The sequence below is a fragment of the Lepidochelys kempii genome, chromosome 5, assembly GCF_965140265.1.
Source record: "Lepidochelys kempii isolate rLepKem1 chromosome 5, rLepKem1.hap2, whole genome shotgun sequence".
Taxonomy (NCBI): domain Eukaryota; kingdom Metazoa; phylum Chordata; order Testudines; family Cheloniidae; genus Lepidochelys; species Lepidochelys kempii.
The window spans coordinates 82287518-82359606 of NC_133260.1; the positions used below are offsets into that span (position 1 = coordinate 82287518).

Below are 72089 nucleotides of genomic sequence, written 5' to 3' on the forward strand. Positions count from 1 at the left end.
GAGATGGAAGGGACAGTGGCTGAGTGAGATATGGCAGGTAGGGTGGAAGAGTGAGTGCCTGTATGTATGAGTGGCTGGCAGGGAGATAGAAATAGAGTGGCTATAATATTTTGATGTTTTCTGCCTTACAACAATTTCTGCAGATGCCTTGAAAAATGGACTATGTGTGGTACTACCACTGAAAAGAAAAGACTATGACTGCAGAGCTACATATGCACTCAAAGCCTGCACAACCCTATTCTTTTTTTTAATTAAAAAGGGAAACTGGTAGAGCAGCTGTGGTTTTGGAAGAGAGAGGTGAGGCTCTGGACTGCAGGCTGCTGACAACCCAGGTTCTGGTTGTGTTGTGTAAAAGTTATGTAATGTTGAAATAAAACCAAGTATTCAATACAAGCTCTCCTCCATGCCTAGTGAGAAGAGCAGCACACCACAGGGTGGATTGCAGGCTGTGAGAGTAACTGGGATGCAGAGAGGGAGAAAAGAAGAGCAAGAAGGCTGGCAGAGGTGTTGCAGCGAGCGAGATAGGGTGGCTGAATGGACTTGTAGGCAGTGTGGATGGGTTGTTGTTCAGAAAGAGAGAGATCATAGCTGTAGTTACACACCAGTTGTAGGGGTTACAGAGTGGGAGAGAAACTGTCTGGTTAAGACGTTCCAAGGAAGGCAGGATGAAGGGAAGGAGAGTAGCTGTCAGGAAACAGAAAGCTGGGCTCGTGAAGAAGCCCTTCTGCCAGTGAGCAGAAATTGCGTATGCTCTGGGTTTCCGTGGCCACATCTGTAGGGTGTTCTCCAGCATAGGAAACCCAACCCTTTTCAGGTATGTGGCTTCTGACCCTATTTATTTTATTTTTTTTAATAGGCATCAGGTTTAATACAAACAAGGGGAAATACTTTTTCCACACAATAGCATGTTAAACTGTGAAACTCATTGCCATGGGATGGTGATGGCCAAAAGTATAACTGGGTTCAGTGAAGAAAGAGACAAAGGATAGGTCCATCAATGGCTATTAGCCAAAATGGTCAGAGATGCAACTCCATGCCCAAGGCAACCCTAAACTTCTGACTGTCAGGAAGGGAAGACAGGTGGATTACCTAGTTCTGTACACTCCCCCTGAAGCTCTGGTACTGGCCACTGTTGGAGACAGGATGCTGGGCTAGATGGACCATTGGTCTGACCCCATATGGCAGCCTATGTTTTTATGTTCTCAAGTTACACACAAATGGCAGGGAAGGGGGCAAACCACAGAATCCGCCCTGCAGCTTCAGGAGCTTCTAGCCTGGCAGGAGGCAATGAACAAAGCCTGCAGGCCCAATGTGCACAATACCCTAAAAGGCAGAACTAGAGTCTAACATGATCAGTCTGCGGGCCATAAAGATCTTCATTGCCCAGAGAAGAGGGCAAAAACAGCAGCCGGCACATTTTCCCACCAGTAGCAGTTACCATGTAAGTATGGCCTTCTTTGCATACCCAGCAGAATTTGCTACCCTAGTGGTCCAGCACTGACATGTAAGTACAATATTAATATTTAAATTTATTACATGGTAAAAATGAGAAATTAAGGAATTTATTAATATTTCAGTTGATTAATTTTATTACATGGTAAGACTGAGATCCCCATCCCTATTTTTGCAAACACGGCAGGTGGCTCATCCCCTTGGGATAACTGTTACCCCTTCTCCCCATCCCAGATGTTCTCCCTGTGCAGAGATTTTGGCTTCTGCCATGATCTACAGCATCTCATCCCTGGGCTTATCCCAAGCTCCTACTCCTCCTCCCTGATTTTGCCCCTCAGCCCCTCTCCTGCCACTACTTACAGCTGCTTGACCATCTGGCCAGTAAATTTCCACCCCCTTCTCAGACCCTGACCAGTCGCCCCCGATTTGCCACCTTTTAAACCTTGTGAAGAGCAGGCAGCAGTCTGAGTCCAAGGAAGGGCAGAGTGAGGGCAGCAGCATCAGTAGATGTTACTGAGCCTCCTCAGTACAACCTAGATAGGAAATTCTGCCAGGGAGCTGTATGCCTCCTCCCCTTGATGGAGGGAGGGAAAGGCAACCACTCTGCTTCCCTGGGGAGTCTGAGAATAAATGAGTTTGGTGGAGAGGTGTGCCTCAGATCAGATGAAGGTTGGAGCAATCAGGGGCTGGGGGAGCCTCTGGGTTGAGAGGAGGCAGATGACTGCAGTAAGGTGTTTGAAGGAGATAGAGGGGGAGCTGCCATGTTTGAAGAGACTTGGGTGAGGTACTGGGGAGCCACTGGATTTGTTGGGGACTTAGTATTGACAGCCCCAAGTGTTCAAAATCAGGTGACTGACATCCAGATAATAACATTATTAAATAATACAGGTTTGGGTTCTTTTGATCTATCTTCTGGTTTTCTAAACTTCGGGTGCACTTGGGTCACATTTTCAAGCTTCTCTCCCCAACCAGGAGGACCAGAAATTTGATTGTCACATACAAATCCCATCTCTGTTGGCTCCCAAGATCTGTTGGTTTTTTTAGGGGGTGGGAGAGGGGGAAGAGAGAAGGTTGTGAGATACCTTTCCCAACAACCCAGTACCCTTTGTGATGTATAGTGTACCTGTGGGATCACTGGTTCGGGGGTTGAGATATGTATGTGTAGCTGGGCTCTAGGGCTGTGGGCTTGGGAGAGGAAGGGGGCACTGGGCTGAAGCAAATAGAGGGGCCAGCACTATGACTGCATGTCCCAGGAAAGAGCTACAGCCAGAAGGTTCCTGGTAACGTGGGACATATGGTAACACTAGTCACCTTTGTCTCACTTGAGTGAGAGCTGTAGGCAGCCTAACCCCGCTGCTCGCCCCGTCTGCTCTGCAAGGGGTCCCGACTCCCAGTTCTACTCACTAGCTCCAGCAATGGCTTTGGCCGGGGCCAAGTAGCGTGCCCGGCTAGCCAGCGAGCTCCTGAGCCGGGGGCGGAAGAGGGCGGCTCCCTTTCCTGTGTTATATACAAGAGCCGTCCCCCAATGCTGCTCCCGGCGGGGCGAAGCAGCAGAGGGTATAGCAAGGAGCGCAGCACCGAGGCTCCCCACCACCTTTTCCGCAAGTCCCTGTCTGACCTTAGCCCCAGGCAGGAGGTCGCGCTCGTCAGGGAGCCCCGGGGGAGTGTAGGGGAGAAGCTTGTTCCACTCAGTGGGTCTTGGGGCCGGGGGCCCGCACTCACCTTGCTCTGCCTGCTGAACGCTGGGGACCCTAGTCCCGCTCCGCTCCTTGGGGGGCCGCGGGCTCGTTGTGCTCGCTGGGTGCCGTAGGCGCGGCGCGTTCCCCTCCTTTTGCTGTGAGGACAGGGCGCTCTTGCCACCTCTGCTCGCCGAGCCTCTGAAGTGCAGCGCGGGGAGCTTGCCTCGCTCTGCCTAGAGACTGACCGAGGGTGTTGGCTCGCTCCGCTTGGTGGGACCCCGGGGGCAGGAGCTCTTGGCTCGCGTTGGTCAGTGGGTCCTGCTGCGGGGATGCCCATCTTCCACCTGTTGCCTTGTTCTGAGCTTCTTTGAGGCGCTCGTGCGCGTCTCTTCCTGCCCCGGGTTCCCCCGGCTTGCTCATTGGGGGAAAGCTGCCGGAGTTCCTGAGCTTCCTTTCGGACTCTCCCATCTGGACTCTGACCCGTCTCTCCAGACTCAGGGGCGCCAGTAAAGCACCCCAGTACTGCTGGGTGAGGCGCTTACAGCTGTTGCTTGTTGTCCGCAGCTTGTTTGCTCCGGCTGTTCCGATGTTACCCTATTGGGTAACGGGCGCCGCAGCTGGGATCGTCTCCCTGCATCTCATCCAGAAACTCCTCTTCCCCTACTTCTGGCACGACCTTAAATACCTGCTGAAAGTGATAAAATATGGGCTGACCATGGAGATCTACAGGCTGCGAGGGAAGATTTTCACGGTGCTGGACAGGTTTGTGAAACAAGCTGAAAGGCAGCCCCACAAGCCATTCATCGTCTATGAAGGAGATGTTCACACCTACCAGGACGTGGACAGGAGGAGTAACAGGGTAGCTCAGGTCTTCCTGCAACAGGGAGCGCTGAAAAAGGGGGATACCGTGGCCCTGCTGATGAGCAATGAACCTGACTTCATTCATGTGTGGTTTGGAGTGGCCAAGCTGGGCTGTGTGGTGGCTTTCCTCAACTTCAACGTCCGCTCCAGGTCCCTTCTGCATTCTATCCGGAACTGTGAGCCCAAGATACTCATTGTGGGAGCAGGTACAGTATATACTTGTTTTGTATACTCATGCTTTAACCTCATACACTGCATTTCTCCCCACCTCCTTTCTTTGGAGACCTGGTTTAGACAGATAATGTAATGTTTGTATTAAAGTAGCACCAAGAGGCTCACAAATCATGAGTGGGTCCCTTTTGTGCGGTAGGCTTATGAGGATATAGTTCCTAACCCAAGCAGCTGACAGTCTTAAAAAGTTTTGTGTTATTTGTGTGGTATAGATGAGATGAGACCGCTACAGACTTACAGTAGACAACTAACATTTAGGAGATGGCATGTAATAACCAGGGGTAGCTCACTTTGTTAGCTTCCAAATTATGGGTGGATTTTTGTTGAGTGTTCAGAGGAGATAGAACTCCTTTTTCGACCTGCATGTATTGTACAATGTAATTAGTTTTTATGAGAGAGGGCCCCAAACCAAAACCACATATCCAAAACCAGAGCTTGATTGGTAAACAGCTTCAGCATCCAAATCCAGGTGCTAATTTTTGCAAACGGCTCTTTATCTTTATTAAAAAACTAAGCAAAATCTCAGACTGGAACATTTCTGATCTTTGGGGTTGGAGTGTGTGTGTTTCAAAATTTACACTCTAAATATGCAGCTTTGTCCCATCTCTAAAATTATTACCTCTACCTGCACTCTGTGCCTTGTTTCTGGTTTTCTACGTATTGCTGTGCCTTTACTAGGCTGCGAGAGGGATTTTGTACCCTTTTCACCTGATTGGTGGAATTTCCTTCTTCATGCTATCTACAGTGGTGATTTTCTATTTTTAAAAGTAATCCTAAAACTTCCCCCTGATTATTTTTAGTTTCATTGGATGTTTTGTACTACTGTTCGTATGGGTGTTTGAAAAATATGAGTGGAGAAGAGTGTTATTTACGCAAGCTACTGAAATGAGAACCAGCAATGCAAATTCAGCAGGATCACAAAACACATAATGACTACAGTAGGTGGCAGATAGTTTTCCTATCCCATTCAAAAATTTTCCTGCTCCTCATTGTGATGAAACTAAATCTTTTCAAAGTTTTAAGAGTGAGACCCCCCAGAATAGCCAAAAGCTTGGTGATTACGATGCCCACCTGTGATGAGGGAGACCCTGCAAATGAGGCCAAGTAGGAGCTTGATCTCCTACATTCCAACTGAGGGCTGTAACCACCAGACTTTGACTATTCTAATGTGAGGGCTCTTTCAGTCTCTCTTGTTGGGGCTGTTTCACTTTGTATAAATAACTAAGTGAGTGGGGGGCACGGGATGAGACTGACTGCATAGCCTGGTGGAAGACTCTCACCTGGGAGGTGGGAGAAAATGGGTCTGAAAGTTTCAGTTAACAGTTTCTGACCCCCCCCCCCCCACCAAAAAAAAGTTAGGTTGAAAAATTCCCAACCATCTCTAATAATGACCTATTGAGTTTACATTTTTCTTGTTCCCTGCTTACCTTATTCAATATATATATAAAATATCTCAATGTAATAGTTTAAAACAGTTAATCCTGCTGGATTGATGGTATTTAGTGTTAGAGTGGAAGGAGGAAATTCGCTTCTGTGAAACTTCTGCTCACTTACGAGATCCTGCCACCCTTACCTATATTGAAACTATAAGGACAAAGTGAGTAGTAAGGTACTACTTAAGATGAGTAAGGGCAGTGGAATCTGATCCTTAAAAGAGCCAAATCATGCAGTCCTACCTAGGCTAAATGAGAGTTTTTGACAAAAACTGTAAATTGTATCCCTTACTGCAGGAAGTTGTATGGACGCAGTAAGTGTTAACAGCATAGATGTAGTACCAGAGTCACCCCAGCTAGCACAGGAAAGTGAACATGGAACTTCCTGGCACCTGTAATGGTAGCTGAACCCTTCCAAGGGTTTAACCGTTGACAGTACATGCAGTATTTCCAGCTCTGGAGTTGCTTGGGGCTTTCCACTGAGAGAGGGTTGCTTTGTCAGTGGCCCCTGACAACTCAGGCTGCTCAGGGGGATGTGCAGAATTGTATCCCCTAGCTGTTCTGATTAGGGCTCCTTTTTGACCAGTGTTTCCCACTTTTTTTTCCCCCTAGCTTCACTGACTGCCTAGGAGCCTCCTGGCAGAGGGGAAATTTCTGTTGCTTTCTGCCACTGCTGTGTGCCCTTGTGGAAGTTTTGTCGCTATGGCTCCTGAACCCTGGTTTATGCTGGCAGAAGTCAAGATAAACTAGGAATGAATTTAGATCATAGTCTATGAATGCCCTGGAGAAGGGGAATGAGTGAGATATTTTCAGGAGCTTGTGAATTCAGAACAGCTACTATGACATACAAGCAGCAGAATCCTTAATCAGCTTTTAAAGGGGAAATTGTTTTCTTGATAAAATAAATGTGAATTATTATCTAATACCTAACTTGATTATTTAAACTAAATGATAAAAATAAGAATTATGAGACATCCAGAGCAGCACGGAGTTAAAGACATGCAGTGTGGACTCTTATGGACTGTTCCAAGATGGGATTTGGCTCTCCATTTTGATTGCTTGCTTTTTCCCTTTCCTGGAAACTCACTGGGTCCCCTACCTGAGTCCGTGCCTCCTTCAGATACATCCCAGTGTTTGATCAGTAGTATATGCTAAGTATTTGTAGTTCCTGTACACATTCTAGAATCTTTTGCATGGTCTTCAGTGCATTTCAAGGGAGGCATGGCAGCCAACATAGATTCTTAGCTACATCTGATGACTCCTACAAGCTTTTGCCATAGGTTCTGGAACCATTTTTATAGTGGGGGAGCTGAAAGCCATTGGAACCAAATCCTGTGTATAATGGAAATCACTTCAAACCAAGGGTGCTGCCATACTTCCAGCACCTATGGCTTTTGCTGAACACAATTTAGCAGGAACAGAGAGCCTTTTTGACAGGGAACTAAGTATATGGAGGGAATGCATCTAAAAATGGGGAGTTTGGGACTGGCCTTTTATTGTTCAAAGGATCATTGGTGGCTACCTGGATTGTCACAGCTTATTTAGCATATGCATCAGAGTGCCCTTCAAATATTTTGTCAGCAATATTTCATAAAACTTTTTGAATGAACTGACTAAGATTTTGCTCAGTACACGTTGATCTCATAATCTGATTTCTGTCAGTTATTACTGAGGGTTCATATTTGCCTGCCAATAAATAATTGCATTATTTCCTTGCTCAGAAAAATAGAGAAAACCTTTTGTATGACTAGCAATGCAGGATGGTAGTTTAGAACCAAAAGGTGTATTGTCTATTATTCGAATGTCACAATTAACAATTATTTATGTATTCAGGTTGTTTGCATCATGTCACAAACCTGCTCAATTGTTCGTAGGGAAGCAGGAGAAGGAACAGGGCGTGGGGGAGATCTCCACCTTCAATAACGCATGAATTTTCCCAGGGAAGCCATGTAGTTAATGTATGTTTGTTCAGAATGTATTGTGTAAACAACACACAGGACTGCTATTTACTCTATTATAGTTAAAGATTAGGTATAATAACAACTCATTGCAAAACAAACCCTAAAAGTTTCTTAGTATGTTGCTAAGAAAAATAGAGAGAGCTTAAGTTCACAACCTGTGACTTGCTTTACCATCTGCTTATGTACATGTACCAGGAACCACCAGAAATGATGTATTGCATTTCTTCCAAGAGAGCTGTTTATTCCGGACATATGGGTAATACAAGTGTAAAATGAGCATCAGGTTTTTAAAAAACATCTGGTGGAGAAATTCAGTGTGCATTAAACAATACATCAACATTGGACATAGTCTTGGATCTTTTTACATTGGTATAAGTGCTCTTTGGAAATATATTAGTACAACGGAGAGTTTATCTTCAGCTCACATTGTTCATGCATGATGCAGAATTAATCTAAGGCTTCCGGCTCTTTTAATATTAGGAAAATATTTAGCTATTTCTGATTCTTTTTTTCCTTCAGGAAATTGCTTATGGTTTTTTTGCTGTGCTCTCCTATCTAACCTGGAATCTCTTTCAAGATAACAAATGGCTACAAACAGTTCAGATACTGTTCCAAATTTTTAATACCAGAGTGCAACTGAAAAGTCTTTTGTAGAACCAACTCACAGTATTAATATTCAATACTAGGTGAAAAAAACAAACCCGTACACAGAAACAGAAACTTTAGGTTAACTGAGTAATTTTAGAAGTGGAAACAGTAAATCAAGGATATTTTCAGTCTGGGCTTGATCTTAATTAATTGGAATAACATAAATATGTGCTTCAGTCTAGGAAGTGGGAACCACTGCCTTTCTGCCATTCTTGAATCCTAAATGACAGTTTAAATTGGACTGTAACTATGATATTTTTCCCCTTAGAAAGGATTGCCTGATTAGACCATAGGGTAGTCTTATGACCACAGCCCCCTTCTTGCTTGACTTGTCTGCAGTTTAAATATAATTGACATTTCTCAAATACATTAAGAACTCAGTGTAAATTTATTTCTAAGACTACTGCACTGAAAAATAAAAAATCAGAATTATACCTGAAATTCTGAATGACCATAAAATCAGTGACCAATTTCTTAGTGTTCTTTATGCTCAGTAAGAACATAAGAATGGCCATACTGGGTCAGACCAAAGGTCTATCCAGCCCAGTATTCTGTCTACCGACAGTGACCAATGCCAGGTGCCCCAGAAGGAGTGAACCTAACAGGTAATGATCTAGTGATCTCTCTCCTCCCATCCATCTCCACCCTCTGACAAACAGAGGCTAGGGACAGCATTCCTTGCTCATCCTGGCTAATAGCCATTAATGGACTTAACCTCCATGAATTTATCCAGTTCTCTTTTAAACCCTGTTATAGTCCTAGCCTTCCCAACTTCCTCGGGCAAGGAGTTCCACAGGTTGACTGTGCGCTGAGTGAAGAAGAGCTTCCTTTTATTTTTTTTTTTAAACCTGCTACCCATTAATTTCATTTGGTGGCCCCTAGTTCATATATTGTGGGAACAAGTAAATAACTTTACCTTATTCACTTTCTCCACACCACTCATGATTTTATATACTTCTGTCACATCCCCCCCTTAGTCTCCTCTTTTCCAAGGTGAAAAGTCCTAGCCTCTTTAATCTCCCCTCATATGGGACCTGTTCCAAACCCCTAATCATTATAGTTGCCCTTTTCTGAACCTTTTCTAATGCCAGTATATCTTTTTTTGAGATGAGTATTGTATGCAGTATTCAAGATGTGGGTGTACCATGGATTTATATAAGGGCAATAAGATATTCTCCGTCTTATTCTCTATCCCTTTTTTAATGATTCCTAACATCCCGGTCGCTTTTTTGACTGCCGCTGCACCCTGCGTGGATGTCTTCAGAGAGCTATCCACGATGATGCCAAGATCTTTCTCCTGATTAGTTGTAGCTAAATTAGTAGTCATAAACACAGGAAAAATAGTTTTCTGTAAATAAGCCAATGCTGCTTTGGCACCAATTCCATAAAATTGCAAACATTTCTGGGGATGAGAAACACAAGAGACAATAAATCATGGTAGTGGCTCATTTTTTACTTGTAGTCTGTGTATGTTTGGAGAATGGTGACATCTGTTGCTGCTTTCTGCCATGCCATTTGCAAGGGGATAATTTTGGATTAAGCAGACCACTAGAAACACTGCAGTTGTGTCACTAGTGTAGACACTTACTTCAGCGACGGAAGGGGTTCTCTGCTCTCCGAGGCAGTAGCTAAGTCAATAGAAGATTCTTTCACAGATCTCGCTATGCCTATACCAGAGCTTAGGTCTACATAAGTACATTGCACAGGGCATGAAATTTTTCAGTCTTGAGCAATATAGTTAAGCTGGCCTAGCTTTGCAATGTAGACCAGCCCAAGTATCCATAACTAAACTGCAATGCATGAAGGCAGATTACCTTGCCAGATGAAATCTGGAGAGAAACATTAACTACACTTCTCATCTGAAACTTGACTGTAAACTACCCAAGACTGGGTGTGGCCAAGAGATGGTAGTTATTGCTAGTGGGTTTTCATGGAGTGCTGGCTAAAATTTAAAGCATGGGAGTGACAGCAACTGTATGTACCATTGTTTGTCCTTTTCTACATGAAGTCCACCCGACCCACAGGGCACCAGCACCTGATTATATTCCCTTACTCTCACAGAGGTGAATCGGGCTCCTTGTATTTTGCTAACATAACTCTAAAACATTGAAAAACTTGCTTTAAGTTTAGCTTTCTGTAAATACATTATAAAATAGGTAACAATGTTGTTTTTATTTTTTAAGATATGCTTGGGACATTAGAGGAGATTCTTCCTAGCCTCCAAAAAGATATTGGTGTTTGGGTAATGACAAAAGACTGCACTCTGCCAAGTGTTAATACCCTTTTAGACAAACTGGAAACTGCATCTGAAGACTGTGTACCAGTTAACCTCCGCTCTGCAAACAACCTCAAATCCTCTGTACTCTACATTTTTACTTCAGGAACTACAGGTACAGCTCTTTTTTTCCCATGTTTCCATCATTTCCTGAAACTGTTTATGAAACCATCAGTTAATGTGTCTGTATCAGACACTCTAAATGTCTCACTTCAGCCTACAGGAGAAGGTATCAGAAGCTCAAGAAAGGCATTGGTCGTTTCCAAGGCTGTTGGCATAGGGGATCCCGCAGAGGTAGCTCCTTTTTCCCTGCCCAGCCGAATTGCTTAAATCCTGGGGCAGGGCATTATGCCCTTTTATTAAATAGCTACTATTACTGGTGCCTGCTAGTCAACACTGCAAACATAATACTAATATTTTGTGATTCTGTAACACAGCTGTAGAGCTAATGTGTACACCTAGAACTTTACAACATCCTTTTAGAACAAGTTACTATGCACTTATTATGAAGTGGGTCTTCATTAAGCTGCTTTGAATGCAGGTCACCAAAGAGACCGAAAATAGGATTAAGTTACTAGCCTTTTAGTTTAGAAACAGATGGCTGGTTTCATTACCATTGCTCCAGTGGCTAAGAAGTTAAGACTTTTAAAAAAAACTCTGATCAGTGGCATAAAAAGCAGCATCATGATGTTAGGTTAAACAGATTGGTGTTTCTTATTCAACTGAAAACTAACTTGTGGTTTCAGTCATGAGATGTTTTAAAAATAACTTGCATCTTACAACTTGTTTTCCCTGCCCAAGCATAATTATTTTATTGATTTTTATTTGCCTCCATAGAACCATATGTTAGTTTATTTTAGAACTAAATTCTGTTTGTTTTTTAAAGTAATTAAAAAAACCAGAACTGTTGCAAACATTATTCAGAGATTAACTATGTTTGAAATAGTGATGAAAAAATATAGCAGAGCTTGCTACTGTGGATAGAAATTTTGTTCTGAATACTCTTAGTTAAATCATGTTATAGACTTCCCTAGGTAGTCTGTAACCTAGTTCTCAGTGTCATTTAAGGCCTCCATATGAAGCTGAGGTGGAAAGATGCAATGCCCAGAATTAATCTAATATAGTTTAGTTACTTACAGAGGTAAGAAAATTTGAGTGATTGTATGTAGCCTATGCACACTGAAACTTTTATCTCTTTTAAGTACAGTGTGATTGCAAGAAGAGCAGTTATTTAGCATGAATAAAAGTTTAGAGGGAATTGAATCATTATGTTTAAAATCATGTCTTGTGCAATCTGATTCATCTAGTACAAACAAATCCAGCCAGTAAGAGTGAAGGCTGATTCCTAAAGGAAGGAATCTTTCCTTCACATAAAGCACTGCACAGTGAGCTATTGGTAGGTACAGTATGGTTGGCAGGTTTGTGTGCCTCTGGAATGTCAAGTAGAGGCCACAGTCAGAGCCAGACAGGAGGAAATACTCAATGAACCATTGATCTGATCAGTATGGAACGTCTTTTTTTTGTCCTGCGGGTGTATAATTAATCGATCATCCTTGGAAACGATATGTACTTGTGAGTGGCTCTCACCCCAAATACAGCTGTATAAACGTGCTCAGATTACTTAATATAAACTCCTAATTGGTTTTTAATTTTGTATATTTAAGATCAATTTTGCAGTCTTTGCTTGTCTTTCTGAGTTTGGAGCACCATCAGCTGTCGTTGTTTAATGTGAGAACAACATTCATCCAGGAGCACAAGAAAGAGAAAAAAGTTTTTAGAACTCTTTTTCAGAAGGCAAATATCTTACTGCTTCCCACATCTTCTAAGGAGCTAGCTTTTGGGATTGGGGGTGTCAAGCAGAGGCAGGGAAGCCCTTGAATCTTACTGGAGAGAGATGCCATGAAATCAGTGTCAGGTGATGATAGTAAAGAATCCTAGAAAGAGCTAATTTCTTCTAACACTGAACAAGGATTAGAAATAAGGAAAATGATGTTGGTTTATAAAGCTTCTGCTTCAGCTTCACTGTAGTGCTTGTGTCTAGAACTTCCCCAGTCTGCCTCCGAGCAGGATCCCTCGTACGGTTTCAAAGAAACTCTACATGTCCACACATAGATTGCTGTGTGTGAAAAACCAAAATGAAATGGAGCAAAGCATGACAGCTGTGATTTCGTAGATTTCCACCATAACGTCAACCATCCATCCATGAAACTCTCTCTAGAGTACTACCACACCAGCATCAAATTCCTGGACACCACTATCAGCTTCAGCAATGAAACCCTACAGACAACTATACATAGGAAACCCATCGATCGCCACACTTATCTTCACACATGTAGTAACCATCCCCAAACACACCAAGAAATCTTATCTACCAGGCACTCGGATATCATAGAATGTGCACTGAGGACAGAGTCCAGGTACAAACCTTAACACACTTAAAATCACCTTCACCACACAAGGAAACTCCATCAGAAAAGTAGATCACATGATGGAATGGGCTACCGAAATAATCTGACAGAACCTGCTTTAATATGGGGAGGGGAAACAAACCTCCCACTGTACAACCCTAGTCACCTAATACCCAGCACTAAAACCCACACAGGGAATCATGAAACTTGCACCCCAGACTTGATGGGGACCACATCCTCAAATAAATCTTTCCCAGACTCCCTCTTCTGGCCTTCAAAGAGCCCCCTAGCCTCGCCAAGCTTGTCATCAGAAGCGAGCGAGCTCCCCATACACTAGGACATACCAGCTCAAAGCAGTACCATCCCCCACTATAACACCAGATGTGAAACCTGCAGATATGTCCTCACTGTTATGAGGATCAGTACCCCCCACAACACACCTTTCAAGCAGTGGCATAGCCAGGCGGAGAAAACAGGGGGAGCGTAGATTTAAAAAGGTGCCACCCGCTAGTACTCCCCCAGCAGCGCTGAAGGACCCCCCCCACCACTGGAGCGAGTGAAGTACTGCTGAAGACCCAGAGCACCGCCGGGAGAGTAAAAATTAAAAAGGCGCCAAAGAATTAAAAAGACTCTACTTCCGCTTGGTGGGGGAGCGGCCGCTGCCCCGCTCCCCGCCTAGCTATGCAACTGCTCTCAAGATCCATGGTTTCTACCCATGCCTATCATACCAATGTGGTGAACCTTATCCAGTGCACCAACTGCCCTAATAACTACGTGGGGAAAAACCGGACAATCACTGCGCTCTCAAAGGAACTCGCATAGAAAAATGATAAAAGACAAAAACTTGGATGAACACTATTCACAAAATGATCACTGCATATCTGACCTCTGAATCCTCGTCCTCTAAGGAAAGGGAACTTAAATTCATAACTCTGCTAGACACCAAAAATCATGGACTTAATAAAGACACTGGATCTGTTCTACCCTTGTATTTAGCTTGACACTCTGGGCATGTCTACACTTAAAACGCTGCATTGACGCCACTGTAGTGCTTTAATGAAGATGCTTTTAGTCAATGAAAGAGAACTCTCCTCTTCCACTTTGTTAATCCACTTCCCTGAGAGGCAGTAGCTATGTTGATGGGAGAAGTTTTCCCACTGACCTAGTGCTGTCTACACAGGGGGCTAGGTTGGTGTAACTACATCACTCAGGGGTGTGGATTTTTCACACTGCTGAGCAACATAGTTATATGGATATAGGACCCGAACTCTGGTTACCTCTCCCGGACCTGAAGCAGAGCTCTGCGTAAGCTTGAAAACTTGTCTGTCACCAGAAGTTGGTCCAATAAAAGATATTACTTCACCTACCTTGTCTATTTTATCTATACATCAGGCCTGGAGCTCCTTCATATTGCTTCACATCCTGGTCCATCTGTTGTTGAATCAGATGACCCAGTGTGCAGTGAGTTGATGCAGCTATGACTTGCTTGCATACCCCTTACTTCTATAGGACCAACAGACCTAGTGCCACATTAAACTTGCAAACAAGTTCTTAGATGTCTGTTTAGCTAAGTGGCTAGCAGAAAAATTGGCTCTAGAATATAGAAAGGTAGGTAATATTAGTGTTGTTGAAGTTCGTAACAGACTGGATACTCATGTACTCAACAAAAGTGAATGTTGACCTCTCTGTAATGTATAGTTTTATGTCTTTACAGGTCTACCAAAAGCTGCAGTTATTAGTCATCTGCAGATCCTAAAAGGAGCTGCTGGATTATGGGCATTTGGTGCTACTGCAGATGACACTGTTTATATAACTCTCCCTCTTTACCACAGTGCAGCTTCTGTCCTTGGCATTGCTGGATGTATTAAATTGGGTAGGCTCACTTTATTTTATAGCGTTGTTGATTGAAGAGGGGATTAATTTAGAACTGCATTAAAACACAGTGCAGAATCGTTATCAGTGGAGTTAATTAGACTTGGCTTGTATCTTCCTTTCTAAATCAAAAAACAAATGAATCTGGAAATAATTGTAACCAGTTTTGTGATTCCATTGACTAGGTTTTTTTTTTGTTTGTTTGTTCTTTTTAAGAAACTGCAGTAAGGTCCATATTGTCCACTTTTATTTTAGAAAATTAAGTAAAATTCTGTTCATCCACGGTTTTGTTTTTGGCATTAGGGTAACAGGCCCTTAAATGAAATTGGCCTCAGAACCCCTGTTGCAGTCCAGGTGTGCCTGTGTTGGTGTAATGAGGCGGGTGGGGCTGCCCTGGGAGTTAAAAATGAGAGTTCAGAGGCTTGAGAAGGGAATTCGGAACTCAAACCCTGAGGGGAAGCTTAGAAGGAGAGTTCAGAACCCAGAATTTAAAAGGGGAGAGTGTCTAGAGTCCTGAGAGTAAAGAGCTCAGAGGAAGGACAGGGCTGGGCTGAGAGCTTCAGCGAGGAGATGCCCGTGAAGGATGAAATGGTGTGAGTTCCCAGTTTAGGCAGTGAACCCAGAATAATAGGCTGGTGAAGGCAGTTGGGGTCACCTGCAAACTTCTCCAGGCTAGAGAGCCATAACCAGGGAGGGCTGAAGGCTGCGAGCAGTAGAGGGAGATGCTGAGCCAGACAGCTGAAGACGGAAGACCAGAGAGGGCTGAAGGCTGGGGAACAAGGGAGCGACAACCTTGCCGATATCTCCAGGCAAGAGCCGGAACCCTATCCGGGAAGAAAATAGGGTAGATAAACATCTGAGGTGAGGCGAGGTGCGGGGTGAGATGCCAGAGTTGTACCTGGGAGCTGGGCTGAAGCAAGATGAGGGATGTCTGAGCCACACTTAGTGTTGGATTGTTGGACCTAATCTGCTGTTTGGACTGCACTGAGGGATTCTGGTTTATGGTAGCGGGACTTTTGGTAATAAAATAATGCCCCTTGCCCTCTCCCCACAGGGCTATTTATACATTTCAAATGCTGTATTGAGTTTATTTGAGGAATCAAGAGGGGAAAGTGAGGCAATGGGCCACTTGCAGGGCTTCCTTGGGGCCAAGAGGAGACCACACATTTATAGGATAACAACCCTAAACACAAGCTGTTCTTTTTAAAGTCTTAAACTTGCTATAGGCTTACAGTTAAGCAGATCCATAACTTTGTAGAATTGGACTGTTCTCATGTGTAAAGTTATGCACGTGTTTAACTGTCTGCAGGCTGTGTAAACACACCAGCATAAATATTGCTGGAGCTCTGTGACTCCCCCACTGACACATTTCACTGTAATGGACAAGGTCTGTGAATTTAGACCTGTCCGTAAAACAAACACATGAGAATGTCGTTTGTATTTGAATCAAAGTTCTTACCTTTACATGACTCTGTGGTACCTGAAGCAGCATTCTTGTCAAGTTCACAAAACCAGTGTTTCCTGTTTTTATTTTCTTAATAAGGTGCAACTTGCGTCTTAAGAAAGAAATTCTCAGCTAGTCAATTCTGGAGTGACTGCAAAAAGTATAATGTGACTGTTATCCAGTATATTGGAGAGCTTTGTCGTTATCTTTGCAACCAGCCTGTGGTAAGTGGAATTAAAATGATGGTTATCCTACCATTTGGTTATTCACTAAACTTTATTTGCATGCTAGCAGTTGTAGCTGTATTTACATTAAAAGGGAAATGTGAAAAGTAATTTTAAAAGAAAAAAATCTGTCCCCTCCACCCCTCTTTCCGTGCAAGGTTGCTGCTGCGTCTGTGACTGCCAATAGATTGGTTCTGGGCAAACTGAACTGGCACCAAGGAGTTGATACCATATTTAAAGATGTAGGGGAAAAAATTGAATCAGTTTTATTTTATTTGGAAAAGAAAATATTCATGCTCAAACTTTAGCCAAGGGTAAGTCTAGAGTACCTATGTTAACATTAATGCATTTTCAAAATCTTGGTTCTTGTGATCAACTTAAATAGACACTGTCAAGTTTTGTAGGCCTACTTTCGGCCCTACTAGCTTTATTTTGGCTTGTGGAACATGCATGCACATAGGCCATCCCTCTGCTCTGTTCTTGAAGGTTTTATAGGGGTCAATACAGTTCAAAGGATCAAGAGAAAATTGTTTCAAGTTCCTATTAGTTTGCCCTTTAGAATTTTCAGCCTTAACTGTGCAGAACAATGTGTCTACCCCTTCTAGAAGTACACATGGAGGGAAGAGGGAGCCTTTCCCTCTTCCTGTCCTTATGCCACACTTGGGCAAAATGGGAGTTCCTGATTTCTGTGGCTGCAAAGTCCCTAGGGGGAGGTGTCCCCATCTGCAATAACTTCCACAAAGGGGAAGAACCATGAATTGGCTAGCAGAGTGAACACACTGCTCCCAGGTCTGGAAGGCCTCATATCTGACCTCCAACTGGGCAGACTAGTGACTATCCACAATCCAGCCATGTATCTTTAGCATGTTGGTCACTAACCAAAACTTCCAGCTATGTAGAAACCGAAAAACTTGGCATAATTAAGTCCTCAGCAGTGTCTTAGGTATAAGGAATATATAGATATTCTGTCCAAAAAATCAAGTACACTTGACATAATATAGGAAACAATTTGTTACCATCCACTAGAGATATTAGGTTTGCACTCTGTGTACATAAGTCTTATTAGCTCTCATAAATTACATACGTAGGTTAAAAGCTGATATAGCATTTTAGTTGGAAGCTGCATTCAGTGGTGGTATTAAAACCGGGGCATTAAATTATGCATGTCTTAAAAGAACTTTCTGATTTGCTTAAACAGAGAGCAAAATAAGGAAGATTCGAATATTTAAAATAAAAATGCATGTTCGAGTCAGGGATTTTGACTGAGATGTACACACAAGTGCATGTGTACTCCTGAAAATATGGGCCTGATTCTTTAATTCAGTGTGTAAAAGCAATTTGAGCAAAATTGAAAAGTTTTGCTACATTAGGGAAGTTGGGTAAACTCTGGTGCCAGTGGTCACAAGCATTTAGTGGGATTGCACTGGTTGTAAAGTAGCCCAGAATCTGACCCTTTACATTAACGAACAGAACCTATGTTTTAGGTTTTTATAAAATTGTATCTAGCATATGACATAGTAAAGAGTTCTGTAAATACACCTCTATATAATAGATCTGGCTTCATTATTTGATGTATGGATAATAAAGTTGGGGATGGATTCTTCCTTACTTGTACCTGTAAAGTGCTATCCAAGCACAACCGCAGTATTTTATATCCTTTTTCCACAGGTGTAAATGAATATATAAGGTGCCTGGCAATGGAGAATCAGACACTTAAGGCTCTTCTGTATTCAGAATAATTTGTATAAATTAATTCTTCTTAAGTCCTTCAGGGTAGGTCTAGACTGTGTTTGGGAGCAACCCACAGATGTGTTTTATTGGGGCTAAAAATAGCTGTGTAAAGATGGTGTTTTGATGATGTGGCTTGGGCTCACAAGCCACACCTCCCAGGCTTGAGACCCTGAGCTTCAGTCCAAACTGGAACGCCTACACAGCTGCTATTTTTAGCCTGCAGGCATGAACCCTGCCAACTCGAGTCTGAGTCTGTGGACTTGGGTTGGGAGGCTCACTCAGATGCACTGTAGACATATCCTTGTAGTGTGGAGACCAGGTGCTTAGATTGTGGTACAGAAATAGCATACCTGTGGCATGTGGATCTGTCGCATTTTATCTTGAGAGCAAATAAGTGAAAGTGTCTCACAGCTAAGACTTTATCATGACTCCATGTCTGTGGATTTGGATTTTTTTTCTTTAGACATACAAACTTTCTTTGACTAGAGCAGCTATCTAACTAGTGTCAAACTATCACTTCTGCCTGAATCACAGTCTACTTTAGTCCTAACTTTAGGATGCTTGTTTTGATACAGTATCGCTGTCTAAGGCCCCATCTGCAGTGGACTAAGAACAAAGTTTGCAGAACTAATTATAAACACCATTTATAACTGGTTCAGATTAATTGAATTTAATCATAGTTTGACTGGACAGGGAAAAACAGAGTGAATCTAAGCTATAAAATAATTTCTAAAATCAATTTATAACATTACTTGGTTTCTGTCCTTAACTATGCAGGGAAACTGTGTGTCAAACTGAGTTTAAAATAAATATAACCATCCTAGTTCTTGGTCTTTGTAGATGGAGCCTAAAATTGTTTCTGCTGATATTGACGACTGCCACCTTTATGCTTGTTGTGAGCTGCAGATAATCCTATTGTGACAGTTGTTAATAACTCCTAAGGACCAAAACATACACAATTTTAAGTTGAGTTTTTTGTTTTGTTTTTAAAATGACCATTGTTTACCATAGTGGTGGCTTGTTACCATGAACAGTTTTTATTTATTAAATGTTTAGTATTCAGTTATCTAAATAGATAAATACTCTCTTTACTTAATGGAACAAAGACACTTGCAATTAGTGGTTTTGCTTTATTTAACAGGACTTTCAAAACAACCCAGGGGAGTTTGGCAGCCAACGCCCAGGAAAATGTAGCGGGAGCTGAATGCATGACTGCCTTCTGTGCCTTTGAAAATCTCCTCCTTGCATGCAATAATTATTTTAAATTATTCTCGGGACTCCAAAAATATATACAATTAGTAAATTTCCCTGTCATTTTGTGGATTTTGTTTAGCAACTTAGATTTTAAGAAAATATGGTGAGATATTTATTAATAGTAATACCTCCAAATTAACATGAAAACTCCTTTCTAATCCAATCCTCTGTCAGTGCTCTTTCAAAATAATCAGCACTGACTTCAACAGTGGGTTCTGTTAACAGGAGATGAATGTGAGCCAAGATTATTTTTCAGCACTATTAACAATTTACTTTTAGAGCCCAATCCAGTGACCACTGAAGTTACTGGAAAGATTCTCATTAACGTCAATGGACATTGGATCAGACATTTTAGTTTTCACGTAGCTTTGCTACAATCCCTAGCAAAGGCTATAGTAACTCAAAATAGTAACCTTTGGGGGTCTAATGTAACCTCTGAATAGTGCAGGAGTGTTGGCCTATAAATTGACTCTGCTTCACTTCTAATGAAGACATTTAAGTCACGGCAGTCAAAATCTGAAGAAATGTCTACACTGTGTTTGAAAACCCATGGTAGCAAGTCTAAGAGTCTGGGTCTATGGACTCAGGTTGGTGCTAAAAACAACTGTGCAGACATTCAGGCTTGGGCTCTAAAGCCCAGGGAGGGGGCTGGTCTTCAGAGCTCAAGCTCCAGCCTGAGCCATAATGTCTACACTGCTGTTTTTAGCACCTATAGACCGGGGCTCTGACACTTGCGGCCCCAGGTTTTAAAATGAAGTGTGCACATGTTACGAGAGCCAGATTTTGGTTCATGCTCTGACTGCACTTCAGTGGTACAAAGCAGCCCTAAAGCTAGTGGAGCCAACCTCTTAAAGATTCCTCCTTACACATGTGAATCTTTGAGTGGTGTAGATTATACTGGAATTGGAAAAGGTTCAGAAAAGGGCAACAAAAATTATTAGGAGTATGGAATGGCTGCCATATGAGGAGAGATTAATAAGAGTGGGATTTTTCAGCTTGGAAAAGAGACAACTATGTGGGATATGATGGAGGTCTATAAAATAATGACTGTGGAGAAAGTAAATAAGGAAGTTTTGTTTACTCCTTCTCATAACACAAGAACTACAGGTCACCAAATGAAATTAATAGGCAGTAGATTTAAAACAAACAAAAGAACATATTTTTTTCACACAATGCACAGTCAACCTGTGGAACTCCTTGCTAGAGGATGTTGTGAAGGCCAAGACTATAACAGAGTTTAAAAAAAAAACTAAAGTTCATGGAGGATCAGTCCATCAGTGGCTATTAGCCAGGATGGGCAGGGATGGAGTCCCTAGCCTTTGTTGGATCACTTGATGATTATCTGCCCTGTTCATTCCCCCTGGGGCACCTGGCATTGGCCACTGTTGGAAGACAGCATACTGGGCTAGATGGACCTTTGGTCTGACCCAGTATGGCCATTATGTTCTTATGCTAGAACCACTGTTCTAGCTCCAACCCCGCTCCTCCCTCCTGTATGCCAGCACAGAGGATGTTCCTGGGGAAAAAGAGGCATGGTCTGTGAGTCCTCTGGCCAGTGCTCCCCAGCTGTCAGAATGGGATCAGATGGAAATGGTAGTTTCTTATATTCACTTCACACAAATGCAAATTATTGCACAGGATGCAGTACACTGAAGAATTGGGCCCAGGACTATACTGGAAGTCAAACATACCAAGAAGGTGACCATGTATAAGCTGGTTCCTCTACAGCATGCTTTTCTGTTTCTCCCTCACCCCCCTCCTTACTTGGTTTACAAGTTCAGCAACTATCCTCTCAGACAGTTAAGTTTCCCCTCTTTCCATCCCTTAGTTGCTTGACTTTGCTGAAGAGTGCTGCTTGATTTTATTTCATTTTCCTTTACACCTCCTGTGTAATGGTAGGTTTAGTTTCATAGCCTAAAACACAGGCACAGCCAAGTCTTTTCTTATGATGGATAATTTAAGGAATTACAAGCTCCATGGAGCCTTAGTTTTTTTAAATTTTAATTTTAGTTACAAAGTTTCTTTCTTCATATGGAATTTGACACAACAATAACTACTACACTGAGGAGAGATTACACATTCTAGGGCTGAGTTTCCCCTCTCTGTACCAACATGAACTCACACTTCCATTAAATAGCTCCTACTAACATGGGCATACATGTCTAATTCCTTGGCACAGGCACATCCTAAACTCTTCCTACCAATGTACCATTTACTTAATTTGCTGGTCAGATAAAGAAAATCCTAACACTTATCTTCAAAGAGTTAACCTTCTAAACTGAATCCGTTCTAAAGTTTATTAGATTGTAGTTGGAAGAAAATCTGTAATAGTTTGCCATGTTAGAACTGGAGGAGAAACATGTTTATACAAATAAATAGTATGAGTAAAAACCTGTTATTCCATGTAGAGATACATTCATTAATATTTTCCAAGTGAGTGAAATTGTTTACTGTGTAATCTTTAGTTTCACTAACGAGTACTTAAAAAAAAAAAAAAATCTTGGCACCAATAGAAATCTGGCTTGCACAAGGAAAAAAATTCTGTGCTGGTATGTGGGTTAAAGGGACAAGGTTGTCATTGCTGTACATGAAAGACCTCCTAATTAAAACATCTATCACATCTGGAAGTACAATATTCTTTAAAACCAATACTAAATTAAAAATAACCATAGCTGGGTGAAAATCTTTGAAATTTGCAGTTACAGGAGATGGCCTATAGGTACCAATGGGACCTATAGTAAATGAGGAGCTTTTCCTCTTCACTTGCTCATAGGTATAACTTGGAACCCCAAGAATCCAATCTTGGGGTATGTCTACACTACGGAATAAGGTCGAATTTATAGAAGTCAGTTTTTTAGAAATCGGTTTTATATATTCGAGTGTGTGTGTCCCCACAGAAAATGCTCTAAGTGCATTAACTCGGTGGAGTGCTTCCACAGTACCAAGACTAGAGTCAACTTCCGGAGCGTTGCACTGTGGGTAGCTATCCCACAGTTCCCGCAGTGTCCGCTGCCCATTGGAATTCTGGGTTGAGATCCCAATGCCTGATGGGGCTAAAACATTGTCGCGGGTGGTTCTGGGTACATATCGTCAGGCCCCCGTTCCCTCCCTCCGTGAAAGCAAGGGCAGACAATCGTTTCGCGCCTTTTTTCCTGAGTTACCTGTGCAGACGCCATACCACTGCAGGCATGGAGCCCGCTCAGGTAACCATCACCCTATGTCTCCTGCGTGTGGCAGACGCGGTACGGCATTGCTACACAGTAGCAGCAACCCCTTGCCTTGTGGCAGCAGACGGTACAGTACGACTGGTAGCCGTCATCGTCATGTCCGAGGTGCTCCTGGCCACGTCGGCTGGGAGCGCCTGGACAAACATGGGCGCAGGGACTAAATTTGGAGTGACTTGACTAGGTCATTCTCTTTAGTCCTACAGTCAGTCCTATTGAACCGTCTTATGGTGAGCAGGCAGGCGATACGGACTGCTAGCAGTCGTACTGTACCATCTTCTGCCAGGCAGGCAAGAGATGAGGATGGCTAGTAGTCGTACTGTACCATCTTCTGCCGAGCAGCCATGAGATGTGGATGGCATGCAGTCCTTCTGCACCATCTGCTGCCAGCCAAAGCTGTAAAAGATAGATGGAGTGGGTCAAAACAAGAAATAGACCAGATTTGTGTTGTACTCATTTGCCTCCTCCCCTGTCTAGGGGACTCATTCCTCTAGGTCACACTGCAGTCACTCATAGAGAAGGTGCAGCGAGGTAAATCTAGCCATGTATCAATCAGAGGCCAGGCTAACCTCCTTGTTCCAATAAGAACGATAACTTAGGTGCACCATTTCTTATTGGAACCCTCCGTGAAGTCCTGCCTGAAATACTCCTTGATGGACAGGCACCCCCTTTGTTGATTTTAGCTCCCTGAAGCCAACCCTGTAAGCCATGTCGTCAGTCGCCCCTCCCTCCGTCAGAGCAACGGCAGACAATCGCTCTGCGCCTTTTTTCTGTGCAGACGCCATACCAAGGTAAGCATGGAGGCCGCTCAGCTCACTTTGGCAATTAGGAGCACATTAAACACCACACGCATTATCCAGCAGTATATGCAGCACCAGAACCTGGCAAAGCGATACCGGGCGAGGAGGCGACGTCAGCGCGGTCACATGAGTGATCAGGACATGGACACAGATTTCTCTGAAAGCATGGGCCCTGCCAATGCATGCATCATGGTGCTAATGGGACAGGTTCATGCTGTGGAACGCCGATTCTGGGCTCGGGAAACAAGCACAGACTGGTGGGACCGCATAGTGTAGCAGGTCTGGGACGATTCCCAGTGGCTGCGAAACTTTCGCATGCGTAAGGGCACTTTCATGGAACTTTGTGACTTGCTTTCCCCTGCCCTGAGGCGCATGAATACCAAGATGAGAGCAGCCCTCACAGTTGAGAAGCGAGTGGCGATAGCCCTGTGGAAACTTGCAACACCAGACAGCTACCGGTCAGTTGGGAATCAATTTGGAGTGGGCAAATCTACTGTGGGGGCTGCTGTGATGCAAGTAGCCCACGCAATCAAAGATCTGCTGATATCAAGCGTAGTGACCCTGGGAAATGTGCAGGTCATAGTGGATGGCTTTGCTGCAATGGGCTCACCTAACTGTGGTGGGGCTATAGACGGAACCCATATCCCTATCTTGGCACCGGAGCACCAAGCCGCTGAGTACATAAACCGCAAGGGGTACTTTTCGATAGTGCTGCAAGCTCTGGTGGATCACAAGGGACGTTTCACCAACATCAACGTGGGATGGCCGGGAAAGGTGCATGACGCTCGCATCTTCAGGAACTCTGGTCTGTTTCAAAAGCTGCAGGAAGGGACTTTATTCCCAGACCAGAAAATAACTGTTGGGGATGTTGAAATGCCTATATGTATCCTTGGGGACCCAGCCTACCCCTTAATGCCATGGCTCATGAAGCTGTACACAGGCAGCCTGGACAGTAGTCAGGAGCTGTTCAACTACAGGCTGAGCAAGTGCAGAATGGTGGTAGAATGTGCATTTGGACGTTTAAAGGCACGCTTGTGCACTTTACTGACTCGCTTAGACCTCAGCGAAACCAATATTCCCACTGTTATTACTGCTTGCTGTGTGCTCCACAATATCTGTGAGAGTAAGGGGGAGACGTTTATGGGGGGGTGGGAGGTTGAGGCAAATAGCCTGGCTGCTGGTTACGTGCAGCCAGACACCAGGGCGGTTAGAAGAGCACAGGTGGGCGCGGTACGCATCAGAGAAGCTTTGAAAACCAGTTTCATGACTGGCCAGGCTACGGTGTGAAAGTCCTGTTTGTTTCTCCTTGATGAAACCCTCCGCCCCTTGGTTCACTCTACTTCCCTGTAAGCTAACCACCCGCCCCTCCTCCCTTTAATCACCGCTTGCAGAGGCAATAAAGTCATTGTTGCTTCACATTCATGCGTTCTTTATTCATTCATCACACAAATAGGGGGATGACTACCAAGGTAGCCCAGGAGGGGTGGTGGAGGAGGGAAGGAAAATGCCACACAGCACTTTAAGCACAGCACTTTAAAAGTTCACAACTTTAAAATTTATTGAATGACAGCCTTCTTTTTTTTGGGCAATCCTCTGTGGTGGAGTGGCTGGTTGGCCGGAGGCCCCCCCCACCGCATTCTTGGGCATCTGGGTGTGGAGGCTATGGAACTTGGGGAGGAGGGCGGTTGGTTACAGAGGGGCTGCAGTGGCAGTCTGTGCTCCAGCTGCCTTTGCTGCAGCTCAACCATGCACTGGAGCATACTGGTTTGGTCCTGCAGCAGCCTCAGCATTGAATCCTGCCTCCTCTCATCACGCTGCCGCCACATTTGAGCTTCAGCCCTCTCTTCAGCCCGCCACTTACTCTCTTCAGCCCTCCACCTCTTCTCCCGGTCATTTTGTGCTTTCCTGCACTCTGACATTATTTGCCTCCACGCATTCGTCTGTGCTCTGTCAGTGTGGGAAGACAGCATGAGCTCGGAGAACATTTCATCGCGAGTGCGTTTTTTTTTCTTTCTAAGCTTCACTAGCCTCTGAGAAGGAGAAGATCCTGTGATCATTGAAACACATGCAGCTGGTGGAGGAAAAAAAAAGGGACAGCGGTATTTAAAAAGACATTTTATAAAACAGTGGCTACACTCTTTCAGGGTAAACCTTGCTGTTAACATTACATACATAGCACATGTGCTCTTGTTACAAGGTTGCATTTTGCCTCCTCCCACTGCGTGGCTACCCCCTCAACCTTCCCCCCTCCCTGTGGCTAACAGCGGGGAACATTTCTGTTTAGCCACAGGCAAACAGCCCAGCAGGAATGGGCTCTTCTGAGTGTCCCCTGAAGAAAAGCACTCTATTTCAACCAGGTGACCATGAATTATATCTCACTCTCCTGAGGATAACACAGAGAGATAAAGAACGGATGTTGTTTGAATGCCAGCAAACATACACTGCAATGCTTTGTTCTACAATGATTCCCGAGTACGTGTTACTGGCCTGGAGTGGTAAAGTGTCCTACCATGAAGGACGCAATAAGGCTGCCCTCCCCGGAAACCTTTTGCAAAGGCTTTAGGAGTACATCTAGGAGAACCGCAAATGCCAGGGCAAAGTAATCCTTTCACATGCTTGCTTTTAAACCATGTATAGTATTTTAAAAGGTACACTCACCAGAGGTCCCTTCTCCACCTGCTGGGTCCAGGAGGCAGCCTTGGGTGGGTTCGGGGGGTACTGGCTCCAGGTCCAGGGTGAGAAACAGTTCCTGGCTGTCGGGAAAACCGGTTTCTGCGCTTGCTTGCTGTGAGCTATCTACAACCTCCTCCTCCTCCTCATCTTCTTCATCCCCAAAACCTGCTTCCGTATTGCCTCCATCTCCATTGAAGGAGTCAAACAACACGGCTGGGGTAGTGGTGGCTGAACCCCCTAAAATGGCATGCAGCTCCTCATAGAAGCGGCATGTTTGGGGCTCTGACCCAGAGCGGCTATTCGCCTCTCTGGTTTTCTGGTAGGCTTGCCTCAGCTCCTTCAGTTTCACGCGGCACTGCTTCGGGTCCCTGTTATGGCCTCTGTCCTTCATGCCCTGGGAGATTTTGACAAAGGTTTTGGCATTTCGAAAACTGGAACGGAGTTCTGATAGCACGGATTCCTCTCCCCAAACAGCGATCAGATCCTGTACCTCCCGTTCGGTCCATGCTGGAGCTCTTTTGCGATTCTGGGACTCCATCATGGTCACCTGTGCTGATGAGCTCTGCATGGTCACCTGCAGCTTGCCACGCTGGCCAAACAGGAAATGAGATTCAAAAGTTCGCGGTTCTTTTCCTGTCTACCTGGCCAGTGCATCTGAGTTGAGTCTGCTGTCCAGAGCGGTCATAATGGAGCACTCTGGGATAGCTCCCGGAGGCCAATACCATCGAATTGTGTCCACAGTACCCCAAATTCGAGCCGGCAACGTCGATTTAAGCGCTAATCCACTTGTCAGGGGTGGAGTAAGGAAATCGATTTTAAGAGCCCTTTAAGTCGAAATAAAGGGCTTCATTGTGTGGACGGGTGCAGGTTTACATCGATTTAACGCTGCTAAATTCGACCTAAAGTCCTAGTGTAGACCAGGGCTTGGGGACTCACTGTCTGTCCTGGCATCTGAGGCTGCTGAAAGCAATTTGGTTTGAGTAGTAGTAGGAACCCCTGTGACTGAGATGTGTACAGGCAGGACTCCTCATTGATCTCCATCCCGTGAAGCTGTTGTCATGCTGTTCTGCACTAAATATTTGAAGATTTCAGTAGTGGCAGATGACATAACAAGAAGCAATGGTCTCAAGTTACAGTGGGGGAGGTCTAGGTTGGATATTAGGAAACACTATTTCACTGGGAGGGTGGTGAAGCACTGGAATAGGTTACCTAGGGAGGTGGTGGAATTTCCATCCTTAAAGGTTTTTAAGGCCTGTCTTGACAAAGCCTTGGCTGGGATGACTTAGTTGGTGTTGGTCCTGCTTTGAGCAGGGGGTTGGACTAGATGACCTCCTGAGGTCTCTTCCAACCCTAATATTCTATTTGTTTTTTCTTGGTGTCTTTTCTCTAGCATTGACTCTTGTGAACAAACCTTTTCTCCGCTCCAGCCTCTTGACTTGCTGCCTTCTTCTCACACATCTGCAACAACTTTTGCAATGAGAGCTTTCCTGTGCCCTATTCTGCATGCAGTGCTTTAGCAACCTGCAGACGTGTGAAAGGCCACCTGTTACAAGAATGCCTCAGTCACCAGATTTCCCTTCTCCACTCAAGGGAGCCTGAAATGTGCAACTTTTGCTAGAGCTCCTAATCAATTGTTGTCTATGCAGCTTTGTTGTTCCAAGCTCCTCTCTCAGCCTCTTTATCTCCTCAATAGAAGTGTACTTTAGTAAATGCAGCAGAGAGCTAGAGAGTGGCATCTGTATTAATGTACTAATATAGATACTTTAATGAAAAAAGTTAGTCATAAAACTAATAAGTGTTCTTGCTGTCAGGCTCCATTGAAAGCCTCTTTGTTGAAAGGGTTAAGTGCTTTGACAAATCTCATAATGGAGTATGGTATCGGGTCAGCTACTGCCTCCCAATTCTCCTGTAGGGTCTGAAATTACCTTTACAGACCAGCACCGTAGTGCAAGCCTCTCTCTGTAGATACAGGTTCTGAGACTCACTGCTGCTAGGATTTTTTTGCGGGGCCATGTAGACATACTGTCAGCATCCAGGGTCATTAGCCATACCTTTCTTCTAATTAGACTGTTGTGAAGTAGAGATGTAGATGAAAACTTAGCCAGTATCTATAGGTCTCATTTTTAAGTACTGAATACTTCAAACCCCAACATTTTTTTAAATTTAGATTTCTTGTAGGGATTTAACCCAGGAGAAAGTGCCAGTGGATAATGGAATGACCTCTTTTACCTAGCAACAGATGCCCCATCAGTACAAGAGTTCCCCAAGTCAGAATATCATTTAAACAACATCAAGGCTGAGAAAAACCTGAAAGTTCATTATATAGGCTTTGCATACTCTTTAAGCTTTAGACATGGGGAGAACTGTCTAGGACAGAAGGGAAAGGCAAGTAAGTTTTAATGCTGATAGGATCAGCATTCATTTCCCTGCTGGAAATTCAAATGTTAAAATGGAGAACAGTGGACAGTGGACAGACATCTTTGAGCTAACACTCCTTGCCACAGTATGGAGAGCGATCCCTGTAAAAGAAGGGAGCTTCACAGACTCTGAAGAAGAGGGAAAGAATGGGTGGACAGCATTTCCTCATTCTGTGCAACTCCACTTGCTATGAAGGTATGTCATGGTCCTATGTTAGACAAGGTAATAACACAAGAACAGGAATGAATGCATCACTCTTGTCCAGTAGTGCTGCAACAGTTTTTATAGTGGGGGTGCTGAAGGTGGAAACCATGTATTTGGGTTGTTGTTACCTTTACAGTAAGGAGTGCGACCACATTCCTAGTTCCAGCACCTATGCTTTCATCTGCAAGTTTAGTAGAGGTTTGGCAAGTATCTTGCAGTTTAAAGTTTTGAGGGTTGTTGGGTGTTTATATATAAAATGTGAGTGATTACAACATAGCAGGGCCTTGAGAATTGGTGAGTATCACAGTTACAGGGCTTGTTGCACCTCTGTCACTTTTCTGGTCTCTGTGTACACTCCCTCAGATCTTGGGTAAAGGCAGGAGACCTATCTCAGGGGAGTTTTACAGACTGTTTTCAACAGTCAAGATGCCTTTCCTTTTTATCCCTCTGTATGTTTCTCTCTCAGTACAAAACTCTTTTCCTAATTGCACCTTATGGTGAAGTGGGACAACCCTTGCAGATTATCTCCTTGTGGTTCCCTGGCTCTGTTCTTTCCCCACCTGGCACCCAGCAGAAGAGCTGGGAATGGGAGTGGTTGGTACTCTATCTATTATTCTTTGCAGATGTAATGGCCCCTATAGGATTGTTACAGCCCTGAGACTGCTTAGTTGCACCAGGACCAGAATTTACAAGACAGCTTAAAGTCATCTTCGCTTCCCTCCCGCTCATCATTTCCTGAACCCAAAGTAGGAAGGTAGAACAGAGAATCCAGTCTCTTGGGATTTTTAATGCAGATGTTAAGTAAGATTTTATATTACTACAGTCATGTAGTTCCTTCCACACTCATTTAATATCCTGTTGATTATAGATGACAGTCTCATTTATCAGTGACCTATCAGCTTACTTAGAATAAAAAGGACATTATGAAAGAAAGAATGGCTGAGGAAGATTCCAGCTGTCTGGGTATCTAGCAATAATAAAGCAGATCTGGACTTGTTAGCTAATTACTACAAAAATGTAGCAAACATTCATAAAGGAGAAACCTGTTTCCAGAATTTCAGTTGCACTAAGTACCAGTAAATGTCATATGATTAAAGGAACTTGGCCAAAGGCTCTCAAGAGACATCCAGCTATTTGGTATTCATACATGCTTTCTTGTGTATTATTACTTTAAAAAATTTAATATATTAAGGCCAGAACGGACCATTATGATAATCTGTTCTGCCCTCCTGTATAACACAGGCCATAGAACTTTCCCCACGTAATTCCTAGAGCATATCTTTTAAGGAAAAAAAAATCCCTTTTTGATTTAAAAATTGTCAGTGATGGAGAATCCATCACAACCCTTGCTAAATTATTCTAATGGTTAATTACTCTCGGTGTTAAAAATTTACACCTTATTTCCATTCACCTCTCTCTGTTTTTAGGCTGCATTTAAAACAGAACTTGTAACTTTATATTTATATTTAAAAATAAAGTTACGAGTTCAAATCCATGTTTCTCTCAAATCACTGTTCAGGGAAACATTTGGATTTAAATATTTGGATTTAAAATATTCTAATGTTTGATCAGTTCACAAATACCATCTTTATAACCCTCAGGGAACCATTAATCACAGTTGTAATTAACCAAAGCTAATCTTTGATTATATCTGAATATCAGAATCATGAATACTTTACTTTTTATAGAACCCTCTGAGGATCTTTAAGCCTTTAAAAATGTTTCTATTGTTACCTAGTTTATTCAGAACTTTAAAGCAGTTCCATATGAATCTGAACTATGTGACAATACAGTCCTATCACCATTGCACTTTTCCTCCTTCTCTCCTATTTTTTGTGTGTGTTTGTTTCACTCATTTGTTGCATTTTTGCCTTGAATTATATTTTAGGCTTTCTGCCACAGGGACTACATCTATTTATGTGTCTTTATTAGATCGAGACTGTGGCATCTAGGTGCTGCCCATAATACCTGTAATTAATAACTTTAGGAATGTTAATCTATTCAGCCTCTCACAATACCCTATGAGATGGAGTAATATTACCACATTTTATAGGTGAATAAATAGAGGTATAGACTGGTACAGAATACCTTGCCCTATGGTCAGAAGTCAATGGCTGGACCAGGAACAGAACCCAGAACGCTCAACTTCTAGTTCTGTACTTTTACCTCTAGAGTATACTCCCTTTCTAAAAATTTAATTTGAACAGAATATCATAAGAACCAGGTACTCATGTACTAACAGGAAAATATGGTCTAATTGTAGTTCTGTATCTTTGATCTATAATCATTTTTCTCTTAATATGATACAAAATCTTTAGAAGGAATACAGATACTAAGAGTAATTTTACAGAATGCTGGGAGATAATTTTCCAAACCATGGGCCCATTTCTACAAGCCTTTCTCAGCAGAAGAGTCCTACTGAAGCCAGGCTCGGGACTGAGTTTTAAGTTACTATTGAAAAATATCATTAGATTTAAGAGCACAGTTAGAGAATAAAATCTTTTAAGGCAATAGCTTTATACATTAAGAATATACTCAGCAGACAGTAACATCTGATGGTGTAGCACACAATTTAAAACATTAATGGATATAGTGTGGATATGCATGATTTCTATAAAGCTACCTTGTAAATATAAAAATGTAAATCTCATGTGATCTGTCCTTCATTTTAAGATTCACAGACATAATTTTTTTTTTTTTTTAGCAAGTACAAGGGATGATGATTATTAGCATCACTAATAGGGTCAGGAGTTAACATTAATCAATTGGTAATTTACAATGTTTTTGACATGGTATGAAAGCAAAAGTAAACAACTTGCATTAACACTTCTTTAGTTGTACGAACAGAAGACTTCCTGATATTTCAATTGGAAACATTGGGATGAAATTGAAGAGGCCAGATACACTGATTTATAGCATTTGAGGATCCAGACTGACTTCAGTCTAGATTTTTGGAACTATGCTGGTTTACACCAGTTGAAGATTAGTCCCAAGGGTTTGTGTATGTTTGTATGCGGTGGAATTCTGGAAACTCCCAAAAATTCTGGAATTCTGTACATAGGTTCAGGGCTAGTTTTAGGGTCAGGCAACCCAGGTCACTGCCTGGGGTAATGGGTTTGGGGGGCACCAGGCTCAGGATGCTGTAAGTTATTCAGAAATTTAACAAATGGAGGTGGCACCATTTGGTCTAGGGCTGGTCCTGCATGGGTTGGGGAAAGAGAGGGTGAAAACAAAAACACCCCTGTGCTGGAGCATATTGTGGGATTGTAGCATAAACCTTCTGTGACCAGCTATTTCCTTCTGTGAACAGGAATAGCCTTTTGGCCCTTCACCCTCTGATCAGGAGCTCTCACCCATTGGATCTGTTAGTGGGGATCCAATGGCCTATGCCTACCCTAATCCAGCACTTCCTGCTACACTGGCCAATTCAGAGCTGACATGAAGTCAACTTCATTAGCATGCAGGAGTTCTCCAGTAGCTCCACCTGCACTCCTTGTCCACAGAATGTCTCCAGGAAACTTTTTTAAGAGGGCCCATCATGCACTTGACTAAATTACAAGCCTTGTAACTTCAACAATTAAATCTAATTCAATCATTGAAGTGTGGGAAGCTGGACTGCAGGAATGGTTGAATGGATTCTTTTAGGACAGCCCCCACTTTTAGGAAAGGTCACTCTCCAGCATTGGGCTTTGGTACCTCCATGTGACTCCTTTGTCCCTTTGCAGGAAGTGCTAGATACTTCAGAAAAACATTTCCTGAAATCTAGCAGCCCTGTCTTTTACTGTTGATGGCCTTAAAGTTGCAGCCAAAAAGGGCTGGTCTATACTACCATGGTAAATTGATTTAACTTACGTTATTCACGTAACTGAAGTTGCGTAACTGAAGTTGACGTAGTTAGAGCCACTTACTGTGGTGGCTATGCTGCACTGTCAATGGGAGAGTGTCTCTTGTCAATTTCCCTTATGCTTCTCAAGGAGGTGGAGTACACAAATGGATGGGAGAGTGCTCTCCCAGCAATTTAGCGTGCCAGACCCACTAAATCAACACTTGCTGCATCAATTGCAGCAGTGTCAATCTACCAGTAAGTGTAGACATGCCCAAAGAGACATTGGGCCAGATCCCCAGCAGTATCTGTGTTTCTTCTCCTCCCGAGAACGTGCCTGTGAAGGAAAGATCCTGTGGGGCCTAGGTGCACTGAATTTAGGGCCATAATGGAGCAGTGCAAAGCCACCATAATGAGGCTGAGGATTGAGATTATTGATTCTGGATGTGCACTGGTGGAAATAACAGAGCCTGGTTCCTTGTGAAATTGTTCTTCAGCATACCATCAACAACTTTGTCTTTGTTCCTGAAAAGTATAAATGGAAACAGTTACCTATATCTTAACTTGATCTCTAAAGAGCTTCAATTTCCCTTGGTTTATGAATAAGCCATTCAATCTATGTATACTTTTTTACGCTCTCTCTTCTGTTCATTGTTGAACAAATTATCTCAGTGAAAGGAGTTCTTTGTTTTGTTTTCAGTGGGGTGTTACCAGAATTCTTTACTTTTGAATGACTGAGAAATCAATGACCTCAGCAAAGGGTAACTGTAGTTCAGCAACTGACACACTAATGTCAGTGTAGCAATGAAATGGAAAGAAAAATAACCAATTCTAAAATAGTTGCTACTTTTAAATCAAATGGACTTATCTATTTCAATTTTATAGCACTCAGAGGGTGAATAGTTTTCTAGAAGCAAAATGAATCACAAAGCTTTTCTACTGAAATTCAAGATGGCATTTAAACACATTTTTTCAAAGTATAGTGGTAGTCAGAAGCTCTTCAATATTTGGTAAATTTAAAATACATGTAAAACCTCATTGTAGCTCTCAGATGTATGAAGATCTACATTATGATACGTGATATGACATCCAAATTTTACTAAGTCAGGCACTTATTGCATCACTGCTGTATTTAGACACTATTGTTACTGGTAACACCTTCCATCAGGTCCATCATGCTGAATAATGAATCACATGTTGAAACAAGATCACAGAGCTGCAGGGGTAGGAAAAGAGCAAAGTTGTGTGTGACTTTATAGAATCAGTGGTTACATAATTCTTACTGCAAATTGAGGTCACTGAGCAGTAGGCGAAGGTAAAAACATGGATGTGGTAAAAGCCAGCTGCATGGAACAGGGATTGTAACAGGATGATGGATGCTTTAGATACTTGCATGGTAAGAGATACCAACATGTACAAAATGTGGATTTATTTCTGGTTCACTGAAGTGGGGTTCCCAAAACTAATAAAGACTTTGCTCTTCCCTCATAATGAGTTATCCATTCTTAAAGTGAATGGGGGGAGGAGGGGGTAGGAGAAGAAAAATGTGCACTTTTGACACACACACACACAGTGTAATATAACTTCCACAGTTCAAAAAAAAAATACACATTTCAAGTGAACTCTGAACTGAAATACTCATTTTCTCTACCATAGTGTTCTGAGATCTAACAATGGAGCTCCAAATAATATGCATGGCAAGAGCTTGAAATTGCCTCCCTGTTTTCTAAAGCAGCCACTGTTAGTAGGGTTGTCTGACCTCAGTTCATCACTTATCAAGAATGCAGCAATGCATTAGATTTTGATTTATTTGTCTATAAATAGTATTAAAGGTGAGGTAAGATTAAGGCAGTCTTACGCTTCCCCATGATTGAAATCTTATTTTTAATTGCTTATAACATTGCCAAGCTTCAACAGTCTGGGCTGAAATTTTACATGCTATATATCTGCCTCAGCCTGACTTTAATTTCAGCCAAAACACTTCAGCCATTTCCAAGATCAAAGCTGGGGAGGGAATACATTGTTTGACCCCTAATAAAAAAAAAAGTCTGGTGACCTTTTTCTTTGAACAGTGGTAGGGCTCCCATGCTTTGAAGCAGTGAGTTGAAATTTAGTTGGAGTGTGATCTTTTGCTGTGCCCATGAAAATGTGCCCGAATTTGATGAGTTTACAGGTCTTTGGAAAAAATTGCAGTTTGCACATGCTTAGAGGAGTTAAAATCGAAGAAGACTCTGTTCTCACCGAACATGCTTGAGCTTCTTACAGCTCCTAGAGCTGATCAGACTCTGCAGGCATCATCCCTACAGAGCAACTGAGCATGCTCCAGCTCAGGGCCATGAGGTAAAGCTGGGCTTTCCCCGAACTGGATGCTCCAAGCCATGGTCGGGCTTGCACTGAAACTGAGGGCCAGGAGCTTGATCTCTCCTGTGCTCACAATGACTCTTCTACTGGCACCCAGCAGTGTGGATGAGGGATTTGCTGTTTCCAAAAAAACAGTACACCCCAGTTTACTAGATCCACTGGATCACTGCTCCATGTAACATATAGCACTTAGATATGTTTATAGTGAAATCAAGTAAAAGTTTATTTAATGATAAACAAATAAAGGGGAAGGGTCCCAGAGCCCAAGTTCCAGCCCAAGTCTGAATGTTTGCGCAGCAGGGTTTATCTCTGCAGCCCGAATCCCACAAGCCTGAGTCAGCTGACCCAGGCCAGTCACAGTCACGTCACAGATCTTTTATTCTAGTGCAGACATACCCCAAGTCTCCAATACATTCTTTGTATGCCTTTCTTTGTTGCAGTTTCACTCTAGACTTATTAGCAGATAGACAGTACTATGTATTTGATAGTTGTCTCTCATAAAATCCTATATTTAATTCATGCTCTCAGCTCACTTGCAGGGATTCAGTATTGCCAAACCCACACATTCAGAAAATGAGTTCAGCTTTAAAATCATGAGATTTTTAAAAATAAAAAATGTTGGGTTCTTTTTATTTGCCTTCTAATGTTTGCACCTTTGGAATACACTTGGATCACATTTCCAAGCTTTTCCCTGCAACCATAATCACTAGAAATTTTTTCTAAATGAAAGCTGAGATTCTCATGTAATCAACTGAATCCAGGATCTGGTGCTTTAAGAGAAATGCCTAATATTGTGATTCTCCTGATAAAATTATGAGAGCTAGCAATACTAGAGATTGCAGTGAATAAGGAGGCTAAAATAGTCCAAGAAACATTGAACAAAATTTTGAGATTTAAAAAAAAAGGTTGCAAGTAGGGCTATCAAGCGATTAAAAAATTAATTGTGATTAATGGTGTGATTAAACAATAATAGAATACCATTTATTTAAATACTTTTGGATGTCTTCTACACTTTCAAATATATTGATTTCAATTATAACAGAATACAAAGTATACAGTGCTCTATTTATATTTGTTTTGATTACAAGTACTTGCACTGTAAAAACCCCCAAAAGAAATCGTATTTATCAATTCACCTAAGACAAGTAATGTAGTGCAACGTCTTTATCATGAAAGTTGAACTTACAAATGTAGAATGATGTACAAAAATCTCTGTATTCAAAAATAAAACAATCTAAAATTTTAGAGCCTGCAAGTCCACTCTGTCCTATTTCTTGTTCAGCGAATTGATCAGACAAACAAGTTTGTTTACATTTGCAGGAGATAATGCTGCCCGCTTCTTGTTTACAATGTCACCTGCAAGTAAGAACAGGCATTCTTATGGCACTGTTGTAGTCAGAGTCCCAAGATATTTACATTCCAGATGCACTAAAGATTCATGTGTCTCTTCATCTTCAACCACCATTCCAGAGGACATGCGTCCATGCTGATGATGGGTTCTGCTTGATAACAATCTAAAGCAGTGCGGACCGACGCATGTTGGTTTTTATTATCTGAGTCAGATGCCACCAGCAGAAGGTTGATTTTCTCTTTTGGTGGTTCGGATTCTGTAGTTTCTGCATTGGAGTGTTGCTCTTTTAAGACTTCTGAAAGCATTCTCCACACCTCGTCCCTCTCAGATTTTCGAAGGCACTTCAGATTCTTCAACTTTGGGTCAAGTGCTGTAGCTATCTTTAGAAAACTCACATTGGTATCTTCTTTGCGTTTTGTGAAATCTGCAGTGAAAGTGTTCTTAAAATGAACAACATGTGCTGGGTCATCATCCGAGACTGCTATAATATGAAATATATGGCAGAATGAGGGTAAAACAGAGCAGGGGACAGTTCTCCCCCTAGGAGTTCAGTCACAGATTTAATTAATGCATTATTTTTTTAACAAGCGTTATCGGCATGGAGGCATGTCCTCTGGAATGGTGGCCGAAGCATGCAGGGGCATATGGATGTTTAGCATATCTGGCACATAAATACCTGGCAATGCCAGCTACAAAAGTGCCATGGCAATGCCAGTTCTCACTTTCTGGTGACATTGTAAATAAGAAGAGGACAGCATTATCTCCTGTAAATGTGAACAAACTTGTTTGTCTTAGTGATTAGCTGAACAAGAAGTAGGACTGAGTGCAGTTGTAGAACATAAGAATGACCATACTGGGTCAGCCCAAAGCTCCATCTAGCCCAGTATCCTGTCTTCCAACAGTGGCCAATGCCAGGTGCCCCGGAGGGAATGAACAGAGCAGGTAATCATCAAGTGATCCGTTCCCAGTCGCCCATTCCCAGCTTCTGGCAAAGAGAGGCTAGGAACACCATCTCTGCCCATCCTGGCTAATAGCCTAGGCTCTGAAGTTTAAATTGTTTTGGTTTTGAGTGCAGTTATGTAACAAAATAAAATCTACATTTGTAAGGTACTTGTATGAGGTGAATTAAAAATATTTATTTTGTTTATCATTTTTACAGTGTGAATATTTGAATCAAATAATATATATTGATTTCAATTACAACACAGAATACAATATATATGAAAGTATATAAAAACATTCAAAATATTTAATAAATTTCAATTGGTATTCTATTGTTTAACAGTGCGATTGAACTGCGGTTAATCATGATTAATTTTTTTGAGTTAATTGCGCGAGTTAACTGCAATTAATCAACAGCCCTAGTTGCAAGTCTTAATATTGAAGATGCTATAGGAGATGGATCATATGCTCTAATCAGGACAGGAATGCTCATAATTTGTAATTGCCTGAGACGCAACCAAGATTTCATGAAAGTTATAATGCATTTGAAAGGACAAGGAGGTAACTGATAACCTCTCCTGATGTAAATCTGTTACAAAAGCAATTCCTGCTTTTCCCTGTTCATTTTACTAACCTCTCCCCAACATCAATTTTTAATTTAAAGTTGTTCTAGAGAGAAGAATGTTCGGTTAATTTTTCTAAAACCTGCATATATTCATATTCTCTAATCCAAGTATCCTTTTTTAAATATTCATTTAAGCAACATTTTAACCGTTGCAATCAATTTACATGCATATATTTATGACACTGGTTCAGTGTTTGCTGAACTACAGCTGTATCTTAGATATAGTTCACAACATTAGAAATGCACTGTAATTTACTTTAACTTATTAGTTTCTCTTTTGCTTTCTGTTGGATGTCTGAAAGTTTGTACATATTTTTTTTGGTAACATCTGCTACAATCAAACACATGCATTATAATATTTTATTCTTTAAAATCTTCTTTAATTTCTCTTTTCATAGAAAGAAGGAGAAAAAGATCACAAAGTTCGCTTGGCAGTTGGAAATGGAGTAAGGAGTGATGTATGGAGAGAATTTTTAGGCCGATTTGGTGACATCAAAATGTGTGAGTTTTATGGGGCTACTGAAGGAAACATTTCTTTCATGAACCACACTGGGAAAATAGGATCTGTGGGACGTACTAATTTCTTTTATAAGGTAACTATTTAATATTTTATTTTAGAAGGAGGGTTGGGGATAAATGTGATTCTTAATTCAGTAACTAGATCAGAAGAAGTGAGGCTAAAGTCAGTGGGAATGGAGCATGCAAAATCAAGTCCTAAGTCTTTTGATCTAGTTACTGCAGGTTTAACTGACACTGTTCAATGCTCCCAAAATCATGTGTATATAGTGCTCTCACCTGTGCTAATGGCAGCACCAGTGGGATTTTTTTTCCCTTAAAATTTCCTAGCATAGACAAATGAGTGAAACTCCATCATCCTGAAAGTTTCAAGAAAGTTCTGTTCAGTTCTGCATTCTAAATCTTTGTTACTAGGCAAGAGCCTAGATTACAATTATTTAATGCATCACAGATTTATAACCAGTGAAATATATGTACAAGATTGAAGACTGGGAGGTATACCTGCATGCTCTCTCTGCTCATCAGGAGTCTGTAGATGCTTGTATGTCTCAAGTCCATCTACTTCCCAGTCTTCAAACTTTTATTTTCTGGGTCAGAGCCTGGTGTGGAATTGGAGATCAAGTACTCTCCACTCCATGTTACCCTATCTAGACCCAGGGATATTTTGCCAGGAGCTCCTTTCTGCTGTATCTTGCTGTGTGGCTTCAACTACTCAACTGTGGAAGAACAATATCTACAGGCAGCATGCTTCCTGGGGGTGCCTGCAGTACTGCCAACCCCAAGCTTTCAAAAGTCATGAGATTATTTTTAAAAACCATACATTTCTATTTTTCTGAAACTTTAAGGTGTGCTTGCTTCATGTTTTGAAGCTTTCCACAACCATGAGGACGCAACTTTTTTCATAAAGAAAGCTGGACTTTTCATGCAATCCGATTCCAACACCTGGGGCACTACGAAAAACACCAAAGATCATGAGACTTGATAAAATCATGAGAGATAGTAACACTGGGGCAGTCCATAGGAACAGGCCCTTGGTTTAGAGACTTGCACGATTAAGAATACAGTTCTCCATGGAGTTAGTAGGACAGTAATATTCAGGGCTAGGGTTTCAAAGAATACACTTATCATACACTAATGTACAAATATTCAGCTTAAAATAATAAATCTGAGTAATAATAATAATAAAGATAAACTACTATATCATCTATAATATCTTTATTATGGGTAAAGTGACTAGTGCAATGAAATTTACAATAATGCATGACTAACTCAGTGTGGCCATTTTACCTCAAGTTGGTTTTCCATACTTCTAAATTTAAAAGATAAAAAGGACACTAATATATTAGCTTGACTGGAACAAAAGAATGATATACAGGAATGCTAAGAAATATTTCCTGTCCCCAGTCACATGGCCAAGTCAGAGTTACAAAAAGTTCATACCCCGTCACATGGCAAAAATCAAAATCCACCGAGTCTGTAACATTTATTTTGTTACTTTAGATTAAAACTGGAAAGATAAATCAAATTTACTTTTCACTATTTACTGCATGGTGCATGTGTTGGCATTTCACTCAGCTTAGACAATAAAATATGTGATTGGGAAGAGGGAGGGTCGCTCACATCACCTGTATCATCCCTTCCCTGCAAAATAGGAGGTGAGGAGGAGTTCTGGAAGTAAGTGGAGAGTGCCTTTACAGTTGTATGCTGAGGTCAGCATAGAACTTGATCATCCAAGCCCACACGGGGCTCCCCAACCCCATTTTAAAAGGATCCTGAAAAGTTCAATTTGGGTGGATCTCTTGAACTCTACACTATGCTCACAGGCTTAGTGGCACGCAGCCATTCTGTACTAAGCCTCTTAACATTGTTAAAACCAGTGGAACTTAACCAGGCTTGGTGATGGTGGGATATTTTGATAAAAAACATCTCTAGTATAGACAGGCCTGGAGGGTGAATTCCTGGGTGACTTTTATAGAAGAACCTAAAACTGCTTCTACAGAAGGATATTGCAACAAAGGTGAGATGCCAGAATTAATTAGCCTTTAAACATCTGTTAAAATCTGTGGGCCATATTGTAACGGCCCAGTGCAACAATACACTGTATGTAATCAGTCGCTATAGTATATGGAGAGAAACGGCAAAAAAAAGTTATCCATGTAAATAGTTCAGATATTTTTTTAAAAAGACTTAATCTAAGGGTATGTCTTCACTACCCGCTGGATCGGCGGGCAGCAATCGATCTAGCAGGAATCGATTTATCGCGTTTAGTCTAGGTGTGATAAATTGACCCCCAAGCACTCTCTCGTCAACTCCTGTACTCCAGTGCCACGAGAGGCGCAGGTGGAGTTGACAGGGGAGTGGCAGCAGTCGACTCACCACGGTGAAGACACCATGGTAAGTCGATCTGAGTACGTCGACTTCAGCTACGTTATTCATGTAGCGTAAGTTGCGTAACTTATATCGATATTTCCCCCCCCCCCAGGGCTAAGTGAATGGATGAAACTATTATGAATTGGTTTGGACCCTAAGTGTAGCTCCTGAGACAGGCTGCTGCTGATCATGTTGGTAGCACTTTTAAAATTTGGCTGCCCTGGCCTCCTGGAGTACTATCAGCGTGACTCTTACACATCTTACTTTCACGTTGGATCTGTTCCCATTTATTGGGTGTTTTTGTGTGGTGACAAGCTGTAAAATTATAAAGGAGTATAGTCATCTCATAGTTTGAAAGTTGTGAGCAAACAGCTTAATAAGTGGTTTTTTGTGAGGCTAAGTGACATTTGAGAAAGCTTCTGAATCTGGACAGACATGTTTATTGCTATCACTACCTCTTTAAAGTCTGAATAAATTCATTTGAAGCTAAGGTCAACTGAGTAAAGCTGTATCAATTACACCACAGATCAGTGTAATGTTAATATTTAACTTTTTGATGGTTAAAGTCAATGCATTGTAAAGCAGACTTGAGTAAAGAAAAGTAAAAACTGCAAGATGGGTACTGAAGGTTTAGTCTTTCTGTTTCCCTTTATTAACTGTTAGGACTTTTGTATAGAGATGAAACCATAGGATTTTATAGAATTTACTCTAAAACCCTATGGAATTTAATAGAAAATTAGATCATTTGTCTCTAGTTTTTTGATCCTGGATAGATATTCTATAGCAGGGATAAAATTTTCTATTAAATTCCATTGCTAAATTTCTCTACAGAAAGACGGTCCTTTTTATAATAAATTCTGTTAGACTTTCCCATACAGTTCAGTAGGGGAAAAGGTGGAGGGGTTCTTTCTTTATATTGCGTGAGAGATTCTTCCACTCTCATTGGGTTCTTGTTTTTAATTTTATTTTTTGTAAACCCTTTCCTTCACCCTCCCTCAAGACCTAGTGTCACAACAACCATCTCCCAGTTAGAAAACGACAGTAGATGGATCTTCCTGTGGCTCCTGTTAACATCATTCCTTTAAATGGCTGGAGAGATTTGTCTCTAAGAAACTTGCATCCAAGGGTTTAGATAATTAAGTGATAGGTGTCTTCTTCAGAATTTCTACTCACTAGGCAGCCAATTTAACCTTGTACTATTATTGAGGCCCAGTCCTGCTCTTCTTGAAATCAAGAGCAGCACACCCATAGTATGGAATTTTAAAAAGCAACTAAATATTTAGCAGCATAAATCCCATTGATTTAGAATGAGACTTGTGTTCCTAAGTCACTTTGGCACATTTGAAAATTCCATCTGTAATCTTTGGTTGGTTCAGGATCAGGCCCAGAGTTGTTATATTTCCCTCTGTGCCCTTCCATCCCCAACCCCCCAAGTCTTTAAACCATGTAAGGTGTGGAATGTTGTTTTATATTTGTTTCATACATTAATAAAATGGTACTTTTTATATACCCAGAAAGGAAGATTGATACTTTTTCTTGAATATAAAGTAAAGGTGCTATTTGTTCTCCTCTGTGGTTTAGTCATACGACTTGAATTAGCCACAATACACTAGAAATAAGGATACTGCTGCAATCCACATTTTAAAAATTCTGTTAATTTTATTTATTTATTTTTGCAACTGGATAGTGAATGTCTACAGACATTTCTGCTGTAAATTCTAACCGGTTGGCATTACTGTGCCCTATCAAAGTATCTATCTAATTTGATAATATAACTGTGAAATCATCTTCCCTCACCCTTTCTCAAAAATGAAAATGTGAAGAATGCAAGACCTCTCATGAACAGGAAATGGCCGCTCTGCAATTATTCTGCCTTCAAAATTAGTTTATATTGTCTTTTTAAAATACTGCTCAAACTCTTTCTTCTCCAGAAAATAAACCTGCATTAAGGGCTAGATTCACAAAGAAAATTAGGTGTCATGATACTGAATGTTGATGGATAAATTAATTAAAAAAGTCAGAGTACAACAGCTTCAACGGGAGAAACCAAGGGAGCCCCACATCAGAATATCCTAGACGAGGGCATTCACCTGAAAGGTGGCAGATCCCTGTTCAACCCTTTTTCAGCCTCAAATGGAGGGGAGACTTAACTGGAGATATCCCAGATGACTACCCTAACCACTGGGCTAAAAGTTGTGAGGGACTTTCTCTCCCCCATCTCCCTTATTTTGTATGAGATTGCCTATTAGGGGCCTGATCTAGTAGCTGAGGTCGGAGCTTGCTTTCTAGATCAGGCCCCGCAGGTGAATTAGGTGGAGGAACACCTATCTACCTACTCCTGGTTTGTGAATTTATGAGGACTTAGGCATTTGGATGCTTGCCGTGCAGTTGCAGTGCTTATGCTCAGAGGTAGAAATGTCGGTGCCCAGGAAACTTTACTGCAAAAATTTAGGTGCTGAGCGATTTTTACGTTCAGGCCTACAGGGTTCAGGGGCAGCTGACCAGGGTTTTGTGAATACCTGTGGGACCTGATTCTGGGATTTAGGTTCCTGCAGTGGCAGGCGCCTAAGTCCTTTTGTGAATCTAGTCACTAGTGCAGAGGCACAGGATCTTTGATTTAACTACACTGGCTGCACTTGAATACTTCAGTATTTTCCAGGTGTTTTGTTGGGTCCCATATGGAAGACAAACCTATCTGACACCTCAAGAGAATGACTGGGGAGGAATTCTGAAGGGATATTCTTGCACATGCTTCCTCTTCCAGAACTCTCTCCCCTGGATTTTTCTACAGTGGGACGATCCAGTCCAAAATATGTACACTTGTCTCCACCCCCTCACCTCCCAAGCCTCTCCAAAATGATGCTCCCTTTCTCTTTGAAGGGAATATTTCTTGTGGAGCCACATTGCATGTTTGATTTTTCCCTGTGATGTATAAAATACTAAGACAAAGCAAGAATCTACAAACTAAGGGCCTGACCCTACATCCCTTACCCATATAAGCAGGCCTACTGAAGTCATCTTAAAATGGTCATTCCCTCACTTCTCTTTCTGCCACATTCCTGTTCATAACAGCGGATAGCTCCCCACTCTGTTATGGCACTGGTACTATTCACCTGAGTAAGAGTCTTTGGTTAGACTTCTCTCAGCAATGGATGAAAAAAAGCAAAGGGTAGGAGAGGGCAAGAAGGAATGAATGTTACAAAAGTAAAAGGTCACTAGATATGGTTTTTGTTACTTTACACTCTTTCCTCTGGATTTAAAAAAAAGTATGGGGGCAGTGTCTGAACTGCAGGGGAATGAACATTCACACTGCTCCTTTGTTTTGGTGTTTCTGATTGCACTGCAGTTGAATACTGATTGATACAAATAGTTTCTGAATCATAATACCCTGGGCCAGTTTCCTTGTATACTGAGGGGTTTCCTAAAAACAAATAAACAAACAAAACCCTTACAAATCACTGACTGGCAAACACTATATTTCAGAAGCGTAGATGATGCCATGGTTTTATTCCACTTTGAGTGTCACTGGTTGGACATCTCAAAGCGTGACAAGAAGAGCGGCTATGACTTTGAAAAGTGTGTCAGATGTGACAGATTGGAAGCTAGCTGAAAATCATTTGAGGAAAAACATGTTTGTGGTGTACACAAGGGGCCTCATTGAATCCTAATGGTTATTACACACCTTTCTGCTAATACGGTTGTGCTGGTGGGAGCAGACAGACATAACTTTAAGTGATACATAAAATCCAAGTAGGGTAACTGAATACACACATGCTACTTCTCTCTCCCATGAATGGGAAGAAGAGAGCTTCTCAGATACTCTCTGAGATCTCATTCCCTAAATTGGAATAGGACAAGGAGAGAGAAGTTGAGGATGGGAAAAGAAAATCACGTGTGAGCACGTTTGCAATGGGCCTCCTGTCTTACCCCCACCACACCCAGGAATTTCTCTTTCTGACTTCTACCTGTTGGAGGCTCTAGTGTCTTTTCTCACTTCGTTGCCTTTCCATTCACACTGAATCTGGTGCAAAACAATATTAATAGAGAATAGGTAGAGATTTTTTAGGAAATCCCTCAGTATTCAAGGCTTTTCCCTTTTAAGGCTCTTCCTCCCAGATTGCTATGCCTTACAGGTGTGGTGGGGTAAGACTGCCTGAGCTCAAAGCGGGTTTGCACACCCCATCACAATAGGATATAAAACCTCATGGTTGCAAGCATAAACCAGCCACTTTGTGGGGATAGAGGGAGAAATAGGAAAACATATCCCCTATGGACACTTTATCTCATAGCTGTCCACGGTAAGTTTCCCTGCATCTTCTTCTGATGCAGCTAGTACTGGCCATTATCGGGCAGTACACAGAACTATATGGTTCACCAGTCTGATTCAGTATGGCAGTTCCTATATTTGTATGTTGAAGTGATGAGTGTGGAACAGTATCTAAAGATTAAATACAGACAGATGAGACAGCAGATGCTAAAGCTGGCAAGACTGGTACAGGCTCCCAAGATAATGAAAGCGAATTTTCTGTCACTAACTGCCTTCTCCTAAAGCAAGGAGGCAAAGACTAATGTGTGATTGATGTTCCACTTGCCAAATTATAGGTGATGCAAAAGATACAATGCTAGCAACCAGAAAAGCTAGTGAGAAGACAGAAGTAAATGAATTAATATTGATAGTGATGATCTTCTGTCAGCCAAATCATATTTTATTATATTTTCAGTTGTGTGAAGAAAAGGGTGAATGCTGTAGTAGTGTGTCATGTATCCAAAGAGCCACTGGATGTGAGATGCTAACTGGAAAGTGGTGTTCTTGTCTAGGAATAATTTAGTTTATTTGTACTGTGTAATCTCTAGGTACAGTGGGTCCTGTTGATATATTTGAAGGCACAGTTACTCAGTCCATCTGTATAAACAGATTTTTCAAAAACAAGGATGTCTATATGTCTCAGGTGAATAGAATTAATGCAGTAGAAAATGGGAGCCTATATCTGCTAAGGAAACAAAATTTGCAGAAGCCTCTGAACAGGAATGCACACAGCAGCTTCAGACCTTTTATGCATATATGATTTGTGTGATGCATAAGGAGTTAGGCATGAGACTTCCATTAATATTGATCAAAGATGCATGGAAAAGACACTCCACATTACCCTTAAAATGTACCCCAGGCTACAAGAGAGAAAATGCAACAGGAGTGAGGGGAAAGAGAACTCATACATCATAAAAAGTGGTAACAGGGAGTACAAATACTATCTACCTAAAAATCAGCTTCTAAATATTTGTATTCAGAACTTTGCATGTAACATTTTTTTTGCCAGTGTTTTAGTTTAAAAAAAAAATTGTAAAGGCCTGAATCTTTATCCAGGACTCATTCTGTGTAATACCTTGTTTTGTTGTTCTCCTAGAAATCAGTAGGACTGCTTGCATGATAAGGCATTACTCTACATGAGAATGGATGACAGAATCAGGTGCTAAATTAATAATTTAACCTTTTATTCTGATGGAAAGCTTGACTGTGGCAATCAATCAAAAAACATTGTAGCATTTTGTTGAGGCTTATTGCCTTTCTTTCACAGAACAAACTATTTCAGAACTGACCCAATTCTAGTGGAGTTCGTTTTTTGTTTGTAATCTTAAAATTTAAAATAACAGAACAGGTACTTTTTAACATGACAAGAAAACTTCATGTCAAGTTTTAGCTGAAGCAGATATTTATAAGCCTCTGGAAATCAATATTAACAGCACAAATGCTTAATGCGTTTATCAACAGTGTTACTAGAAGCTTCTATGATCTTTGCCTGTTCAGCAAAGGTTAAAACATGTCTGAAGATTAGTACCACTCCTGCTCTTTTAACAGTGAGGTTATTCACATAGCTTTTGACAAGCATGGTCTAATACTGCCACTATATTCCAAAATATCTTACTGTACCAGTATTTTCTGGGTTAGCACCGAATATGTTCTTTGCAAGGCTTTTTTTTTTTTTTTTAAATAGTTGGTCCTGTCACTGGCTAGCCAAATCACGAAGAGAAACAATTTAGCCCAAACAGGGTTAAATAGTGTTCAAACTCTGTTTTCATACATGGTTCAGAGTTCATCATAGATAAGGCCTTGTCGTTATGAAACATAGTTAATGTATAAAGAAAAGGAGGACTTGTGACACCTTAGAGACTAACCAATTTATTTGAGCATAAGCTTTCGTGAGCTACAGCTCAGTTCATCGGATGCATACCTAAATTCAGTGATATTATAGGACCCCAATCCTGGAGGCAAAACTGCCAGTGATAGCAATGCACAAAGACTGCAGGATCAGCTGGAGGGTTCCCCAGTCACCAGTTCCACAGCTAGGCAGAAAGCAACCAGAACAACAAGCCCTGTGTGCATGTTGCTCCCCTGCCGGTGGAAGTACTTCACACGGCTCCGTTGCTCCAGTTCATTGAAAGCTTCGCTGCCCGGTGGTTAAACTAGTCTGCAGGGAAGAGGAGGGGGGCAACTGTGCTAGGGAAGGAAAGTAGTTAAGTCTTTGAATTTGTTTGGATGGTGGATCCTGAATCTTAAGGCTTGTATACAAAGGAAAGCTATTGCAAAATAAAATTAGGGTGTGAACTAAAAATACAATAGCTATTCTGCACTAGTTCCCCATGTGGACACACTTACTCCACACAAAGTGGATTAACCTAAACCAAATGAAAGCACAGTTTAGGCTGTGTCTACCCCGAGGGAGACAGAAGTGTGATTCTCAGCGCAGGTACACACGCTCATCAAGCTAGCATGAATATAAATAATTCTGCAGCCCTGGTAGCACAGGCAGCGGTGGCACAGCTTAGCTACCCGTTTCAGGTGGGCTTGTACTTGGCATGGCTAGGTTGTGTCTCTGCTGATGTTCCCTGTGCTATCATGGCTACTGCTTTAGTACTATTTATACTCGTACTAACTCTCTTCGACCTCGCACGAGGATGTGTAAGTGAGCTGGGAACCTTAGTATAATATAACCTTAGTATAAGGCAGCCTTAGTAAGGAACAAGCATTCACATTGGGAACTCATGTGGAATAGCTATTCTGGGCTATTTCCCTGTGCAGACAAGTGTACAAATGTAGCAGTTTGTTTTATAAACATCTACCAGGGTATTCAGCAGTAGATTTCCTGTAAAATTTCCAGCTGACAAACCAAACCAAAGGCAAAAGCTGATGCATATTTTTACTGGTCCACTGTGAGTTTAAAATATAATAATTTTTAAACAATTTTAAAAATGTATTTGAATTGAAATATTGTATTTAAAAAAGCAACGGTGTGACATTATGATGATACTGTTAGCTAGAAAAAAAGATGGTCCTGTAGTTAGGGTATTAGCTTAGCACCTAGAAGACCCAGGTTCAATATCTTGCTTTGCCCCATGCTTTCTGTGTGACTGTGGGCAAGTCACTTGGCCTCTCTGTGCCTCAGATCACCCGTTTTATAGATGGGGATAATAGCACTTCCCTACCTCACAGGGGTATTGTGAAGATAAATGCATTAAAGATTGTGAGGTGCTCAGATACTATGGTAATTTGGCCATATAAGTACTTTAAATAGCTAAATAATATCAGAGCAACATAATCACAGGGAAGTGGTGATACAGAGTATGGTCAGATTGCAATTTATCTGGTTGAAAGGTTCATGTGTTGTATAATATTTATTTATCCAGTAAAACAGTTAAATTAGATGAATGATCCACTGCATTACACTGTGTAGAATAATACAGTAATGTTTGCCTACAGCCCTTCTTTCCCCATAATTTGAAATAGCCAAGATGAAACAAATTTAGGTCTGTACCCACAGCAGTATGATGCAGTGCCACTTGCTTTGCCAAGGTGACTCCAATTCACAAACTTTAATGCAGAAGGAAAGCAGCTTGCATGTAGACAGGTTTACAGTATTACAGATGCTGATGAGTAGGTTCAGTAAATCTCAGTTCATGTGTCCAGTCTTTAGATCCTTGGGCTGATACACAGTAGCGCACTGAAAGAGGTACTCTCCTTTAGACCAGGTGTTTAAACAAAGGTTCTTTTGCTCTGGGTCGTAGTGAGATCCAAAGATGCATTTTGGATGCAAAGATGCATCTTTGGTCAGGGAAATCAGGTAATCTCAACATTTCCTCTGTCAGTGAAACAGATTTGCTCAAACAAGGTTGTACTTGAGTGCCTGATGACAGTTGAATTCTCATATGCAGTCAGTTGCTTTGCTACCAAAATCCATCCCTTTACATTATAAAGCATTTTCAATATGTCTAATTCAAAAAGTAAAGTTTATAACTAAGTCCCAGTCTCATTCAATTTCATATTACAAAAGGTGTGAATAATGTGTAGCTGCATTCACTAATCCAGCATCCAACCACCACAGACTTGATTCTTTCTAAATTGTCCCCTGTGCTAATTAGTGGTTGCTATAAAAAATCAGGCATCAGTGACAACAAAATGAATAGTGGTCTGATCAGGTTAAGGGATGATAAAATCATATACTATTCAGTCAAATTAACTGAAGTCAAATGAGCATTTTATGTTTTAGCATCTTATCATTACATGAGACATCTTCCTAATCCCATTTCCCTAATTACATTGTATTTCTTGCTGGTGAAAAAAAGTGCTGTGTGATTTTAAAATATATATTTGCAATTAGTTTCTCCCACACTGGTCCTGTCAGTACTTCTTCTGCAAAGATTTCCAGAAATCCTTTGTTAGTCCTACTTTTACAAGAACTACTGATGCACTTCTTTAGGAGAAAGAAGATGAGGAGAGTAAGGAGGCAGGCTAATTGAATGCACAGAAAGATAAGTGAATATCTGATAAGAAATGCACCCTGTCCATATAATGACAAAGACTCTGGGTCAAGTTATCATTTACATGAAAACCACTTTACACTACTTGCAAAGGGCCCTTAGGCCAGGTCTACACAACAAATCTGTATCAGTATATCTGTTATCCAGGGGGTGTGAAAAATCCGCACCCTTGAGCGACATAGCTATACCAACCTAACTCCCTGTGTAGACAGTGCTGCATTGATGAGAGAGCTTCTCCTGCTGACATAGCTACAGCCTTTGGGGAGGTGGATTAATTGTTGACAAAGGAGCATCTTTACTAAAGTGCTACAGTGGTGCAGTTGCACTAGTGTGAAAACAAGCCCTTAGTGTAAATGAGAATCAGGTCCTGAGTATTTAGTGGAAAACAGCGTACCTGGGTTTTTAATGTTGGGAAGAATATGGGGCCCAGTCCTGCAGCCATGGCCAGATTCTGTCTAGTCTTATGCAAGAGGTCCCAAGAACCTTTCACCCCAGCTTCAACTCTGGTGTGCAGCCTATGTAGGGGGTCAATCAGAATAGCAATGTCTGTGATCGGGGGAATATAGAAACTTCTGTCCCTATGCTCTCAGGAGTGGACAGTACCCAAAAGGAGGATGTGAGGCCCACTGAACAGGACTGGTGCCCAGCAGGGAGAAGCTGCAGTCCATAAAGAAGTATAGTAGTGGAAATGCTCCCCTCCCTGTTGACGTTTAGGGAAGTAGAATGCTCCCAGTCTTCTTGTTCAGGTAGTGCAGCTTTACCAAAATGAGGCTTTTCCTAAGAGCCATACTGTAGTGCTGAGTGAGCTTGAAAGTTTTTAGGATCCTAAGGACTGCTGCTTTTGGTTCATCTACAATCCTTTTCTAACATTTTAATCTGCTCTTGACAATACTTCCACAGTCTACAACTTCAAGCATTCTCACGAGCAAGCAATGCTAAAAACTGTGGGCCAGAGCCTCATCTGGAATAAATTGGCATAACTCCAGTGAAATAAATGGAGCTACAGTCATTTACACCAGCTAAGGATCTGGTTCCAGGAGTAGTTTTTGTAGCAGGCACCACTATCAAATACTATAGCTAAAGTTGCAGATCTGATTCTATTATTATGACATCCTGGTGCTGATTCTGGTACACTGCTCCAATGGTATATAGGGGCCACAGTTGTACCACAGGATGCTGTAATGGAAATAAGTGAGATTACATATGTGTTCTAGAGATATTTTTAATGTTACAGAGTTATTAAAATCAGATGTTGCTTTTCTTCAGTGAATAGTATAAGTTTATCTTGTGCACTTTGTATTTACATAAAACTGGATTCTACATTTAGGTAAAAAAGATTTGAATGCTATACATAAAATTGTTTCATTGCTTACTTCTGCTGCCACCAGATGTCGCTGTGTTTATAAATAAGTGATGGTTCATCTGTTCTCTTCTCTTTTCAGCTTTTTTTCCCCTTTGACTTAATCAAGTATGATTTTAAAAAAGATGAACCGATTAGAAATAGGCATGGTTGGTGTGAGAAGGTTAAGAAAGGTAAGCATTCATTATAACAGGATATGTCCACCCTATAAATAACTTGCAGGTGTTTTTTTTTTTTTTAAATGAACTGTATTGTTGTGTTACAAGTGATAAAGCACCAACATCAGCTAATAATAACCTATAACAATCTGCCTACAAAATCAGTAGGTTTAATGACCTGAAGTGGTACATTTTTAAACATGTGAGGCTTTAGAAGCACAATCTGTTTAATGGTAGACTGCCTAAGGACAAAAGCACGAATAGGGAAAAGATGGTCTTTCTTTTCTGCTTGAAATTTCAAAATTTATCAGAATGAAAACCTTTTTAAGTGTCAGAATTTTCCAGACAATGAAATTCTGAGTTTTGACAAGTTCTAACTGTATCTGGGAAAATAGTGGTTCTGAAAAGATATTAGGCTTCACAGTGGACAAGCAACTCCATGTGAGCTCTCAGTGCGATGCTGTGGCAAAAACGGCTAATGCAATCCTTGGCTATATAAGTAGGGGAGCAGTGAGTAGGTTTAGGGAGATGATTTTTACCTCTGTATAAGTGATTGATGAGACAGATACTGTATACAGTTCAGATTTCCATATTTTAAAAAGCATATTGTAAAATTGGAGAAGATACAAAAAATAATTAAAGGGCTGGAAAAAATGCCTTACTGTGAAAGACTAAAAGAGCTCATTCTGTTTAGCTTATCAGAAAGATTGAGAGACTACCTGATACATGTATAAGGAGACTACCTTTCTGGAAGTTATGTGTTAACCAAACAAAAGTTATAGGACTCAATACAGGGGTAATTGGGTAAAATTAATGGTCTATGATATAAAAGAGGTTAGAGTAGATGCGCCTGTAGTACCTTCTGGCCTTAAACTTTATGAATCTAAGAAAAGCAAGGCAAAACCCTGTTATGTAGTCTTTTTATGCTTTCTCCAGGATTTGGTCCTAAACTCCTTGTAACGTTTTCTATCCCTTTTGGGTATATTTTTTATTGGAGTACTTTTCTCTGCTAGAACAATGTAACCCTCTGGTTTTACTGTTCAGAAAACGCTTTAATAAATGTGAGACCCTACAATTAAAACTTGTGTGTATGGGTAACCCTAGAATGCTCAGGGACACAACCAACCCTTCCAGGAATGCGCTGTATACTTTCTGTTTCGAACTAGTAGTCCATAGAAGTATTCTACCCATGCATTCTATGTGCAACAAGCAGACTTATTTCCTCCTCTCCTAACTTGTCTGTTATTTTCTGAAAATAGATTTGGTTAACTTTTATAAGTTAATTGGCAAAGAAAAAAAACTGATTCTGTATAAATATAATCCACTTTTCTGGCTTCAATGGAAACTGCTGTGGAGCTCAGTACTCTTGAAAATCAGGCTATTTAAATATGGATTTAATACCTAGCTTTAGACATACATTTTTTGCAAATCTTAGGTACTTTATTTTGAGTATTAAAAGGAAACTAATGCTGACAATTATAATTCACTAAGAAATGTGAGATCTAATCTTTCTTGGCAGGTGCACTTTAGTAAGTGATATCTCTAAAACAGAGCAGAGTCTGATCCTCCACTGCCTTGCATCTTGTGTAGTGATATTTATCCTGTAAACAGTTAATGGGGATAAGAGGGAAGGTCCTCTCCTGGAACAGTAACTGGTTAAAATATACAAAACAAAGGGTAGGAATAAATGGTCAGTTTTCCGAATGGACAGAGGTAAATAGTGGTGTCCACCAGGGGTCTGGCTGGTGCCAGTGCTGTTCACCATATTCATAAATGACCTGGAAAAGGGGGCAAACAGTGAGGTGGCAAAACTTGCAGATGATAGAAAACTACTCAAGATAGTTAAGTCCCAAGCAGACTGCGAAGAGTTTCAAACGGATCTCACACAAACTGGGTGACTGGGCAACAAAATGGCAGATTAAATTCAGTGTTGATAAATGCAAAGTAATGCACATTGGAAAACATAATCCCAACTATAGATATAAAATGATGGGGTCTAAATTAACTGCTACCACTCAAGAAAGAGATCTTGGAGTCATTGTGCATAATTCTCTGAAAACATCCATTCAATGTCCAGCAGCAGTCAAAAAAGCAAACAGAATGTTGGGAATCATTAGGAAAGGGGTTGATGATAACACAGAAAATACCATATTGTCTCTATATAAATCTATGGTATGCCCACATCTTGAATTCTGCGTGCAGATCTGGTTGCCCCATCTCAAAAAAGATATATTGGAATTGGAAAAGGTAAACAAAAATGATTAGGGGTGTGGAAAAGCTTCCATATGAGGAGAGATTAAGCAGACTGGGACTTTTCAGCTTGGAAAAGAGATGACTAAGGTGGGGGAAATATGATAGAGGTCTCTAAAATCATGACTGGTGTGGCGAAAGTAAATAAGAAAGTGTTATTTACTCTTCCTCATAACACAAGAACTAGGGGGCCACCAAATTAAATTAACAGGCAGGAGGTTTAAAACGAACAAAAGGAAGTATTTCTTCCACAGGTTGACAGTGCATTGTATGAACTCTTCGCCAGAGGATGTTGTGAAAGCCAAGACTATACCAGAGCTCAAAAAAGAACTAGATAAGTCCATGGAGAATAAGTCTATCAAAGGCTATTAGCCAGGATGGACAGGGGTGCAAAATCATGCTCGGAAGTGTCCCTAGCCTCTGTTTGCCAGAGGCTGGGAATGGGCAACAGGGGACAGAGCACCTGATTAACTGTTCTGTTCATTCCCTCTGAAGCACCTGGCATTGGTCACTGTCGGAAGACAGGATACTGGGCTAGATGACCATTGTTCTGATCCAGTACGGCCATTCTTATGATCTTATGTAATGTAAAACACTATCTTTCCTATTTGGCAGCAGTTTATATGCACCTTGGACAACTGCAAAGGACTACAGAAGGTGCAAGGCAGTAGAGCAGAAGACACACTATTGTTTGTTGGTCTCATAGGCTAATTCCACCATGTCGAGTTGGGTATCTAGTATCTTAATATTGTAAATGTAGGATATGTACTCAATTAACATTAATGTAAACATTAACATGAACTATCCTGTGATATCTTACATCACTATTCACCTTAACTTTTCTCTGTAGGTGAGGCTGGTCTTCTCATTTCCAAAGTGAATGCAAAGAATCCCTTCTTTGGTTATGCTGGGAGTAAGAAACATACAGAAAAGAAATTACTCTGCGAGGTGTTTAAGAAGGGAGACATTTATTTCAATACAGGGGATCTGATGGTTCAAGACCAAGAGAATTTTCTTTACTTTTTGGATAGGATTGGGGATACCTACAGGTACAATCACTATGTCCTTATTAAAAAGCATTAGTGCATGGGATAGGATAATATTGCTTGACCTGTTTTGCTCCTCTCCTCGCTCCCAAGTGTCTCTGGTTCATATCCATTCTTGAAGTATATAACAGTGCTAGTGTTTAATTTTGTGAGCAGCATGCAACCATACCTAACTTCATTTTGTGGCAGGTTTTCATTCAACGTTCCTCATGATCCTTCTCATGAGCATTCTAGCAAATGGTGGGCAAGGAGACTTGGCACACTGAAGTAGAGAAGTGGGGAAATGTATCAAACAAAATAGATGTCTACATTTGGTAGATTTAGCTGGATATAAATGTTGAAAATAATTTATTTCAGATTAGTATAGGATTTACTTGTTTTCATTATTTATTTATTTTTAAATGCAGCTGTTTTAGCAAAGCTTACTCTTATGGTGATCAGAGCATCACATTAACTGGACATGCTAGAACAAATGTAGGGTATATTTAGACCAATGTACTCATAATTCCTATAAAAGGTAATATTACTATTATTAATTTGTATTATTATAGTGCCTAGGAGCCCCAATCTTGGATCATGACCCCACTGTGCTAGGTCCTGTACAAACACAATGGAGTCAAGGCCCATGACTGTGGCTACTAGGCACAATAATAAGATAAATTATTATTATTATTATTTTATTATTAATAATAATATTAATGTTAGCTTCCCCCAAAGAGCTCATAATATCCATCAGGAGTACAATATGCCCATATGTTTTCATGAGGGTACAGTGTTTTGTTCTCCACTCCCGACTCCATTTAGATGGAAAGGAGAGAATGTTGCAACTACTGAAGTTTCTGATGTCATTGGTATGTTGGACTTCATACAGGAAGCCAATGTATATGGTGTTCCTGTGCCAGGTAAGAACCTTTTATTTCTAGAGGTTTTTCATTAAATTCATGCTTCTATTCCTCATAACTTTTATTTTTGCTTTACAAAGTTATACAATCACTTTTAATTAACTTGGCTATTTAATATTCAGCTCTCTAAAAAGCTCTTAAGAAGAGCTCAGATAACAAAAGATTGTGGATCAGCCATTTAACCCTGTACTTTGATTTATGTGGAATATAAGAGAGACAACTTGATGTTGTATTGTTGTTATAAAGGTTATTTTGCCATGAATTTGAGACTACTGCATAACTTGAATTAATCCTCTGAGCATCATTAATATGGCATCTGGGAAACCCAAACATTTGTATGGAAAAATAGAAACATTTCAACAGAGTGAGGAAGCAAAGAACTTTTAATCATTTAAATTAAAAAAAAAGTCACATTAAACTAAGCATTTGAGCTAGTTTGCTTTCATCTTTTAACGCAGTCCAGTAAACTAGTGCTGAGGGAGAATTTCCCTGGGAACCTAAAAAGAAATGAATGAAATATGTAAAACAGTATGATGATAATAAACAAAAAAAAAAGTTTGCCGAAAATGGTCTGGGCCTGATTTCCATTCATGCTACAGCCTCTTTACACCCCACTGGGAAGTTAAAGAGGTTTGAAAGTAGGTGCAAGTTTAATTTACTCACACTTTAAAGCCCCTTTACTCTGAAAGAGCAATGTAAAGGAGCCTTACTGTAACTGAGAATCAGGACTACTCTGTCTACAGTGGTCTCCATTGTATGTTCAACACTGGCCAACAAATAGTATAATTTTTACCCAAATTTTAAAAAAAAGGAATAATTGCAATATCTCACATGCCACTGTGGGACAACTTTTGGCAAATACTGAATTTTTAATGGCAGCCGCCCTCTGTGTATTAAAAGTAAGAGACCACATAATTGCAAGGTGATATAAAAAGGTTTATTGTTATGAGTTTAGGGTGGCTGCTTTACTCCAGAGTGGCAGAGGCACTCATCTGGAATAGCTTGCATAACCTGTGAGTGGATAATAAGGCTAAGATTTTATCACAGATATTTTTAGTAAGTTACGGACAGGTCATGGCCAAAAGAAAAATTCAAGGAAGCCTTGACCTATCCCTGACTTTTACTAAAAATATCTGGGACAAAATGGGGAGCTGCGGGTCCCAGCACTGCTTGAAGTGGGGCAGCTGTGCAGGGGGTAAGAGCAGCTTGCAGCAGGTGGGGGGCGTAGGGTACTCCTGCTGCCTGCAGCTCTGGGGGGTCCCCCCATTGCCCGTGGTGGCCAGGAGCTGTGGGGTGCACCTGCCTCCCATGGGAGCAGGGAGCTGTGGGTACCCCTGCTGCCATTAGAGGCAGCAGGGGTACCCTGCAGCTCCCTGCCCCCCACAGGCGGCAGACTGAAGTCACAGAGGTCACTGGAAGTCATGGATTCCATGACCTCCATGACTAAATTGTAGCCTTGCTAATAAGTAATGCAGTCATCCTAAACAGAAAAAATATTACAGAAAGTTCTAGAAACCTAAGCTATCTAGTTATAACTTTTCTTTTCTGCCAGTACTTAAGTTATTCTCAGACATTCCTATAATAATTTCCCCTATAAAATTTGTGACAAAATATACGATATGGTGATGAAGTATAAGGAATTCATTTGAGACTGCCTACATAACTCACTTATGGTTCTGGTACATAAGAGTAATGTAGTCATTCCACATTTATTCCAGTAAAGCTTTTGTCATTTTGTGTGTTCACGTGTATATTTTATCGTTTGATTGAAACATAAATACTACATACATTCTTAATCAGACAAATTTTCAGTATATTAATATATGATTTTTAAAGTCAGGTTACACTAAGATTGAAAATTTCCAGATTATGTAGCATATAACTAATTTTAAACTTTTTTTCACAGATCATGAAGGAAAAGTGGGAATGGTCTCTGTTACTTTGAAGCCTAATAAGTCATTAGATTTAGAACAAATGTATGAACAAGTTGTGACATATCTACCAGGCTATGCTTGCCCACTATTTTTAAGACTCCAGGTAATTTACATTTATTGTGCAGGACACACAAATATCACATGTGAACAGAACACTGACAAAGATCATAAAAGGCAATATGGTGGGTTGAAGAGAAGGTATCTGATGGTGTATTGCACAGATTGACCGTATGACCAGTCCTATTTACCATCTTCATTTATGATCTAAAAGGGGAAATTATACAGCATAGTAATGGAATTTGCACATTATGCTAAACTGGGAGGAGTCATGTACAGCTGTGAGGACGGAGATAATACAAAGAGATTTACAGAGATTAGAAACATGGACAGGGAATAACAAATTATATTCAGATTAATAAATGGTACCTAATGCATCTGGGAAAATAACCTGAAATCTATATAGTTAATGGAAGGGAGAGAGCTGGGAAGAAGTAATGCTGAAAGAGAAGGGGTGATAGTAGACAGCGAACTAGACGTGCATTTGCAGTGTGACATAGCCACAAAAATGCCAAGGTATCCTGTATTGGAGCAGAGTTAACAAACCTTCTCTATATAGCTCTGATGCTCCTGCACCTGGAATAGTATATTTAATTCTGAGCACATATTACCAGAGAGATTTTGACAAATTGAAGGGAGTTGAAAGGAACATAATATTATCAGGAGGCTGGAGGAAAGGTTAAGAGCAAACTGTGTATTGTTTGTGTAAGCAACAGTAAAGGTGCAAGAGGTAATGCTACAAATTTCTGAAGGGTGTTAATAGCAAGGGAAGAGAGGAATGATGTATTGTTATAAATTGGAGTAGCTGGATGAAACTAGAAAAGCAAACCAGGCTAAATAGGGAGGAAAAAATTTCCTGACAGACAGATATGAGGTTCTGACTAACCTACCATTCCCATTTCCCTCCCCCTTATCCCCCCCTTCCCTCGCCAGGAAGGAGTGATTTTAAAAATTAGACTAGGCAGAACATTACAAAGTATTTAGTAGAGAGCAATCCTGCATAGCAAGTGGATGGACTTGATCAGGGTTTCTCAAACTGGGGGTTGGGACCCCTCAGGGGGTCATGAGGTTATTACATGGGGGGGTCGCGTGCTGTCAGCCTCTATCTCAAACCCCGCTTTGCCTCCAGCATTTATAATCGTGTTAAATACGTAAAAAAGTGTTTTTAATTTATAAGGGGGGGGTCGCACACAGAGGCTTGCTATGTGAAAGGGGTCACGAGTACAAAAGTTTGAGAACCACTGGACTGGATGATCCAATATGACTCTTCCATCTTCCGTTTCTGGATATTAGTATGGGAACTTATTGGGGGAATTCAGAGATGCTCATTTACATTATAAATAGAGGCTCTTGATTGTGACAGTCTGTACTTTGTGAACATCTTCCTAAATTTTGTCTTTATAAATGTTCACAAACGCAGAGTAGTTAAGAAGCTGGGCTATTTCAGTCAAATGTGGGCTCTCCTATAAAGCCTTTGATTTGATACTACAGTTGCAAGATCCAAAATATAGTTTGCAACATTCTTCCCTCTTGTTTCAAACTCTTGCCCCATGCCAGCATGCGGGTTCTGTGGCTCAGTCCCTGAAGAGGGAGAGTAAGAGAATAAATTAGAGAGACATATATGTTTGTGTGTAGAAGAATATTTAATAGAGGGACAAGGAAACTCGAAATGTGGCCCAGCCTAGGCAACAATAAAAGGGCTAAGACCCAGATTGAATAGGAGGGAGGGTTAACTGTTGTCACCATGGAGCTGTCAGTCAGCAAGAAACGATTTTGCTCTGCTCCTTGTGGTTTTGGAACATAAGCAGGAAATTTCACGCTAGTCTTGATTGGGCCTCAGTTACTTAAGGGATGGACTGCAAATTTGTCATCACTGGGTAAACCAACCTTACACTTAAGTCAAGAAGGTAGGTGTCCATGCAGACAAGAGAAAAAGCATTAAATATTTCCACTTAACCTTAAATAATTTTCTTTCTCCCCTAGGAAACAATGGAAATGACAGGAACTTTCAAACAACAAAAATTTCGGTTGGTGAGGGAAGGGTTTAATCTATCTGCAATCACTGATCCACTTTATTTTTTATACAGTTCTAAAAAATCTTATGTTCCATTAACCAAAGAACTTCATGACAAGATCTTATCTGGGCAACTGAAACTTTAATTAGTGTTAAATTAACAGATTTGATAACTACTTTGTAAGAAGCAACAAAGGCACTAAGTAATATTTCTATGTAGTTTGTATTCTTGATATTTTGCAGCCATATCTTTTTGGATTCAGAAGTTTCACTACACCTTTCAGTTTTGATCGTCACTGAACACTAATAATTTTCTATCTCCTGAAACACCAAATATACTTTATATTACTTATGAAACATGTTTAAAATGTATCTTCTTTGTGATTTGGGGTATGAACGTCTTGAACCTATTTTCTATATCAGACATGAATGAGTGATAGTTACAGAAAAATAATAATATACACAAATAAATTATATTGGAAAAATATACTACTGTTAGTATTGTTGCTTGAGACTAACATCTATTTTACTGTACTTAATAGTTTTCCTTTAAATTTCATAAAGCCAAATGATTATTTATAAAATGTTAAAATTAAAAAGGAACTGAAGAAAGGTACGGAAAAAACCACAAACTATAATTTTCCTGCTCTATGAAAACATTGACTTAAGCTGCTTAGTTTCAATACATGGAAGGCATACAGCATACATTGTTCTTATCTCCTTCCCACATGGCATCTGGATCTTGGTTCTGTCCTCATCTGATTCCTAATCCACTTACCTTCTGCAGCATATTTAAATTCCTTGTCCACATGCAAGATGCAAGTTTACTGCTCTAAGGGCCCAGGCCAAAGCCGTTGAAGGCAATGGTGATCTCTCTGGCTTTTTCCATTCACTTCCATACATGGGGGAACCATCCCTCTTCCTGACCTTGTTTTCCATAATCCAATCTTAAACGCACACATGCCTAAAGCCTACAGATCATAATGCTCCCTCAAAGCAACATCAACAAGATAAATAAGAAGAGAGTTGGACATCAAAAAATCCTCTTAACAAAACATGGAACTAACGAAAGGTGTGGTAGCTTCACTGCTCAGCAGCATGCCTTTTTGTTGCCATCTATTCCCTTCCTTCATTTGTACCTTGTCTCTTTAGACTGTAAACTTCTGAGGGCAGGGTATACTGTCTGGTAAAGCAACTAGCACACTTGTGGCACTGGATAAAAATATCCATGCATTGATGTGCATAGTCCTGGTCTGTTGGGTAGTGTCACTCAGATGTAGTTAGGACAAATGGATTGGAAGTCATTGCCAGCTGAGGGCAAAAATTGTTCTTAGAACATTAAAAAAAATGTATAAAACAAGAATATTAGTTCTTTAAAAGATTCATCTTAATTAACCAGTGGGTGCCTTGTTTTCTTAATGACTGATTCGGATTATTATTTGAAGGTATTTTAAAATTCTAGACATACATGCTAAAACACTGTTCTTAAGAGTTTTAAAATAAAGTGTAAAAGTTAAAATAAACTGTATTTGTGTCAGTCTGATTTAGGATTAATGACAAAGTTTTGTTTTGGGATTGGTTACATTATGCGCCTCACAGAGGACAGATGGCGGATTTAAAAAATATATTAGGTTAGATTGTCTCCTCTCCTGAACCTTCCTGTTATGCCAAATTTCTCCAATTAGTCCGTCAATCAGGTGTGATATTTACAGACTTTTACAAAAATTGAGTCTTCTACTCCTCATTGTTCAAAATATAGTGATGCTGCTGCTGCTATTCAGCATTGTACACAACATCTCTTTATCTGGTATGATTGCAGCACAAAGACCACCTGAAAGTCGTAGTCTAAAATGGATTGCTTACAATTTACATCTTCTTCTTTTATTTTTAACTTTAGAAGTCTGTTGAAGTCGTGTTATTAATGTTTATACTAGAATGTACAGTACAAATACTGTTTGAGATCAGAATGTTCACTGCTATTGGCCTTTAACTAAATATTGGTCTAATCTTTGCCTTTCTGCAGTCCTTTTTCAGATTACAAATTTGATTTGGACCTTAAAAAAATAAAAGGTCCTACCATTGCGCTATTTGAATGTACACTACCTTGCATGCTCCAACAACTCTCAGGGCTGATTTATGCTTGACATAAAGAAGGCTGCTTTAACTTAGGCTGGCTAGCAACAGCCTTCCAGGGGCTATCTGTTAGCTGGGATCACTAGAGAACAACAGAATTCCAGCAAAAGTCATGCCATTACATGAACCAATTTGCCATGTAGAAGATCTTATTGGCTCAACAAAAGCCTAGATTGTGGTTCTGGCTACTCAGCCAGGCAGAGGAGTGGCTGAATTAACTGTGCCCAGAGAGTGACTCCAGGCAGAAGTGGTAGGGCATGTTCTGGGAGCGCTATATTACCCTTTGCCCCCAACAAACAAATGAGCAGGTATTGGGCACAGCCATGGTGGAGCTGGCTGGGTACAAGAAAGGAGGGCTATAGCAAAGTACTCCTGACCCTACCCTACAGCAAGAGGCCTCTCTGAGATGCAAAACCACCCTGAGTTTCTCCTAGGATGGTGCAATTTACACATCCCCCTTATTCTGGCCAGGTTTACACAAGAAACTTTTACCAGGATAATATCGGTTAGAGGCCTGATTCTTAACAACATTTTTGTAACAGCAAGAGCTTTAGAGTAAATGCATTTATCCTGTCAAAAATGTCCTTTTGCCAGTTTAGTTTGTTTGGGGAACTGCATTATTTTGCCACAATGAACTACGTCTCCACAGGGAAGTGGGGCTGCTGGTATAGCTGTCCCAGTGTAACTATATTGGGAAAGTCGTTCTAGTGTAGACCTGCTGTCTAGAATCAGCCTAATGACTCAATCTAAGCCAAAAGGAAAAAAATCTTAAATTCAGTGTTGAGTACAGACAATATTTTAAGCACATTTTGCAATAGGGTGATTGACTGCCTTGATGCATATTATCTGAATTCTGATATTGAAAGAGTTCTGATTAATTCTGCTCTTTAATTCAAAATGACCTGCTGTGTGCAGATACCCACAATTTTCAAAAGGGTGAGTGATCCTTCAAACACAACTCTCAGTGTTTACTGTATGCAAGGAAACACGTTTGTTTTTAAAGTGTTAAAGAAAATGGCTTACGTAAGTTTTCCATTTGATATATGGCCAGATAATAGATTTTGGTAGATAGCTGTATTTCATAATGGAACTTATGTATTTGTGACCAAAGCTAATGAGATTACTGTGTGTATAATAGAAACGTAAGTGGCCAAACTATTTGTATTGGTTTCCAGATCAGACACCCTATTTCACTGATGCAGGAGATGTTTATAATCAGTTGCAAACTCTCACTGTGGTGACATTTTTTATGTTTACATCAGTCAAGTCAACAGTTTACACAAAGTATACATTCAAAACACAGATCTGAGTTATGAAAGTGGAGCATTTTTTGTCCTATTAAATGAACAGATGACAGATGTTTAAGAAAAATACATTTTTTCTAATTGCAGTTACTCAGCCTAAGTAAACGTATTTGTTAGTGAGGCTGAGGATGTTTTTGTATAGTTTCGGGTTTTCATTCCAATTGGTAGGCGATGGATAGCTGAGGCTACAACTGGCCATTTTTTGAGTTGGCTACAAGATTCTACTTTTGCATTAAAAGGCCTTTTACCCTTTTATTCACAGTGGTGAGCATTTATTCAGGTGAGTAGTCCCACTGAAACCAGTGGGGCTACTTGTGTGGATGACTGCTCACCAGTGTGAGTAAATGGGTCATCATTTAAGCAGGATTACCTTTAAGCAGGAGATCGCACCCATTTGGACCTATGCACAAGACAAATTCTAGCTAAATAGACAGGCCTTGACCTGATCCCTAAAGATTAAAAAAATCATAACAGGGTCACAAGACCTGCAAAACTCCAAAATTGAGGACCTTCCACCAAAATTGCTGTTCCACAAGGTTTCCAACACTCATTCCAACATTAATTTGAGCTCTGTGACTGACCTCAATCATCATGAAGATATAGGGGAGGAGAGGTTGTCTATAAAGACTGAGGCCAGATAGAGATTTATACAATATATTAAAAACAGTATGTGCAACAATGAAGAAACTAGTACAGTGTAATATGTTTGGGGTATCTAGCGCTACTGAGCACTGTATTGAAGTCATCAAGAAAAGTCACAAGGCGGAACACATTACGATAATCCAACTGTCATAAGCATAAGGGTAGCCTAAAATTCCTCCTTATTTGTAAGGGGTTAAGAAGCTCAAATAACCTGGTTGGCACCTGACCAAAGGAACCAATGGGGACAAAGATACTTGCAAATCTGGGTGGGGGGAGAGGCTTTGTTTTGGGTTCGTTTCTGTGTTCATTCACTCTTGGGACTAAGAGGGACTGGACATCAATCCATGTCCTCCAAACCATTCTGAACCAGTCTCTCATATTACAGAAATTGTAAGTACAGCCAGGCAAGGCGTATTTATCTTTGTTTTCTCAACTTGTGAATTTTCCCTTTGCTGGAGGGAGGTTTATCCCTGTTTTGTTGTAACTTTGAAACTAAGGCTAGAGGGGGTTCCTCTGTGTTTTGTGCATCTTTTGTTACCCTGAAAAGTTATCTTCCAACCTGATTTTACAGAGGGGATTTTTACCTTTTCTTTTTTTTTTTAAATAAAATTATTCTTTCAAGAAATGATTGATTTTTTTTTTCAATATCCAAAGATCCAGGGATTTGGGTTTGTGTTCACTTTGTAACCAATTGGTTTGGATATTATTCTCAAGCCTCCCCAGGAAAGGGGGTGTAAGGGCTTTGGGGGATATTTTGGGGGAACAGGAACTCCAAGTGGTCCTTTCCCTGATTCTTTGTCTAAATCACTTGGTGCTGGCAGCATACTGTTCAAGTACAAGGTGGAATTTGTGTCTTGGGAAAGTTTTTAACCTAGGCTGGTAAAAATAAGCTGAGGGGGTCTTGCATGCCAGTCCCCACATCTTTACCCCAGAGTTCAGAGTGGGAAAAGAACCCTGACACCAACCTTGAAGATACAAAGTCATGCACCATCACTGTGAGGTCCACATCTGAAAGAAAAGGTCATGCACAGTATATAACAGAGTAGGAAATGGTTTTCCCAACCTGCACAAATTCGAGATTTTGAAAAATTTTCCCATCCCAACTTGGGAAGAAAAAACAAAATTTCAAAAATTTTCATGAACTGAAAATGCGTGGAATAAAAAAGAGTTTATAACTATACATTCAATTAAATTTCTAAATAAAAAATCATTTTGGCCCAGAAGATAAAACTCTTTGGTTTTGTAAGTGTAAAAAGTCTCATTATGACAATTTTAAAAAAATGTTGAACAGGAAATTAACCAAAATCACTCCTTTCCCACAAATGGCTACCTTTCGCACCCCCCCCCCAAAAAAACCCCAACAAAACCAAAAACAAACCCCTCTTCCCCACCCCAAAAAACCCACACACAATTTTAATAGAATCATAGAAATATAGGGCTGGAAGCAACCTTGAAACCTTGTGAAGTCCAGCCTCCTATGTTGAGGATGGAACAAGTAAATCTAGACCATCTCTGACAAGTGATTGTACAACCTGTGCTTGAAAAGCCTTCAATGCTGGGGATTCCACCGCCTCTCTGGGTAACTACTGCAGTGCTTAACTACCCTTAGAGTAGAAAGTTTTTCCTAATATCTAACCTAAAGCTCCCTTACAGCAGATTAAGCCCATTACTTCTAGTCTACTTTCAGTGGGCCTGGAGAACAATTGATCACCATCTTCTTTATAACAGTCCTTAACATACTTGAAGACTTATGATCAGGTCCCCCCTTTGTTTTCTTTTTCTCAAAACTAAACATGCCCTTTAACCTTTCCTCCCAGATTAGATTGTCTAAATTTATCATTTTTGTTGCTTTCCTCCAGACTCTTTCCAGTTTGTCCATATCTTTCCTAAAGTGCCCAGAATTGGACACAATACTTCAGCTGAGGCCTCACCACTGCCAAAGAGAGATGGACAATTACCTCCTGTATCTGACATACAACACTTCTCTGAATACACACATAATGATATTAGTCAATTTTGCAACTGTATCACATTGATGACTCTCATTCAATTTGTGATCTACTATAGTCCTCAGATCCTTTTCAGTAGTGCTACCACTTAGTCCCCATTTAGTAGCTGTGCATTTAATTTTTCCTTCCTAAGTACTTTGTACTTGTCTTTATTGAATTTCATCGTATTGGTTTCAGACCAATTCTCTAATTTGTTACGGTCATTTTATATTCTAATCCTGTCCTCCAAAGTGCTTACAACCCCTCCTACCTGCTTGTCATCTCCAAATTTTACAAGCATACTCTCCACTCTATTATCCAAGTCATTAATTATTATCCTGTGTCCCCCCACTAGATACACTTTGCCAATTTGATGGCAAACTCATTGAGTACAGTTTTTCAAACAATTGTTCCCCTACCTAATAGTAATTTCATCTAGACCCCATTTTCCTAGTTTGCTTATGTGAATGTTGTAAGGGATTGTGTCAAAAGCCTTATTAAAATCAAGGTATATCATGTCTACTGTTTCTGCTTTATCTACTATGGTGGTAACCAGGTCAAAGAAGGAAATTAGGGTGATTTGGCATGATTTGTTCTTGATATATCCATGCTGGCTATTTCTTATAACCTTATTATTTTCTAGGTGGCGTCCAGAACTGGGGACAGTACTCCAGCTGAGGCCTTACCTGTGCCAAATAGAGCAGGACAATTATGTCCCACATCTTACATACCACACTCCTGTTAAATTACCCCCAAAAGACATTAGCCTTTTTTGCAACTGCATCACATTGTTGACTCGTATTCAATCTGTGATTCACTATAATCCCCAGATCCTTTTCAGCACTACTACTGCCTAGCCCCATTTTTGTAGTTGTGCATTTAATTTTTCCTTCCTAGGTGTAGTATTTCATACTTGTTACTAAATTTCATCTGGTGGATTTCAGACCAATTCACCGATTGGTCAAGGTCATTTGGAATTCTAATCCTGTCTTCCAAAGTGCTTGCCACCCCTCCCCCTCCCATCTTGGTGTCATCCACAGTTTTTATAAGCATACTCTCCACTCAGTTAGCCATGTCATTAATGAAAATATTGATTAGTACCAGCCACAGAACAGGACCCCTGCAGAACCTCACTAAATACTACATCTCCATTTAACAGCAAACCATTGATAACCACTTTTTGAGAATGGTCTCTCAACCAGTTATGTACCCATTTCATAGTAATTTCATCTAGACCACATTTTTCTTGTTTGCTTATGATGGTAGATTGTGCATGACATCTTTAATCTGAAGACAAACGGAAAGATAGCATTGCTTTATAAAAATATTTGTAATTCTACATTTTGCTAGCAACAAGGCCAGTGGTATAAATTTAGCTGATTCTTTTTCCATTAGAGTAATGATCAAGGCTAGGAGATAATCCGATAGGTGACCTGTTAGTACATTAAAGCATGGTAATAATGTTTTGTTTCTGAGATCATATACATCTAGAAAGTCATATTTCATCATAAAATGAACCCCCCCACCTTTTTTTAACGTGGTGCCTCTGCCCCTTTTTCCATTGTGAAGGGCATTATCTAATTTGTCTGAGGAGAAGGTTTCACATGTCATATGAAAATATCTGTAATCTGTCATTAATGGAATGTTTTTGTTGGGATATTCATGTTCAAGATAATAGGGCTGACTCACCACTGCTTCACTGCCATTTTACATCAGCAGAACTGCATTAGACTGGAGAATCAGACCCTGTTACGCTATTCTGGTACAAACTTGAAAGAGTCTGAGTCTGGAGACTGTAGCCATTCCAGTTTGTGTGTATTTGTTATTTCAAAGACCTTTCTGCTTCTTGTATGATATTTAAAAATGACATGTATTTAGCAAAATGTTAATCTTTCTGGTTTTATCATTTGTATGTAAGTCAAAGTATTACAGAAATAAGCAAGTAACAGTATTAGGATATACCATAACATTAAATGAAAGCTTGGTCTTAAGTCATTGATCACAAGTTTTAATTTTCCTGATTGTTTTAGAACAATGAGAAAAGCATTAATTGTAAGGAACATAATAAAACACCCAATGTATTCATGTGACTATCACGTTGTGGGGTGCTTCAGAGTTTTGCTTTCTTTTCTAAATTCCAAAAAATGTATTTTACTATTCCGCTTGAACTAATTTCTGAGGATTATTGGACACGAGAAGGATTTTAGCCAGTCATCACCCAGAAAAGTCAAATGCTATTATCTCATGAACAGTATTGAAGTTTTTATTGACACTGCTGTTCTCACTCAGTTGAATTCAATGGAATTATACCAGGAGTGGTTTTGGCCCTACATATCCAGTCATATCTCTCCATATTCACAAAAATTCCATTCAATTATTTACTTTTTAGACCTGGCCTCATTTTATAACCTATCCTTGAACAATTAGTCATACAAGCCTTGCCCCCCAATAGTGGCATCACTGAAAAGGCCAAGAAAGCTGCAGCACAAAACTTTCAGAAAAGCAAGAAACAATTTTATTTTTATTTCTTGAGGTGTGTTGATTCTTCTTTTGCCCTGAATAAGAAATAGTGTTCATTGGGCCAAAAGAAATCTGATGAATCATAGAATCATAGAATATCAGGGTTGGAAGGGACCCCAGAAGGTCATCTAGTCCAACCCCCTGCTCAAAGCAGGACCAATTCCCAGTTAAATCATCCCAGCCAGGGCTTTGTCAAGCCTGACCTTAATGAGGTTCAACAAGGACAAGTGCAGAGTCCTGCACTTAGGACGGAAGAATCCAATGCACCGCTACAGACTAGGGACCGAATGGCTCGGCAGCAGTTCTGCAGAAAACGACCTAGGGGTTACAGTGGACGAGAAGCTGGATATGAGTCAACAGTGTGCCCTTGTTGCCAAGAAGGCCAATGGCATTTTGGGATGTATAAGTAGGGGCATTGCCAGCAGGTCGAGGGACGTGATCGTTCCCCTCTATTCGACACTGGTGAGGCCTCATCTGAAGTTCTGTGTCCAGTTTTGGGCCCCACACTACAAGAAGGATGTAGAAAAATTGGAAAGAGTCCAGCGGACGGCAACAAAAATGATTAGGGGACTGGAACACATGAGTTATGAGGAGAGGCTGAGGGAACTGGGGATGTTTAGTCTGCAGAAGAGAAGAATGAGGGAGGATTTGATAGCTGCTTTCAACTACCTGAAAGGGGGTTCCAAAGAGGATGGCTCTAGACTGTTCTCAGTGGTAGCAGATGACAGAATGAGGAGTAATGGTTTCAAGTTGCAGTGGGGGAGATTTAGGTTGGATATTAGGAAAAACTTTTTCACTAGGAGGGTGGTGAAACACTGGAATGCGTTACCTAGGGAGGTGGTGGAATCTCCTTCCTTAGAAGTTTTTAAGGTCAGGCTTGACAAAGCCCTGGCTGCGATGATTTAATTGGGGATCGGTCCTGCTTTGAGCAGGGGGTTGGACTAGATGACCTCCTGAGGTCCCTTCCAACCCTGATACTCTATGATTGATTCATTGCATTGGCGCATACTCACGATAAATAACTTCTAAATGTTTCAGTTGCACTTGGATGCTTAATTGCAGAAGGAGATGGCTGCCACTCAGACCTCACTACCGTGAACATAATCTGTTACTTACACAGGTGTTTCAGACCTGCATGGAATATAAGGCCACAGATTCTGTTCTCTCAGGGTGATCTACTCCTACAATTTCAAATTTTCTCTGTGCTAGGCATCTTAATTCCTTTGCATTCTGTTTCTCCATTAAAAATAAAAGTAAATCCTGTGGAAGAATCTGGCATGGAGTAAATCTTAATTTAATGCACACTCACTCATGGATCAAGGATTTCATGAATTAAATAGGTCAGTCTCAGGAGTAATAAAAACCTCATTCTTTGAATAGCTGATAATGCAGACATTTGTCAGGCAGATGTAAGAGGAATCGAGTTAAAAAACCTTTAAAGGAGCATTTGAGTTTGTAAATTACATCTGCAGGATAAAATATTAAGAACTGGCAAATTAAGAAGTATAGAGTAATTGTCTTTAATTTTAAAAATAGATACAAATGAGAATGGTCCCTGACAGTGGAGGAGCAGAAAGGAGAAATCTCTTTTCTTCTGAGCTCCATTTTTAATTTCCATAGTTTCTACAACGTTCATATTTGTTGATGTTCATTATTCTCCATGACATATCAATTACAGCTGGAACCACTCTTTTTGATTTAGTTACTGTATGCCAAAAGGAAAAACAAAGGAACAAATTCTGATACTACTCTGATGGCCATGGTATACAAACAACAGAATAAAACAAAATTCCTTTTGACAACAATGGGAGTTTTGGTTGATTGAGGGCTACGAAATTTGGTTCAAAGTGACTTTTTATTATCAAAGTCTAAAAGCCAACTTATTGGGCTTTATCAAATCTGCCATGCCAGGCTTCACATGTCATTTCCCCCTGTAGTTCCAGACAAGTCTGCTTTTTTGAAGTCCTATATTCTTCTGCTCTCACTCCTACCTTTCCTTAGGATCATGAAGTCTATCTCACTTCATGATCACTTTCACCCAAATTGTCTTCCACCTTCAGATTAGCAACCAAATCCTCCCTGTTGGCTAGAATCAAACCTAAAATGGCTGTTCCCTGGGTTACTTCCTCCACTTTCTGAAACAGAAAGTTGTCCCTAGTACATTCCAAGAATTTGTTGGAAATGTTGTGTTTTGCTGTATTACTTTTCCAGCAGATGTCTGTGTAGCTAAAGTCCCCAACTGCTACAGGGTGTTGTGTTTTGAATATTTCTGTTATTTGTTCTAGAAATGCCTCCTCCTCCTCCTCTTCCTGATTTGATGGCCTATAGTAGACCCCTATCCTGATGTCACCCATATTTTCCAACTTTTATCTTTCCCCAGTGACTTTCAACTGGTCTTTCTCTCACCTTCTTCTGGACCTGAGAACAAGTTATATATTCTTGATGTATAATGCAACAGCTCCTCCCTTTCTTCCCTGCCTATTCTTCCTCAACAAGTTATAGCTCTCTATACCAATATTCTAGTCATGAGATTTATCCTCCCAAGTCACTGTGATGCCAATTAAATCATAATTCAACTTATGTACTAATACATCCAGTTCATTTCCTATATTCCTTGCATTTGTGTGTAGACATCTAAGATGCTGAACAGATTCCTCCACTGATTTTCCTATTGTTGTTCGTAATTTTCCATGCTTCCCCCCTGCCACCCCAAAACATCTAACTCTCTGTTAAGGTTGCTTTTTTTATGCTTACCTGGTAGCAATTGTCACTGCCCCTTTTAAAGCTAGTTTAAAGCTCTACTCACCAGGTTGGCAGGTTGATGCACAATTTATGTTCTTCCTCTTCTTGGTCAGGCAGACCCCATCTCTTCCCAGCAGTCCTCCTTCTCAGAACAGCATGTTCAGTTCCTAGGGTGATAATCTGAAGGTACAGACTAGAGACCAAGGACACTGTTCTTCCTTCCTACACTGGGACAGGAATGGAAGAAGATTGGATGGAAGTGGTGTTCTTAGCCACTGCTCCCTACATTCTGGCACAGTCAGGAGCCTGCCCAGTCCCTGATGTAAGTAGCTCTCAGTCTCAGTACAATGTCTCTGGCTAAGCCCAGACCCTTCCCTGGCCTACCCGTTTCCTCCCAATATGGAGGGACTTTGAGCATGGTTAGCCTTAGAGTCCTCTTGCTATCTCTACATCAATGGGCAAGGCCTCATGCTCAGAGAATATTCTCAGGGAGCAACTCCTGCACCCTTTAATACCTGCACCCTTAAGTGATCTCATTGGCAATCAACTATCATAAACATTTCAGATAGTCAAACCTTCCACTAGAAAATCACATTGCTATATATCAGATTTAATCATTTCCCCCCATCCTTTAACTTGCCTCAAACATTATATTTGTAAGCTCATCATATGACAAATGCTTTTAAAAGACAATGGTCTCCCAGTACTTTCTGCCAGCATATTGTATGTAATCACAGGAATATGCATCTCATGATAGTACAGATTTACATGAATATCTAGATATTCATTAAAAACTATCAGAATACCCACATATTTGGGGGGGGGGATCTCTATTCTCCCGGGCCTGACTCTGAACAGAGAGTTCAGATGGCCCCATTAACAAGGAGGGATTTCACTGGGGGCTCTGCACAGGGATCTGCTACATGAGGTTCATTGAAGGGTCAGGACCTTCTTTTTCCACTGCACTTGTTCATCTGATTTACAGCCCACAGGAAGAAGCAATATTTGGTTCTCACACCTTAAAGAACTATAATGTAAATACACAACTCACAGCATTAGGAGAGACAAGGTGATGCTGGGAAGATGGAAGGATATGATAATCCCACTTTTCACATGCAGTTAAGTATTCAGTATCTGAATAAGAAGTCAGCACCAGTTGAGAATTCAGAGACATAAAATTATAAACCTTTTTATAATCAATTGATAAGCAATAAATAATTTAATAGAAATGACTACTTTCTATATAATAAATATCCACTTCTGGATTCTAGCTTTAGGGCTGCAATATAATGAGCACCTCAATTTAAGGCTGGCAGCAGTATATTTCCTGCTCATTGTATTTTATTTATTTATTTCAATTTCTTTGACCTGTCTACCAATGGCTCTAGGCACTTTATACAGTTAAAACATACAACATCAGACTAAATCTACAAAATACATGATGCACA

The 72089-nt window shown here is 40.7% G+C and overlaps 1 protein-coding gene across 1 annotated transcript; it reads left to right on the top strand.

Moving 5' to 3' along the window:
- The first annotated feature begins 3717 nt into the window (after positions 1–3717).
- SLC27A6 (solute carrier family 27 member 6) lies at positions 3718–59458 on the top strand. Its single transcript, XM_073346228.1, has 10 exons — positions 3718–4198; positions 10449–10655; positions 14663–14821; positions 16364–16488; positions 38293–38487; positions 51034–51124; positions 54210–54408; positions 55210–55307; positions 57214–57344; positions 59282–59458. Exons 1-10 carry the CDS (start codon positions 3718–3720, stop codon positions 59456–59458), a joined length of 1863 nt encoding a protein of 620 aa, XP_073202329.1.
- The last annotated feature ends 12631 nt before the right edge of the window (positions 59459–72089 follow it).

Coding starts and splice junctions, on each gene's coding strand:
- SLC27A6 (XM_073346228.1), top strand. CDS start 3,718: ATGTTACCCTATTGGGTAACGGGCGCCGCAGCTGGGATCGTCTCCCTG. Junction 38,488..51,033: donor GTACTAATTTCTTTTATAAG/GTAACTATTTAA, acceptor TTCTCTTTTCAG/CTTTTTTTCCCCTTTGACTT. Junction 55,308..57,213: donor ATATGGTGTTCCTGTGCCAG/GTAAGAACCTTT, acceptor TTTTTTTCACAG/ATCATGAAGGAAAAGTGGGA.